Here is a 52756-nt window from a genome sequence, read left to right as displayed (position 1 = left end):
TGAGGAAAAACAAACAAACAAACAAAAAACTTTTAAGGCAGAAGCAATTTACACATTTAGAATCCCTGACATTGTATTATGAATACAAATTCCTCACTATAGAATTGTTAATACAGTTGTTTATCATTGGAAGGGCTAATTGACATCACTATTACTAAAGAAGTTGAGTTAGAGGCTGTCATATATAAAGCTAACATCTAACTGAGTGATTAAGTATTTTAACAGAACAGTTCTTAACATTCCAAGAGATCTAAAACTCATAGCTCATACCCAAATAATAAAGGCATTTGCTTTCAATACTTAAAATTATATTTACAGCTTATGAAATAATTAATACTGGATTTGTGTTAGTATTCAATGAATTTATATTATACAGTTAAAATAAAACTCACGTGTTGCATTGTATCAGTGCCCCATTGTTGCTATAAGAAATTATTAGAAACTTAGTGGCTTAACACAACACAAAGTTATTCTCGCTCTTACAGTTCTGGATGTCAGAAGTCCAAAATGAGTCTTTTAGGGCTTCCATCAAGGTGTTAGCAGGCTGATTCCTTCTGGAGGCATTAGGGGAGAATCCATTCCTTATTCTTTCAGCTTCTTTGGTTCCTGGCCTCTTTCACCTTCAAAGCCAGCCGTTTCATCATCTGGCCTCTGTTTTCAAAACTTCTCTCACTTTCCTGCCTCCCTCTTTCCTTTGGAAGGACTCTTGTGATTACATTGGGCCCACGTACATCATCCAAAATAATTCCTTATCTCAAAACACTTAATCACATCTGCAAAGTGCTTTTACCTGTAAAGTACCACATTCCCAAATTTTACCGACCGGGTCATGGAGCCATTATTCTGCTTGCCACATAAACAAAAGTGAGTTTTCTTTCAATTTTTACCAGCACATCAAAGTTTTTTTTTTAAAAAGGCTTAGCCCTTTTAATTATAGCATTGAACATACTGTTGTATTTTAGGTTAATATCTGCCCTATTTTGATACTGTTTTTTTTTTTTTTTCACAAACAGTTCTATTTCCTTCTGGCCATTTCAGTTAATATGAGTGAATATCATCATCCAATTGAAATAGTTATTTTGAACGGATACATGACTTTTAAAATGTTCTTCACTGTTTGTGTGCACCATTTTCATTGTTTTTATAAGTGTGTAACATTTTTTTGTGAATCATAACCTTTCTCAAGAGAATACGCCTTAATAGTTCAACTGAGACTTTTCCTTCTCTTTTGAAGCCAATTCACACACTTAGCCCCCACTTCAGTTACCTCTTTCTTGTCATGTGAGGCACGTTTTTAATGGCATAAAAGAAGTCAGGTGTTATTGTTAATTATAAAGACCTCATGAAAAATTCAGCAATTCTGTACCTTGGGTAGTGATTATTATAAACTTCACCAAAAAATTAAGTGTAGGATCTAGAGATGTTTTTTCAACACAGATATATGACAGCATAATGAACATTTTCCCACTAGAACTGCAAAGAAAAAAAAATTAAAGAAAACAGTTTATTATTGAAGGAGGGGAAAGAAAATGAAGTGGTTTATCACTAAGCACAGTCTTTGTAGACAAGCTATTTAAAAAACAGTGGGAATTTTATTGTTGTCCTTGTAAGGAATGGAATGTACCTACTCTCTTCCTCCCTTGACTCTAGTTCAAGCATTATACATGGAAGAATACACAAAGGACAGCCTATAAAATTAGGATGTTTTATTGCTTCCCATGGGTCACTGAATGGAAGGCAGTAGAAGATCCTGTGCCTATGTACCATTGCCTCTATTAGAGAGAAGGAGGACTAGATAAGAAGTAGTGATTCTATTTATTGTTTATGCAAAGAATATTTGGGGTAATTTAGATTTCTATAATTCACATTGCTGAGACCAAACTTGGGCCCATGGAGAAAAAGAAAAAAAGGAAGAGAAAAATTTATTCAGAATAAAATTGGGAATCTGCACAGATCCTTCCCACAACTATACTTTCCTACCATTCAAACCATTGTCTGTGAGGAAAAAACTATTCCTAGCTTTTAAATAAGTAGTTCATATGAAAGAAAACTTTATTTTTCAGCCAGCAACATGTTCAAAATCCATTATCCCTGAGATGATACTGCCAAAAATTTTAAGAATGTAGACTTGATTTATTAACAGAAACATGATAGATGGGGATTATAAATAATGTAAAATGTAAATAAATAATTTAACAAATCAATAATACTCTGTATTGGTCATGCCATATCTGGAATATTGTACTTAGTACTGGACAGCTTTTCAAATCAGTAGGTATAAAGAAGAGGATGAAACCTTTATAGTAAACCTTTGATGGCTCCAGAGTTCTTAACCCTTCAAAAGAAGTAATAAAGTTTCATCCTGGCCCCTGAGGGAAAGTTTCTGTTCAGAAAAACATTTGAACAGTTAGTTATTTGAGTGGGTTATGTTGTAAATAAGCAAATTAATTAATTAAAAATCTATCTTATATTAGTATAGTTCTTAAGCTGCAATGTGTTTTAACATCAACTGTTTTCTTTCCCTTCTACAACTTCCCTAAGAGAGAGACAAAGCAGCAGTTGTTCCCCTATTCTAGATAAGGAAATCAAGCTAAGAGGGATTGAGTAGTTTGTATAAAATCACACAGTAAGTGGTAGTCCGTGTCTCAAATATTGACATTCTCTTTATAATTTTGTATTCTATACATGAGACACAGTAGTCTCTTGTGTGATATTATTGTGTGACTTAAATGATACACTATACATATATATATATATATATATATAGACACATAACATGATATGAGACAGTATAGTGGATTGAAACAGAGACACTGGGGCACCTGGGCGATCAATCGGTTAAGCATCCGACTCTTGATTTCAACTCAGGTCATGATCTCATGGTTCGTGGGTTCAAGAACCACATTGGGCTCTGTGCTAACAGCATGAAGCCTGCTTGGGATTCTCTCCCTCTCTCCCCCTCTCTCTGTGCCTCCCCTGCTCAGTCTCTCTCTCTCTCTCTCTCCTTCCCTCTCTCTCAAATATAAATTTAAAAACTTTAAAATAGAAACAGAGACATTAGACACAAATCGCCTCAATTTACATCACTGTCATACCAACTTCTAGCTGTTTCACCATTTGTGAAATGTGTTAATAATACCACCCATCCTACAGGGTATTTGGAAGAATAGATAAGTTAGTACGTTGTAAAGTGATTTGCTGTAAGAGCTTTATCAGTGTTAATGACCATAAAAATTTATTATTGTCTGACACATGAAAGGCACTCAATAAATGTTAACTACATTAGCTCTCCAATATCAGAGTGTTAATCCAGATGATGAATTAATATGTTTGTCATGTTGTAGAAGACATTCTAGAAATGCAGGGATTGGGGGAGAGTAGGGTTTTTAATAAGCGATCTCCTGAGTTCATTTGTAAATTTCTGTAAGTCACTGTGATGTAGGGAATCATATGGAAGTTCTCTCCCAAATCAAATACATTCTTTTCCATAAAGTTATATTCCATATATATCTAATCTATGCCCAAGGTGTAACTGAGTGACTAAATTTGCAAACTGTCCTAGGCTTTGGTAAATAAAAAGATAGTCATAGCTATAATTACATATGCATAATTTCCTGTATCAATTTCAATACCCACCAATTTATAGGAATTTTTATCAAAAGTCTTAATTGCTGGTGAATGGACAATGTAACCTCACTGAAAAGATTTTCCTTATTCAGTTTTTTATTTAATATCATTTTTAAGTTTGCAGATTATGCATTCTATACTGGTTAAAGTAAATTCTCCATATTTGCTTTGATGCTCACAGAGAATAAAATTCACAGAACTGAGTTTACGTATTTCACTACTAAAATCTAAACCAAGGTGAATTAGATGCATTTTTTTTCCTCTAGGCACTGGAGCAAAAGCAGACAGTAATTTAGCCACAGTACATCTCCAGAGGAAATTACGATTTGTAAATATGTCATGATCTGAGAAAAGGTGGATCCACTATACATATTTTACAACTATAACACTGTCTTATGTGTGTACAAATTTATAAACTAGAAACACTGTGTTCTCTGCTGGATTCATGGTCTTATCTATGGTACAAATTTATTCTTTTCAATATTAACTAGAAAATGATTACACTAGGCCAAGGGAGTATAACCATATATTATGAAATAATTCTAATAGTTCATTACCATGTTGGTGTCTTGTCTTGAATGGTAAGTAAGAAATTTTTCAAATTGGTTTATAATTTTGTCAGAAAAAGGAAATTAATATTTAAGCTAATGTAAAAGAAAAAGATGCCTATAAATTATTGACAATGCAAGATCTCTGTATAAGTTTTACAAATCTATATGATGTATGAAGAAAATGTTTTCCATTTCCAAATTGTTGTTTTGTTTGCTTTGTTCTTTTTTTAAATGTTTATTTATTTTTGAGATACGGAGCGTGTGCACGAGGAAGAGAGGAGCAGAGAGAGGAAGACAGAGGATCTGAAGTGGGCTCCACACTGACAGCAGAAAGCCCAAAGTGGGGCTCAAACTCAGAAGCCAGGAGATGGTGAACTCAGCCAGAGTCAGCTGCTTAACTGACTGAGCCACCCAGATTCCCTTCTTTGTTCTGTTCTCTATGGCTAATCCCTTTTTCCTTTTTCTGTTTTTTTTTTTTCCCTCACATTATTCTTCTCAATTTTCTACTGCTTATTTGTTGATTTCTTACACACATGTACATCTAGATTGATTTCCATTTTGTAGAACTTTATGTGAAGTTTATACTATATAACCTCTTTTTACCTGATGTCTTCTGATTTACGTGATTTTAAATTTTTTTTTTTCAACGTTTATTTATTTTTGGGACAGAGAGAGACAGAGCATGAACGGGGGAGGGGCAGAGAGAGAGGGAGACACAGAATCGGAAACAGGCTCCAGGCTCCGAGCCATCAGCCCAGAGCCTGACGCGGGGCTCGAACTCACGGACCGCGAGATCGTGACCTGGCTGAAGTCGGACGCTTAACCGACTGCGCCACCCAGGCGCCCCTGATTTACGTGATTTTAAGATCCATTCATGTTATTATGTGTATCAGCAGCTGGTTGCATTTTATGACTGAGTAGTACTTTGTTATAAGGATTTACCATATCTTTATATATGTACCAGTTGTAAATATTTGGGTTGCTCCCAATTTGGAATATTATAAATAAAGCTGCTATAAATATTGGTGTATAAATGCTTATGCAGATACATACTTTGTTTTGTTTTGATAAATGCTTTGAAGTAGAATGAAGTGAGTTATATTGTAGGTATATGTTGAATTTGACTAGACACTACTAAACTGTTCTTCAAAATAGTTGTACCATTTACAACCCAATCAACAATGTATGAGAATTTCAGTTTTCTACATTCTTACCATCTCTGAGTATTATCAATCTTCTTAATTTTGGCCATCTAATGGGTATGTATCTAATTGTGGTTTATTTTGAATTCCACAATGATTAATGATTTGAGTACAATGGCCATTCATAAATCTTCTTGAAGTGTTTTCTCAAATCCTTTCTCATTTTTAATTGGGTTTATTATTTTCTTACTGTTGAGTTGTGAACATTCTTTATATATTGTGGATAAAAGTTCTTTCTCTAAGAGAAGTGTTGTGAATATCTTTATCCAGCCTGTGGCTCACTTTTTATTTTTTAATCATTTCTTTCAAAGAAAAATTGTTTTAATTTGGATGAAGTCCAGTTTATATAATTTTTTTTCTTTCATAGATTATCTTTTCGTATTCTAGCTAAGGAATCTTTGCCTATCCCAAGGTCACACAGGTATTCTCTCATGTTTTCTTCTAGAAGTGTTGTATCTTTGCCTTTTACATTTAAACATGTGATCCATTTTAAGTTAATTATTTTATAGCAGTGTGAAGTAAGATTGATCTTTATTATTTCCATAGTGATATCCTATTGTTCCAGTACTATTTCCCAAAGAGTAGTGTTCTCACTGAACAGTCTTATTTGTTATAAATCAATGACAATATATATAATAGGAGTCTAATCTAATTCTGGACTTTTTCATACTTGTAAATATTATTTACAAATATTTGCATTCTAAATATTTAGAAATATTTATATATTTAGAAGTTATATATTTTGAAACATGTATATTTAATATGTGTATATATATATATACATATATATATATATATATATATATATTCTTCTGCCAATACCAACAAAATGTAGCAAGCAATAACATAAGGTTCACAATCTCCATCAACAATAAAAAATTACTGGGCATGCAAATAAAGGAAATATGAAAAATTAATCAATACAAACAAAGCCAGAAATACATAGATAATTAAATTTGAAGATAAGGATGTTAAATACGTAATATAAATACTCTCATTCTGATAAAGGAAGTAAGGAAAACAAGATCATGATGAAGTGATACAAAAAATAGTACTTCTAGAGATAAGAATACAATGTAGTAAGTTAAATGGGATTAGCAGCAGATCAAATGGTGCAGAAGAAAATATGTTTGAACTTGAAGATATAATAATCAAAAATATCCAAATTGGAGCACTAAAATAAAAACAATTTTTTTAATGAACAGAGCATTTGGAAAATAACTACTGATCTAATAGCTACTGGAATAATTTTATTAGAGTCTCAGAAGAGAGGAGTGGGAAGGATGAAAAAAAACGCTAAGACTTTATAGCTGAAAATTTTTCTAATTTGATCAAAAATATAATTAATAAGCTCAACAAACACCAATCAGGATAATAATAAAAATGCCAAGGCATATTATAATCAAATTGTTAAAGACAAATAAAAATGGATGCATTAAGTGCAAAAGAACGAATACAAACACAACAGCCTTATTGTCAGAAACAATGCAAGCCTGACAATAATGGAGAGACATCTTCAAAGCAATTGAAGAAAAAGGTTTGTCAACCTAGAACTTTCTTTAGTGAAAATATATTTCAATAATGAAGGAAAAAGAATTTCTCAAGTAAAAAAATTTACACATTTTATCTCTATCAGAACTAAAATACAAGAAAATCTAAAAGTGACCAGAAGGAAATTGATACCAGATGGAAACTGGGAGCTACACATAGGAATGAAGAGCACCAGGAATGATAAACATGTATATTTTCCAACAACAATGGTGCAAAGCTAATGATCAATAATAAAACAAAGCTGGAAAATCTACAATGTAAATATTAAATATTTAATATGTAAATATTAAACAACACACTTCTGCATAAGCAATGGACCAAACAAGAAATCAAATGGCAAATCAAAATATGTCTCAAAACAAAAGAAAAAGAAAACACAAAATTCCAAAACCTATGAGATGCAGCAAAGCAGACATCAGAATGAAATTCATGCTATAAATGCTTGTATTAAGAAACAAAAGTTCAAATAAACAACATTATAACAGAAGGGACTAGAAAAAGAAGAAACTTAGCTTAAATTTAGTAGAAGAAAGAACAAAGAAAAATCAGAAATAAAATAGAGACCAGAATAAACAATAACATAACATTGAAAGTAATGAACAGTTTTTTTTTAAAAATGGCAATGCTCTAACTATATTAACTAGGAAAAAAAGAGAGAGGATTCAAAATGGAATGAGAAATGGAGGAGAAAACAATAAAACAGATAACCACAGAAATACACAGTGTGATAGCAGATTACTATAAACAATTATATAATAACAAGTCAGACAATCTAGAAAAAAAAAAAAAAAAAAACAACAGATAACTCCTAAACACACACACACAAGTTACCAAGATTTAATGCTAAAATCTTATATCCAAGAAGAAATCTTCTTAAATCAATAACAAGAATAGCTGAATTGGGAATTAAAAATATCCCAGCAGAGAAAAGCCCAAGACCACACAGCTTCATTGGTGAATTCTACCAAACATTAAAAAAATAATAATAATTAATAACAATCTTTATCAAAATCTTACAAATAATGGAATAGTGGGAACACATTCAAAATTATTCAATGAGGCTAGTACTACCCTGATACCAAAGCAGGATAAAAACAATACAAGACAAAAAATCCAATATAAGTATTGTTACTCCAACATTCTTTTGACACCCATTGGCTTGATAATGTTTCTCCACCATCTCACTTTCAATCTGCAGGTATATTTAGGTGTAAAATGAGTCTCTTGTAGGCAGCATATAGATGGGTCATATTGTTTTGTCCATCTTGACACCTTATGTCTTTTGATTGGAGTATTTAGTCCATTTATATTCAAAGTAACTATTAATAAATACATATTTATTGCCATTTTATTACTTATTTTGTCATTTGTTTCTGGAAATTTTCTCTGATCCTTTCTTGTCTTTGTCACTTTTGGTCTCTCCTTTACAGTTCCCTTTAATATTCTTGCAGGGCTTGATTAGTGGTCATGAACTCCTTTAGTTTATATTTGTCTAAGAAATGTTTTATCTCTCCTTCTATTCTGAATGATAGTCTTGCTGGACAGAGTATTCTTGGCTGCAGATTTTTGCCATTTAGCACTTTGATTATATCATGCCAGTCTCTTCTGTTTTGCCAAGCTTCTGTTGAGAAATCTTCAACTAGCCTTATGGGCTTTCCCTTGTAAGTTAATGACTTTTTTAAAATTAATTTATTTATTTTGAGAGAGAGAGAGAGCATGAGCAGGGGAAGGGGAAGGGCAGAGAGAGAGGGAGAGAGAATCCCAAGCAGGCTCCATACTATTAGCACAAACCCCAATGCAGGGCTCAAATTCAAACTGCAAGATCAAGACCTGAACTGAAACCAAGAGTTGGACGCTTAACTGACTGAGCCACCTAAGTGCCCCAGTTAATGATTTCTTTTGTCTTTCTGCTTTTAAGATATTTTTTCTTTATCACAATTTTTCAAATTTAATTACAATATATCTAGGTGTTGGCCTGCTTTTGTTGATTTTGATGGGAGTTCTCTGTGTCTCTTCGATCTGGATGTCTGTTTCCTTCCCCAGATTAGGGTAGTTTTCAGCTATTATTTCTTGAAATAAATTTTCTTCTTTCTCTCTGTTGTTCAGCTTCACTATTTTCCATTATTTTGTCTTCTAAGTCACTAATTTGTTCCTCTGCTTCTTCCAGCCTCCTCATTGTATCAAGTCTATTTCTAATCTCATTTATTGTACTCTTCATCTCTGATCCTTTTTTAACTCTTTTATCTCTGTGGTAAGGGTCTCACTGATGTCCTCTATTCTTTTGTCAAACCCAGTTGAGTATCCTTATGACTGTTGCTTTAAATTCTCCATCAGGCATATTACTTATATCTGTTTCACTTAGATCTCTGGTTATGACCTTATCTTGCTCTTTCATTTGGGATAAATTACTCCATCTTGGCATTTTGTCTAACTCTCTGCCTTCTTCTGTGTTTAAGAAAAGCCAATTAAGTCTCCAGCTGCTAAAAGTAATGGCCTTATGAAGAAGAGGTCACAAAGTGCCCAGGCCCTGGCACTTCAGGGAGCGTCTCCAGCGTGTGCTATGTGCGCTATGCTATTGTGTTCTGGCTGCTTTGTCCTTCAGGCAGTCATCTACCGAGGCCCTCCTTGACTGCTGTGGGCAGTGGTTGGTCCCTGGCCTGAACGTGGCAAGAGTTTTAATTAGTGTGCTCTGGTCTGCTTATGAAATGAGACCTGGCACCAGTCTTCTTAAATTTGTAATATTTGTTATGCCCCTTATTATGTCAGTTAACCAAGGGGATTCTTCTGTGTGTTCTTGAAGAAAAAGTGCATTCCATTTTTCTTAAATGGAATGTTTTATATATATCTTTTAGAACTATGTACTGTGAAGTGTGCTTCAAGTAAAAAAAAAAATGTTCTTGTTGAAAATAAAATAAATTTAACTGAAGGGCACCTGGGTGGCTCAGTAGGTTAAACCTCTGACCTCAGGTCAGGTCATGATCTCACAGTTTGTGAGTTCAAGTCCTGCATCAGGCTCTGTGCTGACACCTCAGAGCCTGGAGCCTTCTTCTGGTTCTGTGTCTTCCTCTCTCTGCCCCTCCCCTGCTCACACTCTGTCTTTCTCTCCCTCTCTCAAAAATGAATAAAAACATTTTAAAAAAATTAAAAAAAAATTTAACTGAGGGTACTCATTTATTTTTTTTGTTTTGATTTATTTTTGTGAGAGAGCATGAGTGGGGGGAGGGGCAGAGAGAGAGTGGGGCAGCAGATTCAAAGTGGGCTCTGAGCTGACAGAAGCAAGACTGATGTGGGGCTCAAACTCAAGAATAGTAAGAACATGACCTGAGCCGAAATCGAACACTCAACCATCTGAACCATCCAGGTGCCCTGAGGGTACCCATTTAAAATAAAACATATCAGAGGGAAGGTGGGGAGGATGGGTGAAATAAGTGAAGGGGATTAAGAATATACTTTTCACCAGGAGCACTGAGTAATGATGTATCAAATTGCTGAATCACTGTATTGTACACCGTAAAGTAATATAACACTGTTCGTTAGCTATACTGGAATTGAAATTAAAAACTTAATTTAAAAAATGATAAACATGTTGGTAAATATAAATCAAAGTTTTTCTTTTTTTTAATCTCTTTAAAGAGAACTGACCATCAAGTCATTTTAGTAGTTGGCAGGAGGTCCTAGTATCTTTCCACATGGATCTGTCTGGGAGATTGCTTGACTGTCCTCACAACATGACAGCCAGTTTCCCTCATAGTGAGTGATCCAAGAGGTAATGAGAAGAGGGAGCTGTAATGCCTCTTATGACCTCCAAAAGTCATGTATACCTTCACTTTTAGCACATTCTAGTCATTGGATGTGAGTCACAAAGTCCACACTCCAGATGAAGAGAAGGTTTTAAAGGAGGGGTGTCAAAGAATTTGGGGACAAGTTTGAAGACCATAGGTATGTGGTATGTTAAGCAAGCGAAAATAATAAATATTATTTTTATCACACAGAATTCAAGGTATCCGTTTTTGTCAAAAGAAAACTACTTTGCTTTTAAGAAATTATTTTTCACTCATCAGCTAAATACGGTGGGAGTGTCAGCCCCCCAACCAGCCCTCCAGTCCCTCCCTAACCCAGAGCACAAGCATGTGATCCAGAGGCCCATGAACAATATCAAAACAACACCCTTGTTTTTGTGCATTCAGTATCTGTTTTTCCTGGTGAAGTATTCCTCCATCTCAAGACATACAAAGATCAGTTTGAGAGCAGGGACAAAAATACTGCTGGGTAATCACAGACTTCTGTGCATCTTGTTAGACATGGGTCTACTAGAGTGAAGTAGTAAAGAAAATGGATTCTGATTGAGATCCCTTTGGGTTGGGAACCTGGACCTGCCACCACAGAGTTATGTGACCTTCTGAAAGTTACATAAACTTCTCTTTGTTACATTTTCCTCACATCTAAAATTGAGATTAAAAAAATAGTATCTACCCTTCATGGGTTATTATGAATATCAAATGAATTAAGACATATCATAAGTTATGTTATACATTCATATTTACCTTTATATGTATAATTATATTTATTTACATGTAGTCACTGGGAGAATCTGAATCTGTGGCTGCAGACATCCATTTTCCTAGCCATGTAAAAGATCTGTAGAATGAAACCAAAACAAAGATAGAATAAAAACCAAAAGGTGGTGCCAATATCATTGTTTGAGCCCCTGAATCCAGCCGTGCCTGAATCCATAGATGCACCCTGCTGCTTAGAAGGCCAATAAGTTCCCTTCATTTTTGCCTAAGTTAAATTTGCATTTGAAAGAGTCTTGAGAAATAGATTATGTAAAGCTAATAGCACTGTGTTTACCACAGTGTTTAAGTTGCCAGGAATGCTGACCTACACTGTCCCTGTAGTACATGTAATTTCATTGGGGAAAGACACTGAATATTGTAATAAGTTTTGAATGTTGAGTAAGTGGTCATTGTAGTGTCTAGGTAAGTGAGCTAAAAGGGAGTGAACTAATTATTAAATTCTGATTTATTGGATTGTAGACTGAGAAGACTTTATCTCTGCCCTGAAACAGCAAGGGCAGTTCCAGATAAAGTGAGGCCTGGGTCAATTGCCAAAAAAAAAAGAAATTAAAAATAATAACTTTTAAAACATATATAAAAAGGGGTACAGACAGTAATAAGTGGATGCTGGTATAGGGAAATTACAAAAATTTTACCTTCTTTAAAATTTTCCCTAGAAGTAGTATGGCACTTGTGTCTTACCATTTCAAAACTCTAATGAATTATGTGAACCAACTCCCTATCTACCAACTCCCCATCAATCATATGTCAGCTTTATACCAAAATATTCCTAACGTTATTTTGCTGCACAAAAGAAATTTAATTGAATATCTAATAGCTTACATTTAAAGTACCATTTGTTTTATTATTTATGATGATATGAATTATAACTTTCTATCAAATATGTAGTTATTTGCCCTTTGAAATCGTGTCTGAATATGTATATTGTATATGAGAGTATATAAGCAGATACATACACTCACATAGTCTCTAAGCAAATAATTTTCATTTATGTTATACATTCCTTGCTAAAGCATGTTTTGTTTTGTTTTTTTAACGTTTATTTATTTTTGACACAGAGAGAGACAGAGCATGAACGGGGGAGGAGCAGAGAGAGAGGGAGACACAGAATCGGAACCAGGCGGGGCTGGAACTCACGAACCGTGAGACCGTGACCTGAGCTGAAGTCGGACGCTTAACCGACTGAGCCACCCAGGCGCCCCGCTAAAGCATGTTTAAAAAGTGATACAACAGTCTGTCTTTTGATAATTTATTATAAAGAGAAAAGGCTAGCAAAGCAATTTAATAATTACCTTCAATTCAAAACAATAAAAGCATTATTCCCTTTCTGGTGCTCAAAAGGAAATGCAAATGTTCTTTTTAATTCAAATAATGGACATTAAATAACAAGAAAAATAATATGTATGCTATATTTTCTAGAACTAGACAAAAATCACTTATCATAATATTAGTATCAAAATGTTTTTAGTTAAATTTCTAACCAGAAACTGAGAAGTGGTCACAAACATTAACAATGAGGGACATAAAATTTAATTAGACTGGATTTGCAGTGACAATAAGAAATGCCTATGAGTCCATTGCATCTTATTCAAATAAGTCATATGTCATATGACCATAAACGTTGAAATATAAAGTGTTCAACATATCTAAAAAAATAAGGGATATTTCAAAATATTGATGTTTGAAATTTGGCAAATAATTGATTTAATTTTTTATTATTCACCTAATTATTCACATTGGCAATGCCCATGCCACAATTGCATCAACATTACCTGTCAAAACTACACACATAATCACATAATATATTGATAGCAGGTTGATTTTGAAATGTAAAATTAGAATTTGCAGATGTAGCCTGGTGCTGGAGTGTCACATTCCCCAGAACTTCATGGAAAACTGAAAACATTTTAACAATTTTTGTGAATTGAGATTACTTGCCGATTTTCACCACATATGCTAATTATTCTTTAAACATTCATGCCAGGGGACATGTTCTACAATTCTAAGCCACATAAGTTAGCAGGTTTATCTTGGCATTAACTGTAAAATTTGGAATTTGGAAAGTATAATGAGCAACAGGGATTTAAAGGGGAGAGAAAGAGAATGACCCCTTTCTTCTGAGCTTGAAGAAGGCATATCATGCAGAAGAGAACGGGAGATGACCACAGTGAGAACTGACTTGTATTCATACCACATGCTAATATTTTAGATTTCACTGCTATTTTCTCTCAGTGCAAATAGTTCACACTCTTGGCTTCATGTCGAGCAACGCACCTGGTAGTAGGAAGAAGATCTTGAGGCAGATGATCTGCTACACTGCTCATAGCACCTGCTCTGTGGGGAAGCTGTGCTCATTTTGAACTCTGCTGTGGATGAGAAGACAGACCAATAACCTGTGGTAAGTTGAAACACACACGAAATTAACCTTGATAGGCCAATAATGGAGAAACCAATCAAAAGACAACATATTAGCCAGTACACTAACTCTGATTGATTTGCCATGCTTTTCTCTAACAAGGCATTTATGGTTCGAGTTAAAGTAACTGGCTTGCTCTCTTTCTTCTAAAATTCACATGGTTATAAAGCTAGTCTCTTTTCAAAAGTATTTTGTATTTTTTCCAAATGTCACTTTGATAGTCTTCTATGAAAATAGAAAAAAAACCCTTATGTTTCTTCCTAGTTCTTCATAATCATTTAATCTTTGAATGTCACTGTAATCATTATTATTAAAAATAATCATCATATTAATGGTAATAGCCTCCTGAATTGCTGGGGTTTTTTATATTAACATTGTTATTATTTTCTCCCAACATATCCTGGAATAATTATCTTATTCTTTAATAGGCTAACAAATGGGGAATCAGAGTATGATAATAAGATAATAAAGGAATGGCAGTGACCATTTTTCTGTTTTTAATGATACATTAATTGAATTTTTATTTTTTCATGTTTAATTTACTTATTTGGAAGAGCAAGAGAGCATGCAAATGGAAAACCTCATAAGCAATATCTACAGCAAAGCAAGGCAGCAAGGTATCCCTATAAATTTCAAAATATAACTGATTGAGAACCAACACTCAATGACCGTAAGACCCATATTATATCAGCATCTGTACATGAGGAAGCAGAAGAAAGCAATACTTTGACTGATGGAACTAAGAAAAGAAGAACCTCAAAATATGCAACATAACCAAACCACACTGCCATTTGAAAGCAGTAGCTGAAACTGATTGTGTTCTTGCCAAAACCTGTATGAGATGAGTTGAGGGGTCCACAGTGAAATAATCTAAAAAGGCCAGAGCAGTTTGGCCCCTGGGAAATCTCAAAAGTGACCAGTTAGGTCTCCTAAGCTAAGGAGAAACTGCCTGGAGTGAAATAAAAATTGAGCAGAACAATTATAATAGAGATGAAAGAAATAAAAACTTTCAGAGAAAGATGAAGCAGGAAACAAAACCAGGAAGTCTTAGAAAACAAGCTTCTATACTTTTAGTGTTGGATGAAAATAAAAAAAGAAGGAACTGAAAGAAGTTTAGGAACTCTTCCAGAACCAACCATCCTACTAAAAGTTCAGAAAAAAATTGGGGCACCAGGGTGGCTCAGTCAATTAAACATCAGACTCTTGATGTGGGCTCAGGTCATGATCTCACAATTCATGAGAGTGAGCCCGCGTCAGGATCTGTGCTAACAGCATGAAGCCTGCTTGAGATTCTTTTTCTCCCTCTCTCTCTGCCCCTCACCTGCTCACATTCTCTGTCTCTCAAAATAAATAAATAAATAAATAAATAAATAAATAAACAAACATTTTAAAAAATAAATAAAGTTCAGAAAAAAATAATTTCACATCAAATTAAGAAGCAAGAAGTATTGGGATGCCTGGGTGGCTCAGTTGGTTAAGCCTCCAACTTCAGCTCAGGTCATGATCTCACTGTTGGTGAATTCAAGCCCCGCATTGGACTCTGTGCTGACAGCTCAGATCCTGGAGCCTGCTTCGGATTCTGTGTCTCCCTCTCGATCTGCCCCTCCCATGATGATGCCTTCCAAAAAGTGATACTTAATAAAAGGATATCTAAGTCTGTCCCCTAACTTTCTATAACATGGAAATAAGACAGTATTATATCTAGTTTTTGATCTTTAATGTGAAGATTACATAGAGGGCAATTTTATATTTAGGTCTTTTTTAACCAATAATAAAAAACACTAAAATTTGCCCCAACACTTAGGTTTTCAATGTGAGATTACTAGTTTATACTTTCTTTCCATAAAAGCAGGATTTCCTTTACATTTTTTTCCTCTGAAAATAAGATTTTTCTATTTAAATAAAATTAAAATTATCTATGTTTCAAGTTTAGAAATTACTTATCGGAATAAATGGAGTCCAGAATTTGGTCGTAAGCAATTACCTTATGTATTAGGTATATGTACCAAGTCAAGATGTAGAAATAAAGGGCAAATTTCAAATGGGAAATCTGAATTTCTACCAGAAAGATGAGACAAGAGTACATTTGCCTTAGTTTCTTCACCAGAAAATGTTTTTCTTAAACTATGGGGTTAACATATCCTATAGGCTTACATTAAACAAAAATGTATATCAAGCATGAAAAAGTGACAGATGTATTTAAACAAAAGGAATAATTTAAAATTTCACACCATTTTTTCATTTCCTTTTTAATATTTGAAATAAAAATGAAAAGAGGGAAGACTTTATAATTATTCTTTTGTTCAATACCTTTCTTAGCATATGTTAATTATTCTTTTCACAAAAATCTACTTATATTCTGACTAAAATTCCATTATTGTCATGTATGTCAGAACAGGCCATAATAATAAACCTCGTTCTTTTCTAGTATATACATATTAAATTAGCTAACCAGATTTAACTACGTCTTTTTGCAAATAAATAGGGAATGCTGAAATTGAAGGGGAAAGCCCTCTAAACAGTTGAGATGTTTTCCCTTACTTTAAGTTTGTAAGTACCAAAGGTCTGTTTCTTCTTTCACTACCTGATATGTCTCCAAAACTCCATTCTTTATTTTGAGTAATCACACCAAAATGGCAATTCAATGGTGTTGCATTTGGAAAGTTTAAGGGACATTGGTTTAAAAAATGTTCACTGTCTTTGTTACTAATGTCAGTGTGTCTGGATTGCCAAAAGAGTTTTTTAAAAAGCTGACAATCTAACAACGTAATTATTTTCATTGTCATTTCAATAAAGAATTCATCCAGTCATCTGACTTTGAGCAATTCATGTGGCTTTAGCTGTAAGATAGGGACCTTCTCTTTTAAGAAATAAATTGAGGGGCTCATCCATCAAATCTCTAATCACTTCTTTTCTTTTAGAGCACTTTAAACACTATATGGGCTGTGATGCTGGGAAGCTAGAAGCCGAGCATCTCTTTTTATTTCATTATTTCCAGTGAGCCCTCAGAAAATCAATAGTATTTATTTTAAGATAAAGCTTTGGTTTTTTGTACCTTAGCTCTGCATTATTTTAAAATAGGCTATTTGTTAATATACAGGATGTAATATAATTGGCACATTCATGTCAAAAAAGGAAATGTGTCCTGTTCCTAACGTAAATGATTCTGATACATTTGAAAAAGAATGTTAATTTTCTTTGTAAGATATTTGGGTTTTGTTTTGTTTTGTTTTGTTTTGTTTTGTTTTGCTATGATCTTTACCTTAAGGTAATAGTAAGCCCTTGGGCTGGGCGTGTAAATAAGTGTGATTTTTTTTAAAAACAAACATCTTGGCAAGATATTGGAGCTACAACAGAGACATTGACAGTTACAACTGCCAATGTCTTTCCCTGACATTGAACAAGAATAAAACAGATGCTTCAATGTACCATGTAGCATTGTTCTGCTTCTTTAACATTGCAGTCTAATAGCTATCTAATTATTCATTCATTTTTCTGTTCATAAAATAATATCAATATTTTTCTCCCCCTACATACTAATTTTTTTAATATAGAAAGAACCCAAGATTAAAATGGACAATAAAAGTATTTTACATATTTCTCCTAATATAAGCAGTTTATTTTACAAGAGGAATGGTATGGCAGGCTGATATTTTATTTCAGCATAAATATTAACCAGTATTCCTTTGTTAAAATGTGTTTTTCGAACTGGGAAATAAAACGTATGGGAAATGGCAAAGGAACTGAGTTTAGCCATCTCTACCTGAGGACAAGACCAAATGAAGTGGGCTCAAAATGTAGCACGAACATTTTAAGTTGGAAATGCAACTATTGAAGGGATTGGGCTGGCCTTGGCAGAGGGTTCTTTTTATGAGTTACAACTGGATCCCTCATCTCAATTATTTCTTTCTTTTGACTGTGACTTCTAGATAATATTGAGAATCTACTCACCAAGAGATGACATTTACTGTGCAGTCATATGTGGAAACGGTCATTCAAGGACCTGTTTCTTTTTATTGGCAACTTATCCTTATCACCTGATACAGACTATTATACACAGTAATGCACAGTTAACTATTGGCTACTGAATAAATAAATGAGGAAATGAATCCAAGTATGGTATTCTATAAAATATCGGGCTAAAGGAGGGCAGGGTATCACAGTAGTTAAGAGCATGGTATCTGGAGCTGCAGTTAGGAATAAAATCCTGGCCCCTCCATTTACCAAGTGTATGACCTTGGGCAAGTAATTTTATCTCCCTATGCCTCAATTTCCTCACCTGTAAAATGGGATATCAATAATTAGGTAAAAAGTTAAATATTTAGGTTCAGACACTGAAAGGAAGCATTAAAAAAACAAATAGAAATGAGTTAGTCACAGTGAACTTGTGAGAAGTACATGTTAAGATAATAACATTAAAATATATGGCACAGTGGCATAAGACTCTAGCCAGCTTCAACATAATTAGTTCACCTATAACCAATTTCTCATTTGATCCTCGGTTGTCATTTGACATTTTATAGCCTTAATTTCCCATCTATGTGAAAGAATCTACTAATAGGGGCCCCTGGGTGGCTCAGTTGGTTGAGTGTATGACTCCTGACTTCGGTTCAGGTCATAATCTCATGGTTTGTGGGTTTGAGCCCCATGTCGGGCTCCGCACTGACAGCACAGAGTCTGCTTGAGATTTTCTCTCTCCCTTTCTCTCTGCCTCTCTCTCTGTCTTTTTCCCTCTTTGAAAATAAATAAACTTAATTTATTAAAAAAATATCTACTAATAGGTAACCCTACTATACTGCTATAGTATCTCTTAGGTATCAATTATTTAAGCACATTTTCATCTATTTTTCAGGTTTTTTTTAAAGAAAACTTGCAACATTTAAACTGAGGAGCAAAAGCAACACTTGGAAACAAGCTATCCACCAGAACCAAATCCTCACAGATTGGTCAGATGTCAGGACAGTGATTTTTCTTCAGTGACAGCAAGACCACGGGCTAAGCCATTGCATGTCTCTGGAAGGCAGTGTCTGGCAGGAACCTGACAGAGGGTCTGTGGAGAAGAGCAGATGGGCAAGAAAATGCTTCACAAGGAGGACTCCTCTGTGCTTTCCACACATATCCACACTACCTCAGCGCACCCTCCCTACTACCATCAGACCAACATGGTGCTAGCAGCACAGTCATACCTGACACGCAGTTTCAGAAAAAAAAAAAAAAAAAAAAAAGCTTCAGTAGTCAAGTCATTAAAAGGACCCGTGAAATATCTCTCATTCTCGGGAATATAGAAAATTACAGTTGTGTTTCTTTCCTTCTTTTCCTATTAAAAAAAAAAAAAGTGAACCAGGTGCATGGCTATGAAAATTCCAAAATAATAGTTTGAAAGATACAGGAATCCTGAAGTAATTTATCTGCATGTTTTGAAACATTCTCCTAGAGCCAAAATATTGCAATGCACACAGAGACACAGCAGGAAACTGATCATTACTGACAGTATCAGCAACATTTTCAAATTAGGAACTTTAAGAACGTTGTATGATTTTAATAGCAGTTAAAAAAAATCCAACCAATGGGGCGCCTGGGTGGCGCAGTCGGTTAAGCGTCCGACTTCAGCCAGGTCACGATCTCGCAGTCCGGGAGTTCGAGCCCCGCGTCTGGCTCTGGGCTGATGGCTCGGAGCCTGGAGCCTGTTTCCGATTCTGTGTCTCCCTCTCTCTCTTCCCCCCCCCCCCCGTTCATGCTCTGTCTCTCTCTGTCCCAAAAATAAATACACGTTGAAAAAAAAATTAAAAAAAAAAATCCAACCAAGATATATACTAGCCTACTGACTTTTCTTTGGTAACAATTTGTCATTTAAGTGACTATTAATAAATTTAAACGATGTCAAATTTTTTCATGAATATCTTAGGATGGCAGATATATATCAAGGTCAACCTATTTGCCCTGCTTCCAGGTAGATTCGAATATAACTTTTTATTGACTTCTCATCATGGTGACTTTCTACTAACTTATTTTTTAATCATTTTTTCATTGAAAAATAAAATGAAATTAAAATCCCATAGTAAACATTACTTCCCATTTTGACATTTATGTTTCAGATAACAAAATTTCTAATTTCCATCAAGAAAATGTTGGTTAAGTATACTTTCAGAAACTTATGGGCACTATCTTCCTATCTTTTCCTTTGTAAAAATAAACTCTACCATAATTTGAGTAAAAATCTGTATCAGTTTATTGCTTCAGAACTTATTCTATTTCTACTATCAAGATCAACTAGACTGACTTTGGACAATTGAGTTCAACATTCTCTGCTGAGCATAATTCAACTATGGATAAGGAGAATTCAACTATGGTCTTAGAAAAAAAAAAGCCAAGTAAAGGATTTTGATTTCTTATGATAAAAATGTGCTTTTAAAAAAATGATGTTTTAGTTTCCTTCTTTTATAGTTAACCCAGGCTCTACTTAAATCTATTACAGTCCTCTGCCTGATCATTATACTAAGAATTTTTTCCCTTCAGATATTTCCTGCAAAGCTATTTCTGAATCCATTTCAACCACAGAGAAGGAAATACACTAAAGTTGCTGCTGAGTAAAAGGGAAATGCAAGCATAGAGTAATCGCTTACTGAGCTTTTAATACGGGCCACTCAGCTGAGTGTTTCTTTGTAAACCACATAGAAAAACTCAATCTGTTTTAGAAAACGTGGAGGTAAATTACATGAAATTAGGAGATAAAATAATGGGAAATAATCAATTATTATTCTTTTTAAGTAAACAACAAAGAAAGCCATCAAGGTCACCTCTTTATTTAAGGTTATGTATTATCTATTATTGAATTTATTTGAACTCTTTTGATTATAAACTGATTTTGCTTTCAGAGATGCACAATCACTGGAGAAGATGTTCATCTCTGAAAACAAATAACAAAAAGATGGTAACACTGAAAATTGTCCTTCAGGATACCGTTACATCTCAGAAGAAGGGCACAATCAAATTGCACTATTGGCTGCAGTCTCTGTCCACGTATATGTTGCTACTCTTCTTCCTGAGGGGAAATATTTGTTAAATGCTACATCTGAATCAAAGAGATCTTTTTCAGATTCAGAAAGAATAACTTGGTATATTTGCATATATTCTTTGCAATATATTTGTTATTGATAATTAACTGCTCCTGATATCCTACTGGGACCTAACAGAACACTTAATCACGGGCAGCTCTAACGCGGCATATGAAGTGTGCAGTATGGGCTGGGATCTGACAGACCCACCAACTCAGAAACTTGGGCATGTCCAGGAATAAGTCATTATAAATTGGAAATGGTATATCTATTACTGAGCACAAGAAAGACAACAGAATAGAAATAGACTACATTGTTTCATGGTCCATTTATTCTATCACTGTTTTACCAGCACTGCTCCCTCAGGGCACATTTATAGCCTCACAAATTGTGGTTCTTTATGATCAGCTGACAAATGTAGAAAAATCTGAATTTGATTTGTGAATAAGTCAGCTTAGGATGTGTGTACATGAGTTCAAGCCTACCAATGTCCCGAAAAATATTAAGAGAAATCTTTTCAGTGTGCATCGTATCTGCTCATCTACTTTGTGTGGAAAGGGAAGAATGCCAACGTTAGGATATATAAAGGCATATGGGTAAAGGGAAATGGCTTGGCTGGTTGGACAAAGGCCTAGAAGCATTTGAAGAATGAGGTTAAGAAAGTCTGGGCAAAAGGCTTATGGATGAATATATGGGACTGGACATCAATGAGATCTTTGAATTACATGTTGACATCCTCCAGGAAAGTTTGAACCCAGAAAAGGCCTGATTCAACAATCAAGTAGAGAGAATAACTTGCTAATTGACTTTAGTCAGCCACTACCATCAGACTTCAGAGTACTGGCAAATGGATACATCAAATGTGTAGACATACGTCTGTCACTATGGTGTCTCATTCACCAAGGCTGGTGAATTCACCATTCAGCAAGGCTCATTCACTATTAACACCGAATGTTCAAGGTGCCAGCAAGAAATATTAAAGCTGAGCCTCCAGGGGTGCCAGGGTAGCTCAGTCGGTTAAGTGTTCCACTCTTAATTTTGGCTCAGGTCATGATCCCACAGTTCATGAGTCTAAGCCCTTCGTCAACCTCCACACTGATGGTGCAGAGTCTGCTTGGGATTCTTTCTCCTTCTCTCTCTGCCCTCCTCTGCTCACTCTCTCACTCTCTCTCTCTTTCTCTCTCTCTCTCTCTGTCTCTCAAAATAAATAAACTTAAAACAAAACAAAACAAAAAGCTCCAATATGACACACCAAACCTTGCAAATTCCTGAGAGGTGCTCTGTGGAAAATTGACTACATTGGACCCCTTCAAACTTGGAAGGAGCAACAATTCATATTCACTGGAATTGACATATATTTTTGCCTTTCTTATTCATAGCATCTCATCCAGCAGAGTTCGTGTTTGACCCAACACTATATCACTAATTGGTATAATGCAAGAGTCTGGGAACCAAGAGGAGACAGTAGGAGTGGTCTTCTTTAATATCACTCTAAATTACCCATTTCTGTGAATTTGTACTTCCTCTGGTTGTGACTCTTGATTCTGAAGATTTAGAAGTCTTGGATCACAGAAAGGAGAGAATACTTCTGCTAGATGATATGTTAATATATTATTCAATTTTAAACTAGAACTGCCACCCAGTTGCCCATCATAAGAGGGGTAATTGATTCTTCACTCAAGTCTTTTTCTCAGAGTTTGCTTTGCTGGGAAACTGGCCTGCTACAATCCCCTTCTCAGTGAGGCTTTCCTGACTACTATATTTAAAGCTATACCTCCAATACTTTCCATTCCTCTCCTCTACTTGTTTTTGTCCTTAATACCATCTAACCAAGCTATTTATTATAGATAGGTGTTTTGTTTATTAAAACATGTGGGTAGAGTGTTACCCATTTTTTCATTCCTGTATCCCCAAATCTCTGATTCAGCTAACAGTTGCCACAAAAACTAACTCAAAACTCAATGATTTCAAATAATAATGTTATCCACTTGCAATTATGTAGTCAGTGCCATGAGTCTATTTCATACTACATGCTTGCATCCACTAGAGCAGTCATTAGATATGTCATCATTCAGTCTTTTGATTTGCTATTGTCTAGTAAAATTCTTTGGATCTATTTCATCTGTAATTTTTTAATCTATTCTTTAATACATACTTTATAGAAAAAATACTATGTTCATAATTCACTAAATTATGCCTCTAATTTTAACCTTTGACCAAAAATGTGCTACCTTTGATGATACCTAAAGCATAGAATATGAAATCTCATTTCCCAGAAGTTTCTTCTTTATCTACTAGTCACCAAATAAACTTCATGGACTTTGAAAAAGGATCACAAGACTTCACTGTCAACTATTTAATACCCATAGTCCCTATATTGTGATTTTAGGAAACTACTTCTGAAAGAAACTTTTAAGAATGCTTTTCCATTTTATCTCAATGCACAAAGATTTTATTTATGAACATTTTCATATATTTATATACAAATAGTATTTCTTTGATGTTTCATTTTTGAAGGCAAAGAAGACATATTTGCCTCAGGCATTTCATTCCCATTATGAGCTTTATGGAAACAGACACTCTATTGTAGTACTTTTAAAAAATTCTGGTAAAGAAGCACATGGTAAGCCTGCTCCTGTTTATAGAATTCTGATGTAGAAAAGCATTAGAAAATGCATTAGAAAATTAACATGAAAGATTTATGGACCAATAGATTTTTTTAATGAGATACGTTAAAATTTTGAGATATATTGATTATTAAACCAAGAATAATATGTGAAATATTTATAAAAGTAGTCTGCTAAAAAAAAGCTGATTTGACTCTTTAAGGAAATATAATTTAGGACAATTAAAACATTTATATCCACAAACATATGCCATACATGTATGTATCCACCTACATACATCAGTACACATATATGTACAAAGGCTATATGGGTTACACTTTCCAGATAAAAAATGTCTTGGTTTTCAAAGTTAATTTATTATCATCATGAACTTGATATTCATTATCCACAAGTTTGCATATAATAATGATGTGTCATTTTTTATTAAATAAACATTACTTACATTTTAATTAAATATAATATAACTTGCATACGTTGTTCCTTAATAAAATCTGTCACTTTTTCACTTTAATTGAAATTATATAACTATCCTTATTCAATCTATAGAAAGCTTAATATTATAGAAATATAAATATATATCAAACATAAGTTTTTCCAAAAGGTTAGAACATACACAGGAGAAAAGTAGTAATAAACAATGGATATTAAAAAGATAGAAGCAGTAATGGAAATGAATGGAAAAATAAAATCTGTGGGATTAGAATTGAACATGTTATGCACACACACAAAATGTTTGATCCTATGATATCAAAGATATTTAGGGAAGTATCAACAAAGAAAATATATTCAAGAAGAATGAGAAAAAGAAAGGAAGGCAGTGAGGAAAACTACCCTGTGAAACTTTTTGTTTTCATAAAGCATTTAGCATGGACACTGAAGCTGAGAAACAGGTATCTTAAAGGCATGTATATGATATGAGAGAGAGAGACAGACTGACAGAGAAAGAAAGAGGGAAACGCCCTCTAACTTCAGAAATTACTCTTAGCCTCACTAATGAATGACATGGGTGCCTCTCCATAGATATGCTAGTAAAATCCCACACTAATTTTCTAGTGTGTAAAAGCAACTCATTGTCTAAAAAATCTTTGATATGGCAGAGCGACATCAGAATTGTTGTGATAAAAAAGAGAGACTTTCCCCCAAATCCAAGACTTTAACAGTCCTAAAGTCAATGCAAGTTAATATCTCAATAAAATCTGCTATCTATGTAATTATTTATAAAATACATACCTTGTATATACATACAAGCCAAAAACACAAATTTTCACTTACAGCAGTATACATTTTTCATAAGAGGATAGAGAAAACTCAAATTCTCCTATGGTTATTAGCTTAAAATTTGTTTCAAAAAAATAATAAACTTCAACATTCTAACCTAGTTAAAGTTTATTATGGTATTAAAATGTTTCTATTTTGTAAATATCTACTTATTTGATTGCCTTAGATTTTAAAGCTACATGCATGTTCATAGCTATAATTTTTTGCCATAATACTAAAAACATTGTTATATGAAATTGATTTTTTTATTTTGCAAAGACATTGATGAAAAAATGAACATAACTCAAGCAAGTATCTTGGTATTTAGATATAATTCATTTTCCTGATTATTTGACTTTACATAAATACAAATATCAATATTTACATATACATATAAGTCTATAGTATGTTTTGTGTATTCATGTAAAGCATCATTAAAATAACAGATCTTTTTAAGTATGGTAAATAATATCACAAAAGATGAGAATAAAATTCATTATGTATGTCTTTAAAATCCCAAAGTATTTGAAAAAATATTATATTTTTAGCTAGTGATAGAAAAATTTCCAGATGGTAAAAATGTGAATGATAAAAATAGGCAAATTGAAATTAGAACTGTGATGGATTAATTTCCTTTTGGTTGTCCTTATGTTGTTTATATCCATGCCAAGTACATGAGCCAATAGTTTCAAACAACACAGTCAGTAAAGAAAAGGAAAGGAAAAATTTTTAAGTAGTTTTCAATAACATTTGCAATTTGAAAATCAAAATAACTATACACACACACACACAAAATCTTAGTTTCTTTACAATGTTTGGTTTCAAAATGTTTGCCTTCAACTTTAAAAGCCCTCCCACATACTTTTGGATGTAAGAGCATATTAGATGATTACTAGAAATACTGTGGCCAAAGGTAGAAATTTAGCTTGCCTGTGAAAACAAAACTTTCCTAAACTGTCATATGAACAAGACAATCAAAACATTCCCAATTGTAATAGGCTATTTTTTCTTGAAAATAAAAATGAATTGACCAAACACTCAGGAAACAAAGTAGGAAGGAATCAAGAAAAGCATAATTTGACCGAAGAAAGGTTAATTTTTCAATTGTCTCCTCTTTATATCTAACATTATTTATTATCAATAAATGATAAGATTTCACAATAGCCCAAGAACGGTACTAGCAATATTCAGTAGCAATGTTTTCGGTTTGAAAACACAACAGTGAAAGCTGATTTTTTTAATCCCCCCCCCCCAAACTCCCACAAGAAATATCTTTCAGGCAGTTATTTAGCTAAAGGCCACCTGTGGAAAAGCGCTGGCATGTGCTGGATCCTTTTTCTCCTAAAGGAAAATAGCATGAGATATCACATTGACTATGCTTGCAGTAAAACATAGATTAATGGAAATGCTCTCAAATGGAATTTTGGAAGTCTTATGCAATCTGGCTGCAGAAAATCTCTTCCTGGTGTTCAATTTTTGTTATTGATAACCATTTTATTCTAATATTTACCAAATGTTTCAAAATGCCTACATATATACCAAGACTAAGGGTTCTGTGATTAAATACCTGTGACAAATGCTGAAATAAACACACTAAACCCATGTGTTTGGCATAGGGATCCTCAGACATACTAATATGCTAATGAGCAACACGGATCTCCAGGGGGACATTACTGCCTGTGGCTGTTCCAATATAGAAGCTAACTCATACATCTGCTAGAATCTTCTTGTCCTTCAATTCCTAGGTGACATTGCCATAAAATTTGAACTCTCATTCTTTGGATTTTGAAAGTATTTTGCCTACTACTGAATTTTTGCAAACTCCCTGAAGGATTTGAGACAGGTTGAAGAAAGGAAAAGTTTTAGTCCTGAAGTTTATTTAATTTTGTAAGCAATTTCTAAGAAAAAATAGTATAAAAGTACAAATACATAAGGCATAAAAATTAATATTAATATTCACTTGAGAGCAAAGAAGAAATCACAATCAACGGTGCATACTTTTAAAGCTGAAAAATTCCACAAACACCACAATGTCCAGAAAAAATATTTTTATTAATTGAAACAATTTTATTATACTTTTATCATAATTTTAGCTAGACAAGTTTTTACTTTCTTTATGACAACAGTTTTGTAATAACTTTTCTGTAGGGAAAACAAATCCCTCTCCTATCACAAGAGATTAACATTTGGTTTTTATTTTTGAAAATTTAGAAAAATTACTTTCTTGCTTTTTTAAGTTTATTTAATTGAGAGAAAGAGAATGCCTGTGAAAACAGGCTGTCAGCACGGAGCCCGGCACAGGCATCTGATACAGGGTTCGGTTAAATCATGACCCGAGCTAAAATCAAGAGTCAAAGGCTTAACCGACTGAGCCACCCAGGTGCCCCAAAAATTACTTTCAATTTAACAAATTGTTCTTGATGATGCCATGTAAGAATTTACTACAGTTGCCCAATTTGGGGAATTTTCTACCAAATTTCTTTTTCTTATTTAATATTTTTAATGTTTATTTATTTTTGAGACAGAGCATGAACAGGGGAGGGGTGGAGAGAGAGGGAGACACAAATCTGAAGCAGGCTCCAGGCTCTAGGCTGTTGCAAAGAGCCCACTGCAGGGCTCAAACTCACAAACCATGAGATCATAAGCTGAGCCCAAGTCAGACGCTAAACCAACTGAGCCACCCAGATGCTCCCAAATTTCTTTTCTATATGGACTGTAATATTGTAGTGTGTATTCAATTTGTCTTGTGTATTGACCAATATTAACTATTCTTTGAATTGATGGTGCTCATTCACCACTTTCTCTCCAATGTCTGTTGAAGTCACATATTACAGTTATGGATATCATCATTAATGATCTCTATTTACTGTACTATATATTTTAGTATTTAGTTTTACTTAGGCTCTCAATTTTGCCATCTAGTATTTAACAAATGGATTGTTTTGTATTTGAATTTACAAATGCAAGTACCCTTTACTAACAACTTTTAGAAAAAGAACTTCAGATAATTCAGAAGGGAAAAAATGCTTTCTTGCTGTTGCAGAAAGAATGCCAGTTGGGATTATAACATGAGACAAGAGAATCTGCATTGATAAAATACCAAATTAAGAATAGTGACAAGAATATCAATGTATTCCTTTCTGATACTAAACATAGAATAAAAATGTTTACATTTTTAAACTTTAGCCATTCTTGTCTATTTTCTGTTATCATAACAAATGTATTTGTAATTTATTTCCAAAATAAATAAATTTTCCCATGACCCTGACATTTTAATGCTGATTGTTACAGCTTATAGAACATAACCTTTAATATCAAATGGCCTTGTTGTCAACTGGTTATTTTGTGTAATAATATTCAAATTGGAATCTCTGGTTGATGAAGACATAAATATTGAGTGCTTTTTTTTCTCAGTGAATCTTAAAAATTTCATTTGCCTAGTTCCCTTTTGTGAATAAAGGGGAATATAAATGGCTCTGCTGGATTTCTCATATTAATGAAATGTATGTAAGAGTGTTTCCCATTTTCATTCATAGGTTTTAGTTTGTTATATCATCCTGTAATTTTTAGTTATTTTATTTAGAATGTTTTCATTGATACTTACTGACAACACAAATGAGACTAGCCTGTATTTTTCTTTTTGATGTTTTAATTGTTAGGTTTGGTATCCGTGTATAAAATTTTCCATAAAAGTAACTTGCAAATTTTATTTTTGAAACATGATGAAAAGCTTAAATAGCATTGGAATTATCTACACATTATGGCATAAATAGAACTTGCAGCCTCACTCTTGCTTTTGCTTGGTTGGGAAGAGGAGGTGATGCTAAATCTTTAATGAGTCTGATTCTTCTAAATTGCTGTGTTGAGTTCATCTCTCCTAAAATTAATTTGATTAAATTATATTTTTTTTGAAAATGATTTCTTTCACCCAGTTTTCAAGTTTCAATAGAGAGGAGTAAATTATTCATGGTAGTTCCTGGTCAGGAAAACAGAAGCCACTCTAGGTATTCAAATAGAGGACATTTAATGCAGGGAATTGGTTGTATAAGTGATGGAAAAGCTGAATGGCTAAACAGAAAACAGTAAGGAACCCTAAAGGAAGCAATAGTAAGAAGGTGCTACCCTAGATGGACAGAGGAAACAGGTAACGTAACCACAGCTCAGAAACCAGGCTGTCAAGTGAGAACAAGAACCCAGCAGGAGAGGCCTGAGGGAAGCTGGGACCATGACAGGGAGGGACTGTCCAGGAAAGCTAGAATCCCAGACAAAATGTAGATGGCTTCTAAGGCATTATCTAATGTGGGAGTCAAAAAATACCCTGGATTTTCCCTGGTGCTTTCCCTAACCTATTCGCAGAAGACAGAGAGCCAGGGAGGTGGGAAAATATAGTTCTCACTGATATGGAGCAGAACAAGGAAATCCAGGGAACGGATCTGAGAGTAATCATGACAGGAAGTTTTAATTTTCTTTGATATTTCTCCATAGTCTTTTCTTAATTTACATGTAAATATACATAGATTATATTTCATATCATTTTTAAGATAGGCTAACTGATGATCAATTTCATTACTTTTTTCAAAGATGCAGACATTGCCCCTTTCTAGCCGTAGGGTATACCAGATGCTGGAAAAGCTACTGTTTCAGAAATTTTGGATGCAACATGTGATCACATTATGTGCATAGCTGCCAGCACAGTCAGCCAGCACCACTCTCCAAATGCATACAGTATTTGGTAACTATTGACCCTAGATGGAAAATTCTACATAATATTGCATGGGAACAAGGCACTCACTTTAGAGCAAAGGAGTCCTAACGGTGGGCACATTCCCATTAGACTCACTGCCCTTATCACATGCTGCACCACTCAGAAACTGCTAGCCTGATAGAGCCGTCAAAAGGCCTTTTGAAGGTACAACTGAGGCACCAGTTTGGAAACAATACCCTGAGAGGTTGGGGCCCATCCTCAATGATCCCTATATCACACTATATCAGCAACTTATATGTCGCTGTGTCCCCAGCAGGTATAATACATGAAACAGGGAACCATAGGATAGATATTGACATTCCATTCTTACTATAAACTCGCATTATCCTCTTTGGAAAATTTGTTCTTCTTGTCCCCTCAACTTTAGGACATAGGTGGTATGCGCTATATAAGTATTCACTGTTATTTTTATGTTATGTTAATAGTAAATTATTATTTGATATTGTATGAAGACAAATTCAGAGGAATTGTCTTTCCTCATAGCCAAGAAGATACTCTTGAATAAAAGGTCCATATCAAAACCCCATAATATAATAAAATGTACCTATATAAAACATATATACTCACATGTAATAATCAAAACATAATAATATATGAGTTATATTTTAGATTTACTGACCAACTGTTCACAATTGTCCATTTTTTACCCTCTGCATCGTTTTGACTGAGTGTTTGTGTCTGTATAATATGAATTTCTACCCCTAATCTCTTAAAAATCACCTGAAATTTTCTTTGACTTTAATTATTTTGATTTTTCTTACAAATCCAGTTGACAGATTGATACTCTTACTATCTAAAACACATTCTGCTTGTGAATTATAATTTATCACAAGATTAGTAATGATCATTTGACAAGCAATTGTTGTAATGAAGACACAATTACTCTTAGTAGCCATAACAGTATCATCAGGAGTTAAGGACAATACACATTGGAAGATATTTCATAGGTCAAATAGCTACTGTTGTCTGCTTTAACCTGGAAATAGGAGAAGCTCTAATATATAACCTGAATAAGAAGATGCATTTTCAAGAACATGACATGCTAAAAAATAGAATCTCAAAAACCCACCCAGAGTGGAAATGTACAAATAAATTGCCATGAGAATTATCTTTATCAATGCTTATTATTACAGTGAAGGCTTTGTTCAAAAATAGAAAGTATGTGGGAGGTTATAAAGGAAAATGTTTCACTAAATCTTAAGACTGTGTAAAGTTTATAAAAATTACAGCAATTGCCTAATATAAAGAAGGTGGAGGAGGAAGCGAGGAACATGAAAAGAACAGGAAGAGGAAGAAAAGAAGCAGAAGAACGGCAGCATCAGCAGCAAGAGCAGCAACTTTGTCCTTCAAAGGACCATTGGAAAGTATCAATGCCAATTTAAAAATATTACCCATTGTTTACACCTTGACACAAGCCTTGACACACACCTTGACCCACTGTTTACACCTTGACATAAAACAGGTCCATATTTTATTTTATTTTTTAGATATATTCATTGTCGAGTTAGCTAACATACAGTGTATATAGTGTGCTCTTAGCTTCGGGAGTAGATTCCCATAATTCATCACTTACATACAACACCCAGTGCTCATCCCAACAAGTGCCCTCCTCAATGTCCATCACCTGTTTTCCCCTCTCCCCCCACCACCTCCACAACCCTCTATCTGTTCTCTGTATTCAAGAGTCTCTAATGGGTTTGCCTCGCTCTCTCTTTGAAACTATTTTTCCCCTTCCTTTCCCCCATGGTCTTCTGTTAAGTTTCTCAAATTCAGATCCATATTTTAAATAAAAATATAATCCCAATTCTGGTGTGCCACTGATTGACATGAAAAGAGTCCATAGACTCTTAAGAAATGAAAAATTTTAAAAATGTAATTGGCCTTGTAGTAGGCTTATAATTATACTTGGACTTCTATCTAAATAACTTCTTTAACATGTTCTGTACCAAATATTTTACCTACCAGAAACTCATAACCCTAGCAGCATCTGGATAGTTCAGTCAGTTGAACGTATGACTCTAGATTTTAGGCTCAGGTCATGGTCTCTGGGTTGTGGGATCAAGCCCCGCATTGGGTTCCACACTGAGCATTGAGCCTGCTTGGGATTCCCTCTCTTCCTCTCTCTCTCTCTGTCCCTACCCCACTTATTCTCTTTCACTTATCTCTAAAAAAAATCCATAACCCCAGATTAACCATGAGAAAATATCAAATACAAATTCTCAAAATATACCTGACCGGTACTCTTCAAAATTGTCAAGGTCATGAGAAACAAAAAGGCTGAGAAACGGTAAAGATTGAAAGAGATAAGGAGGAGACATTGTGATTAAATGCAATGTAATATCCTGGATTAGGTCTTGGAACAGAAAAATATCATAACTGAAAAAGCACAAATAAAGCCTATACTTTAATTAACAGCACTGTACCAATGTTAATTTTCTAGTTTTGACAAATGATTATATAAAATACTACCGTTCAGGAAAGCTAGGTGAAGGGTATATGAGAACACTCTACTCTCCTTGCAACTTTCTGTAGATCTGAAATTATTCCAAAATAAAAATTTGTTAAATACATATAACCCAATTACACATTAAGTGGCTACCTTTGTGACACATTTCTAAGTACCCTTTATCTTACACACATATCGCATCTACTGGATAGTAAAAATGAATAACATTTGTGCACAGGAATAGTTTTGATTATCTAAAACCCATCTTAAATTTAACTGAAACTGGTATGCCCATGTTAATATTATAAACAAGATAAACATTTCTTGAGTTTATGAGATTTTTAAATTGTATAATAATAATAATTAACCAGTAACCCTGCATATCTGGCATTATTCTAAGCACTTTATCCACTGATGTATTTAACAAATATTTGACAAATTCCTACAATTTGCCTAATATTGTCCTAAACGATACATACACTAATAAAGCAAAAGAAAAATGCCCTCTGTTACATAACTCACTAACAAGGGAGAGAAGCAGGAAATCAATTACACAACAAATATATAATATCATGCAATGGTAAATAGAATCAGGAAAAGTAAATTGGGGGAGGGGAGAATAGCTAGTTTAGACAAACAGCTGCTCAATGGAGGTGACACATGAAGAGATCTGAGTGAAGTGAAGCAAACACAGAATGTTTTAGAGAAAAATTCCAAGAGAAATGAACAAGTTAAAAAAAACAAGATGGTGGGGCGCCTGGGTGGCGCAGTCGGTTAAGCGTCCGACTTCAGCCAGGTCACGATCTCGCGGTCCGTGAGTTCGAGCCCCGCGTCGGGCTCTGGGCTGATGGCTCAGAGCCTGGAGCCTGTTTCCGATTCTGTGTCTCCCTCTCTCTCTGCCCCTCCCCCGTTCATGCTCTGTCTCTCTCTGTCCCAAAAATAAATAAACGTTGGAAAAAAAAAAAATTAAAAAAAAAAAAAAAACAAGATGGGAGCATGCTGGAAAAAATCATAAAAACAACAATACCTGTAATAATCTATAGTTAAATAAATCACTAATTAAACATAATAATTAGAGCTATAAAAGTTAGCACTAAAATAATTAATTATGGAAAATGCTTGCAGATACCTCTAGGGAGTCAGGTTTTTACTAAGGAAGGGAGGGATGAGAGGTTTCTTGTTTCACAATAAGACTTCCCGAAATATTTGATGCTTTACCATGTGCGTATACTTTATTACTTTGCTAAAGGTTAAAATAATTATATCTAACTCTAAGACTTCAGTCAGTACTCCCATACTTCTGCATTATAATTATCAGTTTTATACCCAGTAGGGATAGGGCTATGCTTGTGTAAAATATGAAGTAAGAATTGAAAAGCCCTGCTATTAAAGTTGCAAAGTAGGATATAAATGTTTTCCTTTTTGTTCTGTCTTCTCTACGAGCAACTTCTCAATCATGAATATGCTCAGCACCTACATCTGCTTTCTGTTCTTCAAATTCACTTAACCTCATTTTGTAAAATCTGAAATAATTTGTAAATTTCTGTCTAAAATTCTCAGTCCTCATCAGAACAAACACTTAAGGTAACTTCAATTCTCAAGCATACTGCCTGGTTGAGAGTTTGACAAGTTTTTGAACATATTGTGAATGTATCCAAATGCATGTTTTCTTTCCTCTGTGTCAGCATTTTACAGAGGTCTCTTAAAGAGTTCTAGGGGATATCAGTTTGTAATCACCCATGGAAAATAAGAATAGGAAATATAATAATAAGTTCCAAAAGCATTTAGCATGATAAGTTCCTTTGTATTATTTCCTATATAATACATGAGTTGCACATATATTATTTCCTATGCAAATCTTTTGCAAATAGTACTTTGGAGAAATTTGTCATAGGAATTGAAGATAGTGGGTGAGGTTGACATAAATACTAAAATCTATAGAGCATGCGTTTATTGTTTTTGTTCTCTGTCAAGGGATGGCATCATCAAACTGTAGCATAATGTTTAAATACTACCTTTCTTAATAAGTGAGAACACATCTTTCTCAGATACTCTCAGGTATTAATAGTAATATACTTAAATCTTTGATTTTTTTCAATAGTATATATGAATAAGTTGAACTATTTAAGTAAGCACAAGAGTAAATTAAGTAAGATAACTTTACATTAAATCAAGGATCAAAGGATTGAAAACAGCTTCTGTTTTTCTAAATATTCCTTTACCCTTTAAAATATTTTTTTCATAATCACTCCCTTTTTTCTCTTTCCTAAACACAGAACAAAAATTGTATATTATGCTTCCAGATGTTCATGATCAAACTGAATGTCTTCAATTTAGAAGTCCACATTAGCTCCTGTTAATTGTTAAAGTAAAACAATCAAATAGCTGAGGAAGAAATTGACAATAACTGGCAAATCTTAGCAAATCCAGTGTTTTCATTCAGTCATACCAAAAAGGAAACTTCATTCACAACCATTTGGTACATAATAAAGGATTGTATTTCTTTTGTTTTAACACTGGTATTTGTAAAAGTATGTTCACCTAATGTAAAAATTACTGAAATTTAGTATTCATACTACATATTATTCTTTAACAAGGTGAAACTTAAATATAAATGGATATAGCACATAATGGCGATGAAGCAATGTCACTTCTAGGAAATTCACAAAGTAATGTGAAATTATTTAAAGAATTGCCTAAAATGTGCAAATGTTATTTAATGAAGATATTCATTTATTCATGAAGGATATACTACATATGTCAACTATGTGCCCAAGCACTATATGATGCACCGGTGAGTCAAAGTTAATGGAGCAAATCTCAGTGCTCACAATCTATAGCTGGAAATAATAAGAATGCCTTCCCAGAGGAGAGATGGTCTAAAGTGAGCTTTTGAGAAGTAAGTGCTTCAAGGCAAAGGATGCACCAAAACATGACTCCTGAGGCAAAGTCTCACAGCTGTTTCAGAGATGTCATGAAGAAGGACTTGGGTGAGCTTTAGAAGAGAACTCTGGAAACCATGGATGGAAAACTGACCAAGAGCCTTACATGCTCTGCAAAATTGTTTGAACATTATAGATAGAAACTGGAATTGCGTTGAATGTTTTTAGAAAGAATTTTATATTCTGGAGATTTCTAGGCTTGAGGAAACTCTTACCTATGTACACAAGTAAGTTATCAATTTAAGGTATTTCTTTTTATAAGCGAATCAATTATTCCTCTTAAAAAAAACTGCTAATTCTGCCTCTTCCTGTGTTTCTCAATTATTACATCTGCAATGTAAACTGACATGTAAATGTATGCACTTATCTTTAAAATTAGAATAGTTAGCACTCCCAAAGTCATTCCCACTTCACCTGCCCCTTCCTAAACATAATGACCAGAAATCTAAATTGCATCAAAGGAAAATAGAGGGGGGTGCCTGGGTGACTCAGTCAGTTGAGCATCCAACTTCTGTTCAGGTCATGATCTCGCAGTTCATGAGTTTAAGCCCCATGTGGGGCTCTGTGCTGACAGCTCAGAACCTGGAGCCTGCTTGGGATTCATTCTCTCTCTCTATCTGTCTCAAAAATAAATAAACATTAATAAAAGGAAAATACAGAACTTTGTAATTTTCTAGCTACCTTCCCTTTCTTTAAAGATCTGGTGGGATGCCTGGGTGGCTCAGTTGGTTAGGAATCCAACTCTTGATCTCATGGTAATGATCTCATGGTTCTTGAGATTAAGCTGACCACTTGCTTGGGATTCCTCTCTCTCTCTCCTTCTCTTCTCTCTGCCCCTCCCCTGCCCTGGCGTGCTCATTCACTCTCTCCCTCTCTTTCAAAATAAATAAATAAAATTAAAAAAAAAAATAAAGATCCGGAAACTGAGACCAAAAGAAGACAACTTCCCCAAGTCTTATAGCTTTGCCCTAGAATGCAAGCCTTCTTAAAAAGGCAGAATTTTACAGTGTGTAAATTATTCCTCAATAAACTTGACTTCCAAAAAAAATAAGCACTGTGTTATGGGCAATCATACAACTGGGGGGAAATATTACAGAAAAAAAAATGTACACAGAAATGATGAGTAGACTAAGTACTTTAATTTGTGTAACATTCTGACATTACCTTTTGTTATTTCTTTTTTTTTTTTTTTACTATGTGTAGTTCTTACAGAAACCCATGCAAATAGGAAGAGAATATTATCTCATATTTACATGTAGTGATAACTGAAACTCAGAAGAATTAAAAATCTCGCCTTATGTAACATAGCCAGGAGCAGAACATGATCTAAACCCTGGTCTTTTAAATCTAGTTCACAGCATTTTCAAACATATCTTCTGTCCTCTACCCCACTCACCATCTTTCCCATACAAACTGACAAAATATAGTAAAAAGTTCCCTTTCTAAAACTTCACAAACCACACAAACTCAGTGAAATAGACCAGATACATCCTACATATCCTCTACTTCTTTTTTTTAAATTTATATAAATAAGGATAACAATATCCCCCTCATGAGGATTTGTATGATGAGGGATAATGAGATTATTATGCACATGCTAGTCCCAGACAATGACTGTCATATAATAGACACTCAATAGACATTAGGTCCATTCTGCCCTTGTTATAGCCTAGTATTAGTATACTAGGCTATACTAGTATACTTCTCAAACTGGGTTATCTCTACGGGTAGGAAGTGGTACACTAGATGATGTAGAGTTGACAATGATGCTCTGGGTGCTTCAATTTTACTCACAATTTAGGTGGATATTACATAATTTAAGTGATCAATAACTGTACCTTGGTTAAACTCAGACAAGAGAGAAAATAAAAAATAAAGCTGATGTAAATTTTCAGGATTTCAAAGGAATTCTATTCTTCTGGATTACTTTGGGCAATGCCTATATTTGTTCTACCATGCCATGACTGGCATTTTACTGGAAAGGTATGAGAAGCAAGCAAGAGAAAAATTTAAGACAAACTATATATACCCACTTTCAAAACTCTTTAGCAGGATTTTATAAATCTAAGCATATGCCTATCCTCAACCCAGCTATTCCACTCTTGGGTATATGACTAGCAGAAATATATATATATATATGAAACTACACAATCAAATGTTTATAGCAATACTCTTTGCTAGATCTCTAAACTTGAAACTACTTAAAATGCCTGAAAGAGTAGAACTGATAAATTATGGTTATTCACAGCAATACACAACAGTGAGAATCAATGATCCAAAATCATATGCAGCACAGAATGAATTTCACAGACATAACATTAAATGACAGTGACTAGAAATAAGAGTACACACAGTATAACTCAACTTCCATAAAGATCAAAAACAAGCAAAACTATGTCAACAGATTTCAGGAGAACAGTTACTGTTGGGGAGATGAAGTAATCAAAAATGGATCAAGGGGTTATTGGATATTTATAATATTCTATTTCTTATTCTGTTGCTAGTGACACAGGTTATTCAGTTTGAGAAAATTCCTTGGACAGCACACTTACAATAAATGCTCTTTCCAATGTGCATATTATAGTTTAATAAAAGTTTTTTTTAATTACAGAGATATAAAAAGGATCTATCAAAATTTCACAGATTATCTTTCCTTATGTTTAGAGATGGTGACTGAAGATAGTCCTATTTTTCATAGAAATGGATAAACAACTTTATTGTATTGGGAATTTCCAATACTAAAAACATGGATTTTTTTAATGTTTATTTATTTTTGAGAGAGAGAGAGAGTGCACAGCTGGGAAGGGGCAGAGAAAGAGGGGAGACACAGAATTCAAAGCAGACTCAAGGCTCTGAGCTGTCAGCAAAGAGCTCGATGCGGGGCTCGAACTCACAAACTGTGAGACCATGACCTGGGCTGAAGTCAAATGTTTAACCAACTGAGCCACCCAGGAGCCCCAAAACATGGATCTTTATTCCATATTGGATTCTAAAGTTTTACTCTAAAAATGTAAATGTGCTTGAAATGAGTTTGAAATATCTATAGAAAAACTAAAACTTTTTATGGCATTTTAATGATATTTTTATGTATATTTTTAAGGAAAGAACTACATTATATGCTTATTTCAGTGAAAAATAATTTTACAGAAACAGACATATTTAATAATTTACAAAGCTATATTTCAAGAACTCTACTTTTGTCCATTTGTATGAACACACTCGAAAGTGCTTAAAGGCAGGAGCTTTGCCTCACTTATTTTGCCCTTTCTACTACCTAGTACAGATTGTGATACATGGTAGGTGCCAGATGCATGTTTCTAAATCAAAGATTAACATGGTAATAGAGGAGTTAAGATGCAGGGAAGATAGTTTCTCTCTCTCTCTCTCTCTTTTTTTTTTCTTCTAATCACACTGTAGTCCATCTTCCCCAGGTGACACACCATGAGGATGTTCAAGTAGCCCTCTAAAGAATGTCTCATGGTGAGTGTTATGCTAAGTGAAATAAGCCATACAGAGAAAGACAGATACCATATGGTTTCACTCTTATGTGGATCCTGAGAAACTTAACAGAAACCCATGGGGGAGGGGAAGGAAAAAAAAAAAGAGGTTAGAGTGGAAGAGAGCCAAAGCATAAGAGACTCCTAAAAACTGAGAACAAACTGAGAGTTGATGGGGGGTGGGAGGGAGGGGAGGGTGGGTGATGGGTATTGAGGAAGGCACCTTTTGGAATGAGCACTGGGTGTTGTATGGAAACCAAATTGACAATAAACTTCATATATTAAAAAAAAAAAAAAAAAGAATGTCTCATGGTAAACGACTGAGACCTTTTGCCAACAGTCAATATCAGTGAAACAGTTATGTGAGAAAACCACAGTGGAGGTATGCCCCCCCTCCTCAATTAAGTGACTACATCCTGACTAATACCCTAGTTGAAACCACACTTAAGATCCTAAACTAGAATGGCTTGGGCAAGCTACTCCTGAATTCCTGATCAACAAAAAAGTGAGATGGCTAACATTTTTTGTTCTAAATCAGATGTTTAAGGTAATTGATAATAGATAATTCACTAAATTTTTCTGATTATGAATAATGCTATAATTCACTAGACAACTAAATTTTGTAGATTATGAATAACACTATAAAACATAGTCTTTGTGTGGACATTTTATTCATTTCTCTAGTCTAGGAGTGAGATATCTGGATTGTATGGTTTATATATATGGTTGTATAATGCTGCATTTTCACAGGCAGCATGAAAGATCCAATGGTCCTGTGACTTTTCAGCAGTTGGTATTCTCAGTTGTTGTTGTTTGGGTTTTCTGTTATTGCTCGCTTGTTTTAGCTATTCTAATGGGAAGGGAGAGGTATCTTATTGGAGTTTAATGTGTACTTCCTTACTGAGCATCTTTTCCCGTGCTTATTTGCCAGTCATTTTTCTTCTATGGGTTTAATGTCGGTACAAGTCCTTTAGCACTCTGTAATGGATTGCTTTCTAATATTTGAATTTGGGGAGTTCTTGTTATATACCAAAGTAAAATCCTTAACAGGAATATGTTTACAATTATTTTATTCCAGCCTCTAGGTAGTCGTTTCATTTGTTAAATGTCTTTTGAAGAGAGCTTTTTAATCCTGATGCAGCAAAATTCATTGTTTTATGATTCATTCTTTTTGTGTCCTAAGATAACTTTGTCTAACTCAAGGAATTCCTTCTGTTTTCTTCTGGAAATTTAGAGTTCTACATTTTAGTTTTAGGTCTATGATCATTTCCAACCTATGGCCCAGAGATCATCTTCTGCTGAAGTTGAAGAACATCACTTTGACATCTCACATTAGAAGTGCTACTCATCAAGCCAGATGACAGATGACAGAAAATTTGTTTGAAAGCATCCTGGATTCTCTCAGTGTCCTTCCCTTTCCTAAAGAAGTGCTACCTAAATGATGTTATATGGGCTGAGAATCTGGTGGCATGAAACACAGCAGGTTAAAAGGGGGGGAGGAGTCTTCTAAGTAAATAATAAAATAAAATAAAATATAAAATCAGATGATCATTCCGAACAAAAAGTCTGCTGGGATTTTGACTAGGGTTGCTGTAATTCTACAGATAAATTTGCAAAAAACAAGTTAATATTATTGTTTCTTCTGGTCCATAAACATGGTATATTTCTTCCTTTATTTAGCTCTTAAGTTTATCTTCCTTATTTAGTTTACCTTCCCTATTTAGCTCTTAAGTTTATCTTTTTACAGTTTTAGATATCTAAGACCGGCATATCTGTTGCCAAAGTATTTCACGTTTTTGATGCTATTGTAAGTTTTTTTCTTTCAATTTCCACTTACTCTAGAATTTAGAATTAGATTGTTTTATATATTGATGCTAGCACTGAGATGAGCTAAACAATGTGATCATTTCAACTAGGTTTTTTTTCTTGCCTTATTATAATGCCTAGCTACACTAGTGCAATCGAAATCGTGAGGGTAGTTATTGCTTAGTTACCAAAGTTAGGAAACTATTAAATATAATGCTTCCTGGTTTTCAAAAATGGTTGAAGAAGTTCTACACACATAAATTTGACAACTTAAATGTATTGAAGAAATTCCTTGAAAATCATCATCTGTCCAGTCTCAGCAAGATGAAATACATAACCTGAACAGCACTAAAACTAGTAAGGAATTATTAAAAACCTCCCCCCTGACAGACCTTGGCAAAAAGATACCTTCAGGCTATGATACTTCAATGGAAAATTTCACCAAACATGAAAGAGGAACTATGACCATCTCTAAACTATCTCTTCCTAAAAAGAAAAGACAGAGGAACACTTTCCAATTTATTTTATGAGAGGAATATTTCCCTGGTACCCAAATAGACAAAAGACAGTACATAAAGAAGAAAAAAGCAAAGCAAAAAAAAAAAAAAAAAAGAAAAGAAAAAGAAAAAAAACACTACACAACAATATTCCTCATGAACATAGACATTAATTCAAAATATAAAACCAGGTAAAATCTACTAATAAAGTGGGTTTTCTCCTGGGAAGTCAAGACTGATGATACAGTAAAAAATCAACTCATATAGTCTACTATATTCTCAACATAAATAAGATCAATCCCATGATCATATTAAATGATGAAAAACATTTTATAAAATTCACACCCATTTCATGATAACTCTCAGCAAACTAAAAATACAAGGGAAATTTCTCAATCTGATAAAAGGCATCAGCAAAACCTATATGTCACATTTGTTTAAATTTCATATATATAAAAAAAAAGAAATAAAATTATTTTTACATATTGACCTTAAAAAAAATGGACTTATAACTCATATTATGACCAAAATAAATTCCAAATGAATCAGAGATGAGATGAAAAAGAAATATCTATACAAACATTAACAACAAAGCATAGATAAATAATTTGTGGTGTCAAATCCAAAAGCAATAAGAAACAAGATAAATGTGATGGTATTTTTAAAAGCTACAGCAAGAAACATCAAAAGTAAAGTCAAAATACAAATGACAAACTAGAAGACAATATTTGTAATTTATATCTAAGACAAATTGTTCTTAAAATTCAGATAAAAATAGCAAAAAACACATGAGTAGCCAACCCTCAGGGGAAAAAATATGTACACAATCCTTAAACTTATGAAATACACAATGCTTCACTCATAACAAGAGAAATGTGAATGAAAATCGCTGGCAGCGTCATTGATTGCCTATCAGAATGGCAACTCATGTTGGCAAGGCAGTCTTCTCAAACACTCAGAGGAATTTGACTATACTCAATAAATGACATTTGCATTTGAACCACATATCCAAATTCCAGGATCCTTCTAGGAACCTTCTAGGAACCTAAAAATTCCCCTAAAGTGTGTATGTGTCTTCTAAAATACAATACTTCAAGTGTATAAATTTAATTACTGATAGCAAAATTTATAAACAAGCAAACTGCCCAACCACAGAAGATGAATAAATTATAGTATATCTATATGAAAGAGTACTCTGCAGCAGAAAAAGGATGAAAAATATTTCTATAAACTGATATGTAGTTGTCACCTAGATAGTTTAATTGAACAAAATCAATGACCTTTAAAATGCCTTAACAGGGGTGCCTGGGTGGCTCAGTTGGTTAAGCGTCTGACTTCCAGCTCAGGTTGTGATTTCATGGTTTGTGAGTTCGATCCCCACACTGTTAGTGCAGAGCCTGCTTGGGATTCTCTCTTTCCCCCTCTCTTTCTGCCCCTCCCCTGCTCATGCTCTCTCTCTCTCTCTCTCAAAATAAATAAATAAACTTTACTTTAAAAAATTAATGAATCAGATAAAATACCTTAAAAAAATAACGAAACAATAGCAACTAGATAAAGCAAGAGTGGCAAAATCTGGATTATTTTAAAATCTCTATGTCCATACTATCCTTGTTTCATTAAATATTTTTAACATTAGTCATGCCAAAATTTTTAAAAACGTGGAAGTTAAAAAAATCATATACAACAGTTTTGTTCACTCTGGAATTTTCCTTGAATTTATGTAAGATCAGATCTGCAGTTTCAAGCGGAAAAATCATGATGGGTTATCCATTGTTTCTTCCTTAACATTTCAAATGGAGAAGAAAGTACTGGAAGATGCATACTTTGATACCTAACCAGATTTTAACTGTTTTCATTGTAGGGTGACAGAGAATCACTCAACTGGAAAGCAGGTTTTACCATTTTTTCACTCAGGAAAATCTCTAGAGACCACCAGGTATTACTCCCTCAAGAACATGAGACTGAGCATATCCACCCTTAAGAATGACAGCATTTGCTGACCCTGACAATGTGCTTTCTATTAGCCTGCTGTTGCCCAAGGATTAAAAACATTCTGTTGTGCAGTTCTCTTTTTAAAAAATTCACTAACCTTATTTCTTTGTAAAAGGCATCTGATTTTAAAAGCACAGGTAGATGGACTTACTGAGTTTTATTCTCTTGATGGAAACTCAACACCAAACATTGGGCAAAGTCATCTGTCAAAAAGAAAAAAAAAATAGACCTTCACCCCCAATTTAAGCAAAACCTGTAGCTTTGGTTTAATTTTGTAAATATAAAGAATTTAAACACTGAGAAAATGGAAACATATCTTGAAATTTACTATCTGAAAGAGAAAATCCTCTAAAATTTTCAGAATTGGAGTTTATTTTCCTTTCAGTTCCATGACCCAAGAAAGGGATGTTCAAATGTTTTGTCTGTACTGACATCATGCTATATGAATACCCTCAGATTTCCTTCATTTTCTCTCAATCCTTAAATATGTTCTTTAATATTTAAGCTTTCACCTGTCTTGCTTCATCTGACACAAATTGTGATTCTACTGGATTGAAGGGAAAATTCCTTTGTAGCTTACACCATCATATATTTTATGACTTTGCATGCATTTCTCAAGTGGAAAGTGTCACTAACTTAAGTCCTTCCAGCATAAGTCTATCTTCCCCACCCTGTCTCCATCATGGCCTCACATGATTTCATCACTCTCTGGCCTTCTTTTAGTTGGCTGTCTGTAGTGTTAGATTGTGAATTGCATGAAGACAAGTAATCTCTTTTTTTTTTTCATTATCTACACCATCCACAAGGTACTTAATATTTTAAATACATAAGTAAATGAATGGCTGAAGTAGATACCTTAATTAAATGACTCATAGAAACATCTACAGAGTGAGGTGTTCGCTACGGCCCTTGGATAGCTACAAAACACAGCATGCCTGGGACCCATCCTTGACCCCTGTTCCTCTCTTATTTTGCCATTCAGGGCAGGTCTGTGTCAGCAGGACTCATATAAAAAAGGTGGAAACAGAAAGGGGGCACATTTGCTTCTGAAATCTCCCTTTTAGTCTATGCTGGGTGCGGCTGGTCTTCTGTCATTGTCAGTTTCCTTTCATGACATTCCTTACCTCCTACTCTTTTCCACCTAACTTGAAAAGGAAAGTTGTTTACTTTGAAATGAATACTACTGCCTATCAATAAAACTGTTTGTGAAGCAAACAGAACTTGAGGCATCATTCAAAAGGTAATAAACATCCTGAAGTGCTATAAACTCCACGAGAGAGCAATTTGAGAGCTAGCCATAATAGTAATAATTAACATTTATTGAGCACTTAATATGTGCCAGATATTTTGCTAGGCAGTTTACACTTAACCCGCTAGCAGTTTTTTGAGATAAGCATTATTACCTTTTACAGATGAGGAAGCAGTCACATAGCATTCAAAATAGGTCTATCTGACATCAAAATACATTCACTTACACATGCAGCTGGAGGCACAAAAAGTAATCATGGAAAAGAGGCACTGCTTTGACCAAATAACATAGCACTGTGGCATCCTTTTGATCCTAAGACATTCAAACTGATGGAGGGACATGGATTTATAGTTAAATATTTCTACACCACTGGAGTTGTTCTAAAGTTGGGGCTGGGTGGCGCTATAGGCCTTGGAACCCAGCACTGTGATTATGTCCCTTAAAAAAAAAAATCCATGCAAACAACTGAAGGAAGTCCAATGCTGTTCTCTACAATATTCAGTTACCTCTCAGATTTATTGCCAATAATACCATCCATTTATTAATTAATACCTTTTGTGTTATCAGTTATAATTATTTATTGATCATTAAGGTTAGCACTAAGTTCAAAAATTCTTTCACTTAACACACTTGAACAACTAAAATACTTAACTAGAAATATCTGGTATCTTCCAGTAGTTTATTAGTCCTGGTACCATATGATTATAATCTTAACATGGAATAGTCTGTTCTTTAAAGCAAATCTTAAATCCTAAAAAAGAAACAAAACAACAAAAGCCAAAAGAACTATATCATCTGTCTTTTCATATTTTTAGCTGATTTAAATTAATATGGCTATCAGGCTTATTGACGTCTATAATGCTTTTCTTCTAAGATTCTCTAAAATGTTCTGAATCAATTTTAAAAACGCTAAGCCTGTCATCCTCCACCTAAGCTCTTCATTACTTTTCAAGTCAATATCTTCTCTTTAAATTCCTTTTGACTCTCCTCTCCTTCGGCATCTTTTCTGACCATTCTCTAAGCTCTTTTAAAACCTCCTTTATACCAGCATAGCAAGTCACATTCCCCCTCCCTCATCTTCCACTGTGTTGTCTTAGGGTGATAAAAGAGAATGAAAAACAAAGGCTTTCTTAACATTGTTATGATTTACGTTTCTTAATTAAGTGATATATCCCAGTGGCAGTGAGAACAGGGTATTTGGAGAGGGCAGGGAGACACATTTGGATCTGAAAGTACCAAGCTGAAATAAACATAATGATGGCAATTAAACTACAGTGCTGACTTGGGAGGGATTACAAGAGTCGAAACGTTCACAGAATAGAGTCTGGCACATAGTGCCATTAAAAAGTATTTCACACTCATCATACACATAGCAATGACAAAGCATTCAGTGGAGTTACTACAAATATTCAACAAGAGATATTTGTCTTCATTCCTCACTAATAATTATCAAAATATATTCTTAGGGGCCCAACTGATCCAACAGAAACACAAATATGTATTCATTCATTTTGCAATTGGATAAAGGAACTAAAGGACGTTAGATTAAGGTAAGCACGCAACCTACCCACATACATCCTAACTATGGATGTAGAAATTAATTCTATTGATCACTAAGTTTATCTGAGTATATAAAAGTAAAACAAAATGAGAGTTAAGTAAATTATAATTAATGAATATATAAAGAGGTATTAAGTTAATGTATCATTTTATTCACATGATACACCTGGTGACATATCGAGCGCATTTCCAGAACTTATATGTATTTCTGATATTAGGTTCACTTAAAGGCAGAACATTCACTACTAGGTGAATAGACCTTTAATGTATATGGAAGTGAAACTTCAAATTTCTTTAGCTATATAAGTTGTAGAACTGAAATGCACCAACTTCTTTAAAACAAAGAATTCTGTCATAAAATATTAGTGACAAAAATGTAATTTAAAAAACCAAATACAATCAGGAAACATGTGCTTATGGGCAATGCATAATCTTAAAAAGAATTTAAAGTAACTCTAAAGTTATTGATTTTGTCCTTCATTTCATAAAAACTACAAATTCAATTTCATGATATACAAAAGAAAAATGTTTCAAAATAGTACAACCTAAAGGAGTTTTTGTGTTTGTGGATTTCAATAATAGAATAAATCTCTCTTTTTAAGATGTCACTTTAGAAGTTTTTTCTTAAACTTCCAAATGTGTATATCTTCAGTTACTTTAATAATAACTCTTCGTTGGCCTTCTAGGAATTCTTCCCACTGCATTTTGATGTATTGTATTAATAATGTTCTGATGTATGTTTTGGTTTAAATAGGTATTGTTAAAGGTGACCTTTTGGTTTGATTGTTTAGCTGACTTTAGTGCTAATAAGATAAAGAATGAGGTGTCTAATGAACCTCGTGTATGGAAATAATGATAGATGGCTTATTTGGAATTCTACAGACGTGACACTGCCAAGCCCGCTGAGGAGTCTCTGGAACCTAACTAATTTTAGAGAGAGGTTTTATTGATTACACAGAGACAGGGCACATTGTAATCATTTTTACAGCAAGGTATTGCCTGAGGTACCAAAATCCATTAAGCAAGGATTATAAACTTTGTTTTAAACTGGATCCTAAATTGTTTCTTGATGTATAGTCAACAACAGCTCGGTAAGATCAATCACAGTTACTAAGGCATATTAAAATCAACTTGTTTAATTTTAATTGCTCATATGCCTGACCCTCTGAGGTGCAGCTGTTCATGAAGCTCGATTACGTTTTTTCCCAGATAGGAGTTTCATTTTAGTTTACATTATAATCATTTCTTTCCGAAGGCCACCACATAATCTACTTTTTACACTTCTACTTTTAATTTACTTTTCCTATCCTTAAAAACGTACAGGAAATGATGCCTCGCTATGACATTTTGGGTCATTCTGTACATCGTTTCATCCTTATAGGAAATAAGATGTTTCAATATAATTATTTGAGTTGAATGTTAAAATATATTGTATGTAACTGTACACAGACACATTTGCAAAAGTTTCATGTGGATATATTCTTACAGAATCTTAATAGTTTAACTAGACTAGCTTCTACCTGGGAGTCAAAATATTTAGTTTGTTTAATGGCATGTAAGTTGTCTTGTTTTAAATGGGTACTTTATATATTTGATGTATTGCATAGCTAGAGTATGAATACATGTACATCTTAAATATTTATTAAAATGTAAAAGATTGTAAATCAACATCCTTATTCTACGGCATATGAGAAAAAAAGGAAAAGAAGATAAACATGTGAGCATGGCTTACCTGGGAATAAAGTGACTTTAACAATCAGAAGACCTGACATCAAGATCTAGAGTCCCATTAAATAATTATATAACCAACAACCTAGTTAATTTCTTTGGGCCTCCATTTCTACATCTGCAAAATAAAAATAAAATAGAAATAAAATAAAGAGGGGCGCCTGGGTGGCGCAGTCGGTTAAGCGTCCGACTTCAGCCAGGTCACGATCTCGCGGTCCGTGAGTTCGAGCCCCGCGTCGGGCTCTGGGCTGATGGCTCAGAGCCTGGAGCCTGTTTCCGATTCTGTGTCTCCCTCTCTCTCTGCCCCTCCCCCGTTCATGCTCTGTCTCTCTCTGTCCCAAAAATAAATAAAAAACGTTGAAAAAAAAATTTAAAAAAAAATTAAAAAAAAAAAAAGAAATAAAATAAAGATATGGAAATTTGAATCTCACTATGCAATACATCTGACAATGTTTTAGAAATTTAAATGTTCAGTATTATTGTACATGTGCACATATATACATAGACTGATACATATATATGATCTATTCAATTTGTCAAAGGTCAAGAAATATACAAGTAACTGTAATCAGGGAAGAGGTGACGGAAGAGTCCAGTGCAGTGGGAAATTAATCTAATTTTGAAATTATACATTTTATGTTAAATGAGTTCATGCATTTTTAAAGTTATAAGTTCAAAATAACTAGACCAACACTTAAAATTTCAGTCTTGTTAGGTTGATAGTGAGCTAAACACTAAGATTGCATTAGTTAAAATGCATCCATTGCATGTGTATATAGTCGATCTTCTAGTAATTTAACTGTTCTTTAACTCTCTAGCTTCAACTCAATAAAAATATTTAAAAATTAACTTCAATGTTTTGAATTTCAGATGAAGTTGAATATCACTGTTGGTGACATATCCTTAAACACAAATTGAGTGAGAAAATTACTAGCGTTATCGTATTTAGTAATATGTATATCACTTCATTTCTTAAATACCAAAATGTGTTTACTAATGCATCAATTATAATTATGAGTCACTGATTATTCTAATCAAATTATTTAAGGTACAGGAATGAAATGTCAATGTTAAATTCCAGTTTTCCCTTTGTTTAGTCTTAAATGCATTGTAAGTTAACACAAATAAAACACTTTGTCAATTTCCTAAGGGAAAGAAAGAAGTATAGCATGACATGGTGTATCAGTTTTGTTGGCTGACTGATAACTCTCCACCCCAGAATGTATCATGGATATTACATCATGCTGCTTGGTGTGGTTGGGAAGGCAAAATCCAGCTGACAACAGAATAACATTCCCTCCATTGACTAGTCTGTTCTCTTTAGCTTCCTGCATACTTTCCCCTCTATCCCCTGCTCTCTCTCTTAAATTCATCACCCTTAAAAAATTTTACCCTTCCTCCAGATTTCTTTTATTTTTTCCTCTGTCTCCTAAGAATCACCTACAATTTCTATTATCATCACTTTGAAGATGATCCTTAAATTTTTATTGGTAACCTAGACTTCCTATCTAAGCTTTAAAATCATTTATCAAATTACTTCCTCAACGGCTACTAAGACATCCAAAAAGGCAGAGACGACATTTCGACTTGTCATAGTATCTCTAACACTTAGCATAGTGCCTGGCACATAGTAGGTAGACATGAAATAAATGGAAAATGAAGGAATGAATGAATGCACATTTTATAAGGATTAATGTGATGTCTACATTAGATGAAGAAGACACTATGAGAGATTCTGATTTAGTTTGAGGCCTCTGGCAATCATTCCGAACAAAATGATGAGGCTGTGCAATAGAGTGCTGAGTGTAGGACTAGAACAAAAGTTACCTAAAGAGCCATTATTTAGAAGAAAAGCCTTACATGCCTATCTTGCAGTTTATGCCATTACCTCAATCTGGAGAGCCCTTCTCCTATCGAAATTATTCCAATTCTAGAAAGAGGCTTAAAGTTCACTTATTCCATTAAATTTAAGCTACTTATCAGATCCCACATTATTTTTCTTCTCTCAGCTCTTACTAATAAATGAATAATTACACACAACCCCCTGCCACACACACACACACACACACACACACACACACAGTGGAAATAACGTTAGCTTCAGAGAAGAGTAGACACATGTAAAATTTTAACACTGTCAATCACTACTTCTGTGGCTACAGGCAATCTTTTTAAGGCTTCTGAGACTCACTATCTTCTTATCCTACAAGATTATTATCAAGATTAAAATTAATAAAATAATACATAAAATTCATTTTGCACAAAATACATAGAATTTTCATTTCTATTGTATTTAAAATAAAGTTCATACACACTGGCACGTAGTTTTTGTCTCTGAATACTTCAGGTTTGTCACTTAACCAGAGTGAGACATTTAACAAAGATCATATGGATCTTTGTAGCCTCCATGGCACACACTTTATACTTGATATATTCTTGATCATTATTTGAAATTTTTGCAACTAACTCCATTTTATAAATATTTTTTCTATAGTATTTGATTTGAAAATGTTCAAAGTTATGCCCCTCAGGCATGTAGGTGTTTAAAGCTTTAGGGTAATAGAAATAATAATGCATTAATCTGGGTCTACCAAAATCTTGCTTTTTCTGGGTGTATCTATTATGCTTGAGAAAATATTCAAATTACACACAGTGAAGACTAATTTTTGAGGTTCTAATAAATTTATTAGTTATAAAACCTGAGGTTTTTTCAGGGTTTTTTTTCAGCTATAGGCAAATAAAATGTTGACATTATCAGTATCCGTGTACTTAGGTTCTTACATATACTTCTTTTTTTTTAATATGAAATTTATCGTCAAATTGGTTTCCATACAACACCCAGTGCTCATCCCAACAGGTGCCCTCCTCAATGCCCATCACCCACCCCCCCTCCCTCCCACCTCCCATCAACCCTCCTTTTGTTCTCAGTTTTTAAGAATCTCTTATGTTTTGGCTCCCTCCCTCTCTAACTTCTTTTTTTTTCCTTCCCCTCCCCCATGGTCTTCTGGTAAGTTTCTCAGGATCCACATAAGACAGAAAACATATGGTATCTGTCTTTCTCTGTATGGCTTATTTCACTTAGCATAACACTCTCCAGTTCCATCCACATTGCTACAAAGGGCCATATTTCATTCTTTCTCATTGCCACATAGTATTTGAGGATGTGGAGAAATGGGAACCCTCTTGCACTGTTGGTGGGAATGCAAACTGGTGCAGCTGCTCTGGAAAACAGTGTGGAGGGTCCTCAAAAAATTAAAAATAGATCTACCCTATGACCCAGCAATAGCACAGCTAGGAATTTACCCAAGGGATACAGGAGTGCTGATGCATAGGGGCACTTGTACCCCAATGTTTATAACAGCACTTTCAACAATAGCCAAATTATGGAAAGAGCCTAAATGTCCATCAACTGATGAATGGATAAAGAAATTGTGGTTTATATACACAATGGAATCTCACATATACTTCTATAACCATTATGCCATAGCTACATAATTCAACCGAAAACTATTAAACATCAAATCAAGGGCTTAAGTTGATGATAAAAGTGATTGAGTTTTGCTAAAAGGCAGAAATGGTAATATAATCTAAATATATATTTTTTCAAAGTTCCTATGTATTTAGTATTTCAATAAAATATTCACACATAATTCTAAGAATTTTAAGTATTTCATATAACACTTTAAAGGACAGAAACCAGTATAAAGTACTTTTGTATTTTGCTATAAATGGTCTTTAGAAACCTGAAAGTTTCTGAGTTTTCCTGGTGGCCTGTTACTAATATTCATCCCCCTATTATTCTATAACTCACTCAGGCATACAGGGTAAGGCTTCTAGCGAGTTGGAACCACATGTTTCACTGCATTTTGTCAGATTACTCTTTGCCAACATCAACAAGGAAATTTATGCAGACGGTCTCAATAGATTCACCAAGTTAACAAACAGACAAGTAAGGATAAAAATTGATAAATTACAGTCACCTTTTCTTACAAATGCCAGACTTTATATGCTATTTAGATATGTTGAAGTTGAAAAATTTAAAAATCTATCGTGTGAAGCAAACATTCTGTGGTGTTTGCTATTTAGACTTTCGTAGAGAAATCATCCAAGTGAAAAATTGGACCATCTTGTTACTGTCACACGATTTCCTATTAGCTACTAACCTGCATTGCCTTAAATTGAACATGTGGCACACTGCTGTATATTTCATGTCACATTTCTCTCAGAAGGTCAGCTTTTTCTGAACGTCCACTGGTATTTGTTGAAAGTAAGTTCCAAAGAGAACCGTGAGTTTGAGAACTTGGGCCAAAATAAAAATATGGCAAAAGGACATTTGCTCCTTGATGATCTAGTTCTGGACACATGTACCACACTTCTGGGATCCAAAGCTCAGTCATTACCTAGCAGCCAATGACAAGGCCCAAACTCAAAATACTAGCAAATACAGGGAAGATATCACATGATTCTGTATGGAATTAATTGGTAATATTTTTTAAGTGTACAACTGCCTTGGTAAAAAATAGAAAATTTAAGATGCTATATAAATATCGTTGGTTCGTTCAAAAGCAAAAACATTGGAATTATCAATTAGCACAGTAGACAAGGAGCTTAAGTTTTAGCTATATAGCTAATGTTGCATTTTTAGAATGGTCATTAGTCACTCATGCTGGTAGAGGGAGGTAAAAATTTCCAAGAAACATTCTGTTTTAAGTGTTACTAAACAGCATTTTCAGATTGTTTTATTAATCACCAAGCATTGTATTAAGCACCTGTGAGTTGCAAGCAGCTGTGTTCTGTGCCCAACAGCAAGTCACATAGACACTGAGCGTGAACATGGACAATGACCGTGACCATGGACACAAAAGTATACCAGGGAAATAAGTTTGAAAAATTTTAGTGATATTACAAAAGAAAAAACGTTTAGTGTGTTAGAAGGAAATAACAGAGAAGCATAACAAACTTGTTATCCTTTGCCAATTAAATCAGCTATAATACATTTTATTCTTATATATGGTTTTGCATGTAACCTAGGAAGGAATGCATATGTATCGGTCAGAAAATGGCACACTGGGTTGGTCAGGCAAAACATCCAAATCAAATCTGGCAATTATACTGGAAGTTGTTGCATGTCAGTTATGAAGTGTGAGGACATATTAAGTGAAAATGTCGATAGGAAATTGGGGGGGGGGTGGTTCATGGTAAGGCTCAAAACAGAGGTTGAAAATAGGGATGTATATTTAAAAATCATCCATGAATAAATAGATGATGAAGCCACTGGTGATTTATAAGGAAAGAATAGAAATAAAAGGGCAAACTGAGGATAATTCTCATGTAAATACTAAAAAAGGAAAAGGAGCCATACTTCAACATAGTGTTTTCAGATAAGAGTCCCTGATACCTAATGTGCTTCT

General features: G+C 34.1%; 1 long non-coding RNA gene across 2 annotated transcripts; it reads right to left on the bottom strand.

The window, feature by feature from the left end:
- Positions 1 to 11489: 11489 nt before the first annotated feature.
- LOC116738039 lies at positions 11490 to 47456 on the bottom strand. Of its 2 annotated transcripts, none has more exons than XR_004343577.1 (3): positions 47350 to 47456; positions 13783 to 13901; positions 11490 to 11569 (listed from the first exon to the last, which is right to left on the bottom strand). It is a non-coding gene; the product is annotated as an uncharacterized LOC116738039 (long non-coding RNA). The 2 variants fall into 2 exon arrangements; XR_004343578.1 differs by lacking the exon at positions 47350 to 47456 and adding an exon at positions 42960 to 42996.
- Between the last annotated feature and the right edge of the window lie 5300 nt (positions 47457 to 52756).

This window comes from Lynx canadensis, chromosome B1, assembly GCF_007474595.2.
Source record: "Lynx canadensis isolate LIC74 chromosome B1, mLynCan4.pri.v2, whole genome shotgun sequence".
NCBI classification, from domain to species: domain Eukaryota; kingdom Metazoa; phylum Chordata; class Mammalia; order Carnivora; family Felidae; genus Lynx; species Lynx canadensis.
This window is presented reverse-complemented; position numbering and strand designations above follow the sequence as displayed.